The sequence below is a fragment of the Podarcis filfolensis genome, assembly GCF_964270895.1.
Source record: "Podarcis filfolensis genome assembly, chromosome: 7".
Lineage (NCBI taxonomy): Eukaryota > Metazoa > Chordata > Lepidosauria > Squamata > Lacertidae > Podarcis > Podarcis filfolensis.
In genome coordinates this window covers 61,699,274-61,771,362 of record NC_139603.1, presented here as the reverse complement: position 1 = coordinate 61,771,362, position 72,089 = coordinate 61,699,274, and the positions used below count along the sequence as shown (strand labels likewise).

The 72,089-nt window shown below is 43.0% G+C and overlaps 2 protein-coding genes across 2 annotated transcripts; one reads left to right on the top strand and one right to left on the bottom strand.

Moving 5' to 3' along the window:
* Positions 1 to 11,918: 11,918 nt before the first annotated feature.
* Positions 11,919 to 17,872, top strand: HEY1 (hes related family bHLH transcription factor with YRPW motif 1). Its single transcript, XM_083623638.1, has 5 exons — positions 11,919 to 12,253; positions 13,091 to 13,166; positions 13,254 to 13,337; positions 13,492 to 13,573; positions 15,006 to 17,872. Exons 1-5 carry the CDS (start codon positions 12,162 to 12,164, stop codon positions 15,590 to 15,592), a joined length of 921 nt encoding a protein of 306 aa, XP_083479764.1. The 5' UTR covers positions 11,919 to 12,161; the 3' UTR covers positions 15,593 to 17,872.
* A 13,129-nt stretch (positions 17,873 to 31,001) lies between these two features.
* STMN2 (stathmin 2) lies at positions 31,002 to 62,233 on the bottom strand. The gene is made up of 5 exons (XM_083623476.1): positions 61,989 to 62,233; positions 39,573 to 39,668; positions 39,158 to 39,330; positions 34,146 to 34,337; positions 31,002 to 32,568 (listed from the first exon to the last, which is right to left on the bottom strand). The coding sequence occupies exons 1-5, from the start codon at positions 62,005 to 62,007 to the stop codon at positions 32,509 to 32,511; spliced, it is 540 nt and encodes a 179-aa protein (XP_083479602.1). The 5' UTR covers positions 62,008 to 62,233; the 3' UTR covers positions 31,002 to 32,508.
* Between the last annotated feature and the right edge of the window lie 9,856 nt (positions 62,234 to 72,089).

Here is a 72,089-nt window from a genome sequence, read left to right as displayed (position 1 = left end):
CATTTTTACTTTATTTAATCTTACTTCTCCTTAAAACTGATATATTTAAACTTAATCTCTTAAGACATTTCCCCAGGGTCATAAAAATTTCATTCCACGATTTTTCCAACTCTCATCAAAAAATTTTTTTTTAAATCTCCATATATACATTTTAAACTCCCAGTTTTCTTCCACCGTCCCCCCTCCCCGGTCTCGGCCCCTGCCGTCAGTTCCATCAACCTCCAACAGTCCATCAACCTGGAGATCTTATGTCTGAGGCTCTTAACTCTTCTTCATGTCCCATCTGCTGATCTTCTTGATAATCTTTGGTGCTAAAACGCAGATCTCGGAGGAGCTCCAACCCATCGATGCTCATATTCCTTCTTAACAGGTCTGCCAGATTTCCATAGTTAAGGCTAGGGCCCATAAGGTATTCCAAATCTTGTTTCACAATTCTTCCAAGTCCAATGGCCCCAAAAGCTGCAATCACCTCTTGGCTCAAATTCATATCCCAAAAGTCATTTGATCCCCGCATAAGGGGGTCTCTCCACCTTTCATTTTCCAGATCAGGCCAGATTCCCATCTTCAATGACTGGCTTCTCCTAATTACAGTCATATAAGGCCTCATCTTGTAATCCTCCGTTTGCCTCTGTAGGGTTAAGGTTCCCCCTTGTATTGCTTTATACTCCACAATGGCAACTTTCTCCTTCTCTAATTCATCAATATGTTCAGTTAAGAAAGATTCCTGTGCCGGGTTCTTATCGACTTCTATGCTGATGCCCACTTCTGTTCCCAAAATATCAATACTGGTAGCCATGGCATCCATCTGTTTATGCAGCTTTCCCAACAGATAAAATGTCCTATTCAGTACAGACACTACTTCTTCCTTAACCGACATTCTTGAGATGTTCAAGGTCAAGGCTGGTTTCTCACAGTCTTTATCTTTATCTTAAAGCCAATATCCCAGCTGCACTCTTGTAACAATGTCCCAAAACTCCCTCTAGAGGGGAACAGTCTCCATTTGTCAATCCTTTCCAGCACAGTTCCAAAAGTAAAATAGTAACAGTTCCAATTACCTTTCCTTCTTTTTTAAACGCAGAAGCGGACAGTAGAAACAATGTCTTCTTTTATGTCTTGATAGCTAGCTGTCAAATTTATCCTGTTTGCCGTCGATGGACTTTTTGCAGACCGTTCCCAGGTTCAGAGACATGGTGCTTCGATTTTTAATTTTCCAACTTCTCCTGCAAACTTCCCCTACTTCCAAGGGGAGTAATAATAGTAGTTTCAATCAGTGGAGTTTTACTCCTTTACGAAAGACTTTCCAAGACCTTAGTTAACAACTTCTTTGCTTCAGTCTATTTACAGAAAGGGAAGGTGGACTTCCTGTTTAAACCTTCCCCGTTCGGTGCCAGATTAAATTATTTTACAAGTCCAATTTCCCGTTCTACTCATGGGTTGTTGTTTAAAATCCAATTGTCCACAAAAAGAAGTCAGTGCTCTCCGACAGCGGCAATGCGGCTTCGCTCCGTGCAAAAAGCGGTCGATTCAAAGCACCGCGCCGCTCACCACCACGTCGCCCCAGATTCCTGATATCGGGCCTCCTCGCGAGTAGGGGGCGGCGCAAAAGGTGCCAGCCGAATCCCAGGTTCACAGGCTTCTCCACCTGTGATTTCTAAGGGTCTCCGCCTTCGCCGTGGCGGTCAGACCCTGTTTTTCACGGAGCCGGTTCCTCCAATCGGGAGGAGCTCCGCCATTGCCGGAGGCGCCAACCCAGAAGTCTGCCCACCCATTTTCACAGCTGCCTCCCCTTGGCCATTAAAAAACGTTAAATATTTTTTTAATCAAACCTTACATTCTGATTAGCTGTTGCTTTAAGGCAAAACCATAGCGATAAATGTGTGTGCAGTAACAGTTTAACCATATTTTAAATGGTCCCCTTTTAGCCCCTTATTCACATGACTTGCCCTTTTGAGCCAAGGATCTTTGTATTATGGATGATCTGGGTTATCTGAAATGATTTAAACAAAAAAGAAGTCAGTGCAATTCTGTAGATGCCTATTCAAAAGCAAGTCACCAGGACTTATCCCCAGGTACGTGTGTAGAGGATTGCAAACCGAATCAGGTTCACATTAGTCTATATGGCAACAGTAATTTCTCCCGGTGACATGGAAGCAATTAAGCTCCTCGCTACTGGTTTTAGCCTGGGGTAAGTGCTTTGTTTAGTTCCTTATAGATTAGTACAACTGCTGTACTATCCAGATATATTTCCTGTAGGCCCTGCTGTTTGCATCTGAAGCACTCTGGGGCCACTTATCAGACCACACAAATTGTAATTATTTCCCAAATAGCAAGACAAGCATTCCAGATCTGTAATGAGCTCAATAAGAAGAATGCCATGAGTGGAGACGGGAGGAGGTCTTCATAAAGCCCATAGACTGACAAAACAACACATCTAAAGGAAATGCAATAATGACAGAATCAGGAATATGATGAGAAAACAATTGGGGGAATTACATAAATAATCTCCATCCACCGACTTGGCTGTTGCAGCAAAATTGAGGGGTGGGCAGAAGGTCTCCTTTCAGCTTCCCATGTATAGTTTCATAAACTTAAATTGCCCAATGCTGCTGATTCTTTCTGTTTTAAAATAAAATACAGAAACAGTGGGCAATCCAGTTTTAACATGCATGTCTTGACTTGGATACACCCCTTTGCATTAGCAGGGTATAAGCTTTCTGCCCAGGAATCAGCATAACTTCATGTCAGTTCAGATCCTGTTTTTGCTAAACAGGTATCATTACCATAATTTGTTCGGCATGTGACTCCCCCTCCTCGTAAATGCCACATATTGCTTGAGCAGTCTGTTTTTAATACTATATTCTGCCCCAGTTTGCGTCTCAGCTTCCATTTTCCCTTTTAAGTACTAAAATTAGCACCTTTCCAAATTACCAATAACCTTAGCCATGGTCATTTGGACAAACCTTTCAATCCCTTTCATCCTGTCCTTTGTTCTAGCTCTTCTTCTTCTTCTTCTTCTTCTTCTTCTTCTTCTTCTTCTTCTTCTTCTTTAAAAAAGGTGTTTTAACCTGCTTTAGGACAGGGCGGCCTGCCTGTTTATATTTAGCAAATTTATAAATTGCTCTTCACCAGATTAATATGTTATGACCATATTTTAAAACATTTCATGGGCTAAAACATTTAGAACATAAGGCAAAATGTCAATTAAATATCTATATGGCAGCAGTGAACAAAGAAAGCAGATTCCACCAATTAGCATGAGATGCCAGGGCAAAAAGGTGTGCCACTAATTTTGATTCATGACCCACTTCAGAGGGGAGGTCATTCCATAGGTATGAAGCCACTACAGAGAAGGTCCTCCTGCATAACTGCAGACCTCACTGGGGGTGGGGGCAGAGGTAAAAAAAAGAAGGTGGTGGTAAAGGACACCTGGACTGTTAGATTCAGTCAAAGGCGACTATGGGGTACAGCACTCATCTCGCTTCAGGCCAAAGGAGCCGGCATTTGTACACAGACAGCTTTCTGGGCCATGTGGCCAGCATGACTAAATCACTTCTGGTGAAATGGAACACCGTGACGGAAACCAGAGTGCATGGAAACACTGTTTACCTTCCTGCCACAGAGGTACCTATTTAACTACTTGCGCTGGTATGCTTTCAGATTGCTAGGTTGGCAGGAGCTGGAACATAGCAACGGGAGCTCACCCTGTCATACGGATTTGAACCGCCGACCTTCCAATCGGCAAACCCAAGAGGCTCGGTGGTTTAAACCACAGTGCCACCTGCGTCCCTTTATGGTAGAATCTGCTGATCATGGTCGGCTATGCATGGGGTATTTGACACATTCTTTCAAATATTTGGGCCCCAAGGCATTTAGGGCTTTGTATGTCATCATACGTGCCTGGAATTGGGCCTGGAACGTAACTGGCAAGCAGCATGATTGTACGAGAATTGGTCTTATATGTGCCTGACTCGTGGTACCCATTTGTATTCTAGCTGCCAGAGTTTACAGTAGTCCAACTTGGAAGTTATCAGGCCATGGATAACTCTAGGAATGACCATAGCTGGAGAATGAGTCAGAGCTTGGATTAAGCACCCTTAGCCACTGAAGCTACCTGGGCTTCAAGTGACAATGCTGGCTTCAGGAGCACCCACAAACTACACATCTGCTCTTGACAGGACAGGAGATTTCTCTCAATCCTTGGCCTGACAGTCTTCCCCACCTGACACCTGCATCTTGTCTGGCTTTAGCTTCAAGTTATTGGCCCACATCCAACGTATTACCACCTCCAGGCACTAGTTCTGCACCTGCATGGCCTCCCTTCATTCCACTGGAAGAGAATTGGGTGTCCTATGTATAGTCATAATGCCTTGTTTCAAATCCCTTGATGACTGCTCCTAACAGCTTAATATAATTCAGGGATGAAGAAACTTTTTCAACTTGAGGGTCTTCTGGGCACTTCCTTCCAGTAGTGAGCGAGGCCAGAACCAAATGTTTATAACAATGGTTCTAGATTGGACTTGTGTTTCAGTCCACACAACTTGCCCACTTAGGTCTTTGTAACGCATACCATGTGGGCCCTGTCCTACATAATTGAATCAGGAAGTATAGATGACTTACTGTGAAGTGACCTGGCATTTCATAACACCCACCAAGTGAGGGGTTGACTAACATGGACAACCCAACTTTGATAGCTGTGGGGTGGTCCAGGAGGCACAATGGACTTAATAGCACCGCTTCTTCCAGGTGACCTTGACTACTACTGATCACAATATGAACATAAGAGCCTGTTGGATCAGGACTATAGTCTATCTAGTCCAGCTTCCTGTTCTCACAGTGGCCAACCAGATGCCTGTGGGAGATGTGCAAGCAGAACCCAAGCACAAGAGCATCCTGCCCTCCTGTGGTTTCCGACAGCTGGCATTCAGAAGCATTACTGCCTCTGACCAACAATAATATCCCATTGCCCATAACCACTGAAGAAGAAGAATTATTATTTATACCCCTCCCATCTGGCTGGGTTTCCCCAGCCACTCTGGGTGGCTCCCAGCAGAATATTAAAAACATGATAAAACATCAAACATTAAAAACTTCTCTAAACAGATACAGATAGGTAGCCGTGTTGGTCTGCCATAGTCAAAACAAAAAAATTTTTTTCCTTCCAGTAGCACCTTAAAGACCAACTAAGTTAGTTCTTGGTATGAGCTTTCGTGTGCATGCACACTTCTTCAGATACACTTCTTCAGATACAAACAGAGTTGCCTTCAGATGTCTTCTAAAAGTCAGTTATTTATTTCCTTGGCATCTGATGGGAGGGCGTTCCACAGGTCAGGCACCACTACTGAGAAGGCCCTCTGCCTGGTTCCCTGTAGTTTCACTTCTCACAGTGAGGGAACTGCCAGAAGGCCCTCAGAGCTGGACCTCAGTGTCCAGGCTGGACGATGGGGGTGGAGATGCTCTTTCAGGTATACTAGGCCGAGGCCATTTAGGGCTTTAAAGGTCAGCACCAACACTTTGAATTGTGCTTGGAAATGTACTGGGAGCCAATGTAGGTCTTTCAGGACCATTGTTATATGGTCTAGGTGGCCACTCCCAGTCAATGGTAATGGCAATGCCACCCATGTGAGAGGTGTCAAAACTGATTTGCATGTTTACTTCAGAGTAATATAAACTGGAACTTATTCCCTAGAAAAGGTATATACTTAACCGAGAGTGTCTCACTGAAATCAATGGGGCTTACGTGTATAGAATTGCTAGAAATTCACAGTAGCCACTTCAAAGAGCCCTTTTGGGCTAGAAATGAAGTATATAAATTCTGTGAGAAAGAAAGTTGTGCAGTTTAGATTTTATTGCCTCTTTCTTAAAGAGGGCCTTAGTTTTCTCCATTTCCCATCCTGGATTTAATCACTGGCTGGAATCTCCTGGCAAAGGACCTTGGGTAGCAAGACTTGAAAAGAAACTGGGAGATCACATGCTGGAAATTTAGATTTGCACAGTTAAAAGTGGGTTAAAGCACTCTGGCCCAACAAACCCACCTAGAAACACAGGAGCTTTTGCAGCTAGGAAAGTGAATTGCACAAAATAGGGTGGGAAAATTGTTTGATTAATGGATAAGACATATAACCACTGCACAAGCAAATCAGGATGAATGTTCATTGTCGTATAGCTGCCCTGCAAACAAATCAGAATGAATGCTCAATGAAGACAGACATTGTCTCACCTTCGCATAAGCTTTGTGCAAGCGTATCAGGTTGAATGCCTATTAATGCTCCAGAGGAGCCCAAGGACTGAGCAGCAGTGATCTGATGAGTCACTAGGAATATAACTGATACCAACAGCAGATTCTATGGAAAACTCTTGCTAGACTATATATGCATTCAGACTACAGGTGTGTGTGGGGGGGTGTCTCATAATTGAGTGATACCCCATAAAGAAAACTATCGCCTTGCCTTGCTGCCAATCCCAGCACATAGAAAACCAGCATCCTGAATTGTACAGTTTCTAACATTACTGCCTGAGGCCTGAGCTAGCTTTAGTCTCAGCAGGTCACTCAGTGATATATGTAGTTTTAAAAATATAAAGGGAAAACCCCCAGAATATATAGCTTTTCTCTAAAGCCCTATAAGCAATAGGAAGCCTTTGAAAAACCACTCTGCAAAAATAAACTCAAAGTGGTGGGTGGAGTAATATGTCTGTACCTTTAATTGTTTCTAACAATGAGAGCCGTTTCTCTCTAGTGTTTTGCCTGCCAGCCAACAAACGCTTCCACGTTGGGGGAAGGCCTGAGAGCAAAAAAATAAATAAAAGCAAGAGAATTGTTCAGCTTTCCTCGCCTTCTCCAGGAAGTGATCTCTCTCCGCCGCTGCTTCAGCCGCACGCCTCCCAGCGAGGCAGTGGCTCCGGCTAATTAGGACACGTGATGGGAATAGGAAACAAAAGCCCAAACAATGGCAGCGTGGGAACGCGGCATAAATTGCAGTTACATCCCTCCTCAAATAAATAAATAAATCCCCAGCTAAAAGAAGGCCTGCCTTGCGACCCGCAAGCCACTCATTGGGAAATAAATCCCACTGAGTTTAACCGGATAACGATTATAGCCCTACTGATTTCTTTCAAATTTCACAACCTCCTTGCTGGCTACTAGTGGTCCACAGACTGCAGTGGGGCGCACGAGCATCTCATGCCAAGGTGCTCATCGGCTCTGACGCAAAAATTATTTCCATCTCGAGATTCTGAAAACACAGACGCTGCCTCTCTATGCAATAATAATAATAATAATAATAATAATAATAATAATAATAATAATGGGTGAGGTGGTGGGGAGCAAAAAATATATCAGCATGGATAATGTTTACCCTTGGCTTTTGTTGAGAGGTAAGAGAAGTAAATGGGACGCGGGTGGCGCTGTGGGTAAAACCTCCGTGCCTAGGACTTGCCGATCGCATGGTTGGCGGTTCGAATCACCGCGGCGGGGTGAGCTCCTGTCTTTCAGTCCCAGCTCCTGCCCACCTAGCAGTTCGAAAGCACCCTTAAGTGCAAGTAGATAAATAGGTACCGCTTTATAGCGGGAAGGTAAACGGTGTTTCCGTGTGCTGCGCTGGTGCTGGCTTGCCAGAGCAGCTTCGTCACGCTGGCCACGTGACCCGGAAGTGTCTCCGGACAGCTCTGGCTCCCGGCCTCTTAAGTGAGATGGGCGCACAACCCTAGAGTCAGACACGACTGGTCCGTACGGGCAGGGGTACCTTTATCTTTTAAGAGAAGTAAAGGAGCACGCTTCCATCAGTACTGAAGCAGCTTAAAGCACATGGGGGAGATTATCGTCCTGCAAAACTGTACGCCCCTTGTACATGTTTGGCTGAAAGAAAATGGGAGAGGGCAAAGCCCATATTTCCTTTGCAGCTCAGGAGATTCCTTTGAGGAGACCCCTTGCAGATTAAACACACTGGATATGGAGAAACAGCTCTGTAATGTCTAACAGCCTCTCTTAGCCCCATGGGGAACATAGTATTCATAATAACCTACTGCGTTTCTGCAAAAGTCATCATTGTGTTGTCTGGGCACACTGGCCTTATATAATTCAGTATTTATGCAATACTGCATTCATTTTGAGACAAATAAAAACCAAGAGTGCATTTGGGTTTTAAGGCTGAGATCTTCAAAGTGCTGTTTGTGTATTATAAAAATCCCCATGCCTTCAGAAGAAACTCCCTGGGCAGTTAACATGAAATGAATTATCTACACTAGAGTCATGTCTGAAGAAGGCGCATTGAAATCAATGTGACTTAGGACAAAATCAATGGGACAAGGTAGCTTGTACTGCAGGCCCAAAGAGACTTCTGTATCAGTGAGGCTAGTTCACACGTGCATGGTTATTATTTGATGACTGAAGGGATGTTCAAATGAACATCACTCATGCGTTGATGGGGGAGCAGGTTGCTGTTGGCCAAGCCCCCTGAACATCAACCATGCTCCCCCTGCCTGCTGCATTTGCAGCCTGCGTGTGAGTGAAATGGCCCTCCAATGTGCACATTGGCTATGGGGAACTGTGGCTGCCAGACTCAACCCTGCTTCACCCATCAGCACCTGAAGGATACTTGCAACATCTAGTGATGGCTTTCTTGAGTGAATAAGCCATCGCAGGTCAAATTTTTGTATCACAAGCACATGGCTTTTCTATGACACCTTGTTCATACATTCAGCTCTTGTAATTAACTGAAATCAAGTGATGTTTATGATCTGTTAAGCAGCCCCAAGCCTAAATTCTGAGCAAACATGATCAGAATTGGGCCAGTGGATCACTGCTATTTAAATGGTGATGTCCTCCATTCTCAAGCTAATACTCTCTCTGTTGAATCACTGTGGCTACTAAAACACTGGTCAATAAACAAAACAATCATTATAAAATTTAGGATTTTCATTATACCATTTGCAAGTCAATGGACTTGCTTAACCTTTCTACCCAGATTTTCCATTTTACCGTTAATCTAATCTGTGAAATTAGATTATCTGGGGTCATATTTATATAGCCAACGCTATGCCTCTGCCTCTTTCATTTAAAGTTTAAGTAGAATATAATTGCTGAAATCACCCAGTCATCACAATTGATTTAGGCTGCAATCCTAACTCTACATACCTGGGAGTCAGCTCCACTGAATTCAGTAGGACTTACTTGTGAGCATGCATGGTCAGAATTGTGCTGTTGGTATTCCCCATGTGCAAGGAAGGACGCTCACATGTGTTTGTTCTAACTTCTGATTGGATACCCCAGGCCATTAGATGAGTGAGGTTTAATGTATGAGTATGATCAGACAGCTCACGCACTACGTTGGCATTCATGTCGTCTACTAGAGATAGCAGGAATGCCAGTACCATTTGATGATCTACAGGAGGTGAGTAAGGCACCATAGTGACACAGTAAGTTTTTGGGACTTAGTATGACAGGTTGACAGGATTACTCTTCAAAGCAGTTCCTCCTTCCCGAAGAAGAAAAGTGGGTGGGTGGAGTCCAAGGAGAGAAAGGCTTTCAAAGCTAATTTAGCACACCCACTAAGCAAAGGTCAACAGGAGTGGTTTCCTGTTCAGGGTGCCTTAAAGCTACCTCTTCTCACCTTTCAGTATTATTTTGACTAGGTTCATGCAACAGCCTGCAGGAACTGTTTTTGTTTTTGTTTAAAAGAAAGATGGTTAGATACTTCTGGACTGATTCTGGGTTTGCAGTTGAGTTTCCCCTGAAGGCTTAGTGACGTCTGCCAAAAGAACAGTCAAAAGAAAAGAGGAGGGGAACTTGGCTCAAAAGACCTCTGCACTCAATTCTTGACTACGGGGGGGCGGGGGCGGGGAGACACCCTTTATGAATCTGAGCAGCATATATAAAAGAAATCTGCCAGCGCTGAACATCTTGTCTAGTTTAGCTCCAAAGTCAAGATCAGGAAATGCAGCACCAGTTGTAGGGTTGCCATACATCTGGAATTTCCCGGACATAGCCGGTATTCGATTCCCTTAAGCAGTGTCCGGGCAGAAATTGTTGAAATGTATGGGAAAATCTGGACGTATGGCAGCCCATGTCAGAAGTCTAGATTTTGGCGATTTTCCTTTAAAATAGCTCAGAAAGTTTTGGGTAAAACTTTTTTAAAAAGCTCAACAACTTTTGTGTCTGGATTTTCACTTTTTGAAATAGAAAGGCTTGGAGGTATCAGGGCAGCACCAGGATTCCTGGTTTGCTGCACCAGGATTCCCTTTGCCTGACAGCAGGCCAGAGAAAAGGCATTTGATTGGCAGAATGTCCAGGTTAGAATCTGTCAAGCTGGCCTACAAGCTCCAGGTAATCATTCACTTCAGCATCCTATCCGCTTCATCTGCAAGTACTTACACAGGCATGCCTAGATGTCAGTTGTCCCCATAAATTCCCTTTGAAGTGCCTAGAAAAGAGCCTAAAAGAATCTCGGAGGTCTCTTAAGTCAACCAGAGCAGTAAGCACAGAAAGCAGATGTGATCATTGTAAAATCGTTACAGCCAACTTCTATGATTAAATGCAGTAAGCGATTTAACACAAACATATTTAGGGACATGCGTACGTCGGGGTTTCTAGAGTCTGAGCATTTTAGTGCCAAAGTGAGATTATCAGTCGTTTGCAGGCGACAGTGGAGGCAGCATGGAGGCTTACATGACAATGTCACAGCTTGGGCTGCAAGGATGGTTCAAACCAGGTTGGTCACATTTCATCTTTATCTATTTTATTTACCAACCTTCATGGGTTTTTTCAAATCATCCATCCAGGTACAAAGTAGGGCCAGCCCAACTTTTTCATGAATAGAACTACATGAGATGATTTCAGATCACTATCTACAATGAATGGTTTTCTGGCTCACTTCTACTATGCAGACAAGGTTGGGGACAACTCAGTTCACAATTGCCTTGCTGACTGAGCAGTCAATTCCCTCTTCCCACCTAAAGTGCAGCCCTTATTTATGGTTAATTTTATATACATACAAAACATTGGGTTTAGTCTACAGTGTCCTCTGAATTATGAAATAACTAGCATGTCACTTGATTGACATGTATTTAGCAACTGAAAGGGGTATGTAAACTGACTCTACAAGTCAGTTATAAGTTACCGCTTGCGATACAGAGCACAACTCTATACCAGTCTACTCGGAGCAACCTTCCATTGTTTTGAATGCAGTTTACTCGCAGGCAAACGTGTAGAGAATTGCTACCAGTCGCCGTCAGGAAGCGACCAGCTAGACGCGTGCACGAACTGCGGGCAGCACGACGTTTCCTAAAACGCTCTAGGGTCGGGCCTTACGAGGAGTGAAGTGCTGCTGCTGAACCTACAAGCGATTCTTCATCGCAAGCGCAACAAATGCCCGACAGCAGGCAAAGCCGGAGAGCGAATCGAGGGCTCCCGCGTTGTTAGCGATCCCTCGGGCTCATCCCCGGCTGGGCTCCGCGCCGCGGCGCCGGTGGCTGAGAACAGGCAACTCAGCGCAACAGCCGCCGTTGGCCCGAGTGCCACCGCCGCTCCACCCCGCGCCCAGGGGAGGTTCACACGCGGCAGCCGCCGCTCCTGCACGCCCCGCTCAGTGCCGCCGCCGCCGCCGGCCCCGCTTGGCCGCCAGCCGGGCACAGAGCAACTTTCCCACGGCCGCCCGGCCACGCGTGTGGCTCCGCAGGCCCCCAACTGGCCCCGAGCCCAGCCAGTTGCACAAGCGCGGGGAGGTCGGCGTGGGCGGAGGCGGAGGAGGGAACCGGAGAGGAGCTTCGAACGCGGCCATGTAGCAAATCCTAATGCTTCCAGCCAATGAGCGGCGGCGGGCGGGAGGGCGTGCCGTCGTGTATCTCCCTGAGTCGGCGGCCATTGGCTCAGGGCGGCGGGGGCGCAGCCAATCGGAGGCGCCAGGGCGGTATGTCGGCTGCTCGGAGTTGCCTGGAGCCGGGAGCGCTTGGCGCGCCTCCCAGGCTGCCCCTCCCCCGGGTAAGAGGCGAAGCGTGGGAACGCGATGGGGGAGACGGAGCCAGAGAGCGAGCGGCGTCGGCGGTGGGAGCAGAGGGCGCGCTGAGCTGGCACCGGGGAATCGCCGCTCGTTCGCACCAGGCGGGCAGCAGGAGCAGGAGCTCCCCTCCTCATTCCGAACGGTTGTTTAGAGGGAGCCGGCGGCAGCAGCATGAAGCGCTCGCACCCGGACTACAGCTCCTCCGACAGCGAGGAGCTGGATGAGCCCATCGAGGTGGAGAAGGAGAGCGGAGACGAGAATGGGTGAGGGTGCTGGGGGGTCGGGCCGCGGGGAGGCCGGGAGGGGTCCCCAGCCCGTGGCACAGCAGCGGTACTTGGTCCGAGTTGGTCTGTGCCAGGTGTAGGGTTGAAGCTGTAGCTCCGGGCAGGCAAACTCCCGCTGCTGACACGCAGAGACAACCATCTCCGCGGCCGTCCCTGCTGCGGCTTCGATCCTGTGCGCACTTACACGGAGTAAGCCCGGTCACGCTCAGCGGGAGTTAATTCAGAGTAACCATGCGCTACCGTCTCCGGTACGGCCCCTTGGTTGCCTTTTGCTAAAAAGCCGGTTCCATAATTACTGTGCACTCGATTTATTTCCTAGTGAATTTGTTGGTGCATTAAAACAAAACACACGGGGAATCGGGTGGGGCGACGGATCTCACCCTCTTGATTTGGACGCCTTTATTTTAATGAGAGGAGGGTGCTTCTGGCTAGATTCATATGGTGGCGAAGGAAAGGCCCTCTGCACTCACTCAAGGCAACCTCGTTCTAGGTCGTCTTCTCACATCCGGAAGACTGCGGCTGCAACCTGACACACACTTGCCTGGTGGCACAGGGCCAGACGGCGAATCTTGGCATTGAAAACGGGAGGAAAAAGGATGGGTCTTTGCACAGATTAAACCATGCTCCATTGCCTGCTGCCCATGCTCTGCATTTGGCACTGGGTTACCTGGGATTATCCAGGCGTTTCTTTGCTACAACTATTTCTGTGCCTACAGGCTTTCCAGCTGTTTCTTTTGGAAATCACTGCTCCCCAATCTTACTCCTTTTCTGTGCCTTCTCAGTATTGACGCCCGATTTCTTTCTTGCTGGTTTCAGAAACTTGAGCTCCGCTCCAGGTTCTATGTCTCCAACCACCACTTCCCAAATTCTGGCTCGGAAAAGACGCAGAGGGGTAGGTCTCTTTCTGCTGTGCTCGAAGTCCCTTCTCTTTCTGCTCGGCTTGAAGCCCCCTTGAAAAATATTCCTGTTTCCCTTTCAGATTATTGAAAAACGTCGCAGGGATCGGATCAACAATAGCTTGTCAGAGCTGAGGAGGCTGGTGCCTAGTGCTTTTGAAAAGCAGGTAATTTTGAGGCAGCCCTCTGTGTATGTGAGGGGTGGGATGCTGCAACTGGGGTGCAGTATTATTAGGCAGCAATGTGCTATTTCTGTGCTGCCTCCTTCCCTTGGCTTGAATCCAGCTGCCTTTATGCTGATCTTTGCCTTCAATTTCTTAGGGATCAGCTAAACTGGAGAAAGCTGAAATCCTGCAGATGACTGTGGATCACCTGAAAATGTTGCACACAGCAGGGGGGAAAGGTAAGGTCCTTAACCTGGCATGGAAGTCAATTCTGTGTACTAATCCAGATCAGATTTTCTGAGTGTGGTTACCTAGGTAGCCAAAGCGAAGCATCATTGTTGAGCTTGGGGGAAACCCAAGGTTTCTGGAAGTAGTAAAAAGGCGGGGAAAGCCCTTAAGGTGGGTAGGTGGGTGTCCTCCCGCAACAGCTCAGGAAGGAATGGGCATGGGATGCTGACTGACTGTTGCAGGGAGGAGTGGGCAAAGAAGGGGAATGGATTGGAGTATCCTGGAAAGAGCATGGCTGGCTGGCTGGAACTGTGAGTGGAAGCATGCGACACTGCAACATCTCATTGCAGGTCCCACTGTGTGTGTTATAATAAATTTGTTCAAAATTCAGCCACCCTCTAGCAGCATGTCTGCAGCCTGCTTACTACCTAGCAGTCTAAATGGTAAAAGCTCTACTTCAAAATAAGTGAGGTATGGATCTCACCTGAAGGGCAGGAAGTATATGTGTTTGGCAAGCACAATTTTGTGTTCGTTTGCTAACTTCAGTGGAAAGTACAGCCAATTAAGTTTGTGAAGGATCTGGCTGTGCATCATTTCCCTTTGGCTGGAGGAATCTTCAGCTAACTCCTGTGTGCCAAAGGCACTGGATCTCATGTACGTGTCACTGTCTCAGCCATTTAGTATTTTTCATTTTGTTCTAGTATCTTAAAGGCTGTTGGTAGCTGAGCTGCTAAGATTATAATCCGTGAGCCACACTGAAGGCTCCTGACAGGACATACATTTAAAAGAAGAGAGCAGCATGTGTGCATATATATCTATATAGTGGTCATTCCAAATGTTTAATATGTTGTTGTTAAGCTTGCAATAAACTATATACTGGTGGATAGTAGCAGCAAATCTTGGACTGTACTTCATAACCCAGTAACTGCAGAACAATCCCATAAAAAAACCCTGGAGTTTGTGCTTCAGAGTATCTTGATTGATTGTGGACTTTTAAACTGGCGTTTAGACTCTTTGCTGAGAACATCACAAATGCTTATTGGCTGTTTTGAGGTTGGGTCTGTGTGGACTTGGAGCAGATCACTGTATTCTGGATCCTGTTCTCATTCATGAGATTTGGCTTCTCGAAATAACCAGCTTTGTACCTATATGCTGCCTTGGGTTCCACGGTGGAAGAAAGGTGGAATGTAAAATAAAATAAAAATTATGGGCACAGTCACAATGAGACGTGAAGTGTACTTTCCAGACACTTCCCTTCACAACGGTTTGATCAATATTTCTATTGCTCATGGGTTTCTATAAAGTGAATGTGGAGTAGCACATCTTTCTCCAGGGCATGCCCTGGAGAAAACCCATCTTCTTGAGAGAGACGGCCGCAAATGAGGAATGGAAATTGCTGCCCGTGCTTAAGACATCACTCTTCCTACTGTTCCTTTCTTCTAGGCTACTTTGATGCTCACGCTCTTGCTATGGACTATCGAAGTCTGGGCTTCCGAGAGTGTTTGGCCGAAGTTGCCCGCTACCTGAGCATCATCGAAGGTCTGGACACTTCTGATCCTCTCCGTGTCCGCCTTGTGTCTCACCTGAATAATTACGCCTCTCAGAGGGAAGCCGCAAGCAGTTCCCATACAGGGCTTGGACACATCCCTTGGGGCAGTGCCTTTGGACATCATCCCCACATCTCCCACCCATTACTGCTGCCTCAGAACGGGCATACTACTACGAGCGGCAGCGCAACTTCCACAGAAGGTCATCATCACCACAGCAGAAGTGGGGCTCCCCATGCTGAATCATCTTCACTGAGAGCGCCCCCTAATGGCAGCATTGGACCAGTGCTTCCCGTGGTCACTTCAGCTTCTAAACTCTCTCCTCCCTTGCTGTCTTCCATGGCTTCCCTGTCTGCATTCCCCTTTTCTTTTGGTTCGTTCCATCTGTTGTCCCCCAATGCTCTCAGCCCGTCTACACCGGCACAGTCGGCCGGCCTTGGCAAACCTTACAGACCATGGGGAACGGAGATTGGTGCGTTTTAAGAACTAGCAGGGTGGTGAAGGGGTGCGTTGTCTGTAAAATAGCCAGCTGAGCTGGGGCATCTGAACTCCTTTTAACAGTTTGTTATCAAAGGTACAGTTCCAGTTTTAACAGAGTTTGTACAAAGAAAATGTTTCTCCCCACCCTGCTTTCTATTAGCAGATTTTAAAAAAGCAGCAGTTGCCAGAAGTTTATCCATTTTTTTGTAAAATCTTCATAGATGTTAATTTAAAAATGATAATAAAATAGAATTTTGCTGACTCGTTCGTTATCTTAGTGGCATTTCTCAAATGATCCTGTTTGTCTGAAAACACTGGATCTTTTTTTTAAAGAGTAGAATTTTCGTCTCCCCCCCCCCCCCCGGAACAGAGCCTTAACTCACATTTTTGTTTGTTTGTGGGGGTTTTGTGATACTGAAATGTTTTCAAGGGAGAAATTGTTTGTAAACTATGTTTTGACTTTTGTATTTCCGAGCAAAAGCGTTGACAAATCAGATGGACCAGCTTTATCTCAGATGTTGGTGGTGGACCTGTGGGCCTCTCGAGCTCCCATCAGCCCCAGCCAGCATGGCTCATAGCTGTCAACGTTTCCCTTTTTTAAAGGGAAATTCCCTTATTCTGAACAGGATTCCTCACAAGAAAAGGGAGAAGTTGACAGCTATGGCATGGTTAATGTTCAGGGGATGATAGGAGCTCTAGTATAACAACACCTTGAAGATCACTGGTTCTCCATCAGTATTCTAAGAACAGAATCTTTCTGTGACTAGTGCAGTGCTTCAGTTTGCCTTGCAAGTTTATCCTGCTCCCCAGTAGGTATATTTATCCCCATTACAGAATCATTGTTTTGTTTCTTGTGCCAAATTTTGTTGTGGTTTTCTTCCATTGGGGCAAAAAACACTAAAAAGTCGCAGGTCAAATCCTAATTCTAGAAGCTTTACCACTGCAACTAAGTTCAACCAACTTCGTCCAGCTCCAATCCATTGGATGTTTTTTGTTTTGCTTTTTAGGATGGAGGTATTATGAACATTAGGGCTTTGGGGATAGATTGTGCTGGGTTTGGGGATGTGGGGACAGAGACCATCGCCTGCCATGTGGCTGGAACGTAGGATGTGTCTTCAACTCGAAGTTCCTGCAAGCAGATGTGCCAAGTTCCAATCCAGAGAACAGGTGTTGCATCTAAATTAAATTGGTTGCTCTTGGGTTTCATTCAGTGGGACTTGACGTGAGTCATGATGACTAAGAGTTGTGTCCAACTTTATTCTGTTCAGATTAGACCCACTGAAATAAGTCGTGTCCATAAATTTCACTGGGTCTATTCTGAGGATGACTAATGGTGGACACTACCCAATAGTCTGCCTTGCCTTTCTTGCCTGGACATGGAAATGGTCCTGCTCCTGCCTGCAGGTATGGGATAGCTGGATGGACAAGGGGCAGAATAGGTGGGGAAAGCCACAGTTCCTTGTCCCGTGCTTTATTGGTGTGTTTGAAGGTTGCAATCTGGCAGACATCCATCACACACTTGGCTGTATCCCATAAAAAGCTGTAATGTGGTCATAACTGTGATTGGAAAACATGGCCGCTGACATAGAATCTAATAGTTCCTTTGAGAACTTGAGCAAAGTTTTGTTTTTTTAAAGCAAGTTTCAGCATTAAAAAACCCCCCAAAACAATTGCATAAAGAGCTGCTATCCAGTACATAGAAACTTGAAGGCTTTATATGGCCTTCCATAGGTTGAGAAGTGAAAATTTGGTCCAGCGCAAGTTTTAGTTGCCTCCCAGTGCTCTTCATTAATGTTTCTTGAGCCTGCATTTCTATTGTTACATTATGTTCTGTTCAGAGCAAGCAAAACTGGAGAAAATGAAAGTGATTATTCTATGTTTAAAAATACAACCAAAATTAAGATACTGAATCATAGTTCGGTTTGTCTAAATCTGCATACTTTATCCTTCTAGTATGATTGTAGTTTTCACATCACAGAATGTGGGATTTTGTAGTTCAGTGATCCAGCATTCCAGGGCAAAAACCAGGTGAGCAGCAGCTATGGATAGCCACAAAATGGATTGCTGTGATGTATATACATACTGTGCAGAAAAGTACCGTAGTCACTGCATTTTTGTAGGGTTTAAAATGAATTCAAGAGGGTAAACCGAAGAGGATCCCTATCTATTCTCAACAGGCTTGTTCCTTTAAATGACTATTCTAAAGAGGGTTCCACCAAATTGGATCTGATCACTTTTGTATTTGCATTGTGCCTAAATAAAAGAATTGAGAACAAAAAAAAAGTTGACTGGCAAGTTTGTCTAGCTACATGAGAGAAAAAGGGTGTTTTAAACAGATTATGGTATAATTAACTTTGTGTGTGTTGCTTTAAGTCATTCAGTGCATCTTCTGCTTTATTGTTCTGTTTTCTAATTTTGGCCCGTGAAGTGATATTTCAAGACATTGTTCATGAAGTGGACGTTAAAAATAACTGAAAATTTGATAGTTCATTTATGCAATAGAAGAGGAGAGCACTGTTCACATGTTCAGTGTTGGGTGGGATGAAAGAGACAGAAAATCTGGTTTGAATCTACTGCCCCAGCTTCACTTATTATTCTGAAGGTTTTAACAAACCCTGTATAGGTACAGCTGATTGCGCATAAACCTCGTGTACTGAATTGGAGACCTTGCCTTTTGCAACTTGTACATGGGGAAGCTTTGTTCCAGGGGTGGGCAGATGTTTCATGTTGAGGACTGCATTCATTTTGGTTGTAGAATCTCTTGGGGCCCACTTGCCAGGGATAGGCAGGTCTAGTTGGTGGGTGGCATTGAAACCCAACATGAACTAGGCTACTTTCCTTATTGGTGTTCTGAAACCTTCTGGTCTTCTATGATGAACCTTAGGTATTTCCCCCGCAAAATGTCCCCCTTCTCCCACCCCCAAAGTGGCACAAAGAAAGTAAATAAACATGGTTGTGTCATTGCAAGTATGTGATATGAGCTCCACAGGTTGGATTTCTGCTAATTGTATAGTTACTTAAGGCAGCACCTGCATGTTTAGGAAATGAGCTGACAATCTAATTCTACAGGAACATATAAGGGAGATTCCCCAAACTGCTCAATGCTGCCTTGGTTCTCTGAATACTATGGCACAGGGTGTGTGGGTGTATCTAGAATAGGGTTGTTTGGCTCCACACCAGCCGGCATTGCCAATGGCTGAGCATGATAGATATTTTAGTCAAACAACATCTGGAGGGCCACAGGTTCCCCACTCCTGATAATTATATTTTTAAAAATCTCATATTAAGTAAGGCTGCCAGTTATCTATTACAATGGAATGGTGCCAATTGGCAGAAGATTGGTGTGCACCTGGTTGCTTTAAGTAGCATGTCAATCCAGCAATATAATTTGTCTTGCTTACCTGCCTGCAACGATCTTTGTAGGTTGGCTTTTCCCAACGTAGTGCCTTCTAGATACTTGGCTACTAGCTTTTATTAGCCACAGGCACCATGGCAGATGGTTGGAGATGATGGGAGATTCCAAAAGATATAGAGGTTGAAGAAGACAGACCCAGTGCTTCTGTATCATAATAATGAAGGGAAAGTTTTGTGCTTTGGGAATAGTCTACTTTACATACATTCAATTATCACTGTATTTCTTGTATTTCACTTTCCTTGCACCTCACAGCTAACATGACTCTCTCTACATCCATGTGTTTTATCTACTTCAAAACTCAGGAAAACTTTCCATCTCAGGAATTAGAATCTAGTCCATAACAGAATGGACTGTAATAAATTGGTAAGTCTTTTAAGAGGCTACACAACTCTGCATTGTTTGAACAAGTAGGAATGCCCTCTTTAACATAAGACATATTCATTTCATTCTATGCCTGAATTGATTCCCAAAACAATTCAAAGCAATTTAATAATAAAAATAACAATGAAAATACTTACAATAATTTCACATATAAAAACAAATTCAGATCCAGTACACATACATACACAGAATGAGATAAAAACAAACCTTTTTTTTTTTTTGCTTGTTGGAAAATGAAGGTCTTCAACAGGTCAGGGATGCAATGGGTGGTGGTGTGGGGAGAGTATCAAAGGGTTAGGTGCTGCCATGAAAAGACCTGATTTCATCTTGCAGAGCAGACTTCCTGATAAGATAGTCTCCGCATCTGTAGATAATGACAACATTATTGTGGGAAACAAAAGCTCATAAACTATGACACTTCCCCCATTATAAACTGAATCCCTATTTAAGCTTTATTGCTCTTACACCCAGAAAATGTTGGACGAAAGGTTACATTATGGCAAAATAAATAAAATTAGAAGATCTACAAAATAACCATTTGAAGTTGAAGTTCGCTCAGGAGCTGTGGGGCAATTCCCCCCCCCCCCCGGGCATGTTTATACACACATTTTGTAACTCCCCAGCCAAGGAATTGGATATAAACTTTCCTCCTTACTAGATGAACCCTGGGGGTATGAGTTGTAAACATGCTCCAGGCTTGCATCCCTGGCCCAGAAGGGACACGACCCCCAAAGCCATGTGCTTTGGGTGGTAACTTCTGAGTGTCCTCTATCCAAAACTGCCTCAGGGTAGCAGTCAGCTGTTATCACAACCTCCTTCACTAGCCAGCACAGAATGCAAAACAGGCCAGAACAACCAAGCCAACTGCAGCCCTACGGTATTAAACAGGCAAAATACAGGAGTCCTAGGTGCCAATCAGCGGTTTGCTCCAAAATTCCTACTCAGCTCAAGCTCGCACTTTAAAAGAGGGTGGGAGGTTGCTCTGTGAAGACAAAGAGGAAGAAGGGTGGATGGATGGAGCATAAATACCCTCTACTGGAAAGTCCTAACTGGGCATTCCAGTCCGAGGGCCCTCACAGCTCATTCCAACTTGAGTCTCTTTCAAGATGAGGAGGGTGCCATTCATAATCATTCCCATTCTCACCAGTTGATGAAGGCCACATTTAACGAACCTGAATGCTGGGTGTATAGATGCACTTTGTAATGTCTATAGTTTACAGTACTGTACACACACAAGTGCGATAGAAAGGGAATGTAATCTGGACACAAAAGCTGTTGAGCTTTTCTTGGCAAAGTTTTTGAGCTATTTTTAAGGAAAATCACCAAAAATGACACTGCTGACAGGGGTTGCCATATGTCTAGATTTCCCCTGACATTTTAGCGATTTCCGCTCAGGCACTTCCAACTGCAGTATTCTGGCTATGTCCAGGAAATTCCGGACATATGGCACCCCAATGTACCCAGCATTATGATGACATGTTAAAAATAGCAGTTCTCTGTATTGCTTTGCAAGGAACACATCCATTAAGCTGAACAATGTCCCTTGCATCATATCGATGCCTCGCTGTCTGTAGTTTCCCCCTTTGAATTTTATTTGAGCATTATTGCATCGTTTTTTTTAAAGGAAGCTATAAACAACAAGGGGAAATCCTGTACTAGTACTGAATGGTCCTTATTGAAAAGGGGCTTCCTTTCTGGAGGGAAGTGTATGTAGTCAGCACAGCACTCCATGAAACAGATGGATTATTATAGCAAGGAGATAGTATTTTATTGAGAGGGAGAGAAAGAGAGAAAACTGCTATTATCCTATACAAGAGAAACAAAACTTTTAAACTGGAAGTGCTTCTATCTCATCTCTGTGCTCCCTCCAGATGTTTTGGATGACATTTTGGGTGGGGCTGATGTCCAAAACATCAGAAGAGCTTCACCTTGTCCAAGGCTGATTTAAGGACTAGGAGGAGGAAGCTCAAATTTCTTGGATACTTTTATAAACGTGCTTCAGTTGATCATAATGATCACATAACGTTATGCACATTTTAGGAACATAAGCATTGCAAAATACATCATTGTAAATACCTTGGACTCTTAAAAAAAAGTTTGAACATTAATTGCGAGAAGCAAAACTCTGAAGCATATTGGCCATCATCAAGGCACAAATCCATACTTGTTTAACATTAAAATGAGAAGAAGACTTAAGAGCCCCATTCATGCACTTGTGTGTGTGTGTGTGTGTGTGTGTGTGTGTGTGTAAGGCCAGGGGGGTAAATGTGGTCCTCCAAGCCTCTTTGTCTGGTCCTTGATACTGGAATTTCCAATGAATGAAAGGGGAAGTACAACACTGTCATATTGTTTGTAATGTGTTTTAGCAGTGGTTCAAAGTCACTGCTTGCCTGACACGCTCAAAAGATAATTGTTTCACCACAGGCCCCGTTTGCAACTCAATCCACATTTGCTGTGCAACTGCTCCACAGACTTTTGACCTCGCTCTGGCCAATGCGGTATATACATGGCTTGGATTGCAAAGGAATGTCTATGGCAATGCAATCACACAAGCACCTCACTACCTCTTGAGCTCAAGTCAGGTCTACTCAATTCGCAGGCTAGCCAGACCACTTTGGTTGCATGAATTGACTCCTGGAAAACCCTATGCAGAATGCTAAGCTCATTTCCCAATAATAAAATATATTCCCTGTCCGTTTAAAACAGAAACAAACAAACAACAAAAAGATCCAACCTTGGCAAACAAATGTCAGTGTAATCAAGGTTTGCACAGTTCAACTTTTCTTTTTTCTTTCTTCCTGAGAAATCCTTAAATGCTTCTGCAGCTCTTTTGTTTGGTAAAGCAGGATTCTCTCCCACCCACGCTTGAAAGTGACACAAAACATCAATATTCCATTTCACAAGAACGATTGGCTTCTGTACGGTTTCTTGTGTGTGACTTGAACAGGTTTTTAGCAGCGGTGTGGTTTTTAAAAGTCTCACATGCTTTCATGATGTATGAGCAGTTAAACTTAAAGCAAAGTGTTGCCTTACTACATCTGTTGCCTTATTACATGCGATATTCCCAGTGAGCTGATCTGCTTCAGTGTTGAGGTTGATCAACTTGGATTCTTAACACTGACTATAATATGGAAGGATAAATGGAAACACAGAGCAAAAGTTCCATATTTTGTACACCACCAGTGCTTTTCTTCTAGAAAAAAAGGGTGCCGGCACCGTGCACCCCTGAGTACCCCCAGAAAATGAACACCTGCCTTTGCTTTTCTTCTCTCTCTCTCTCCCTTTCTCTCTCTCTCTATCCCCTCTCTGCCATTAAGCCCCTCTTGTCGCACAAGTGTCTCAAAGAAAAAAATCCCCTTCTGAAAGGCTGATTGCTCTTTCGAGTGCCTATGAACAAATACTGTTTTACCACCACTAAACAGGTCATGGGCCTTGACTAGTATCACAAACACTAGCCTTGTACAATAGGTAATCCTTATTGGTGCAATAGTTTCATTGGTTATGCGGGCCTGAAGTTGTGCTCCCAAGGCAAGGCTGCAGCGGCAGCAGCAGTGGGGATTCTCAGGTTGTAGCTGCATTTTTACAGCACATGAGGAATGGGTCTCCTAGCTCCACCACTGGCTATGGCTTCTGTCCCCTCATCTTGCTGTCTCCTCATGATAGCTAGAACCCGACCTTTTGGCGTCACTTACTGGGAGCCAAGCCTCTTGAGGCACTCATCTGTCATGAAGTGTGAATAGCTCATATGAACCTACTGGAGCCCAAAGATCACCATCAGAAGCCTTGGTCTCTGGTCCATTACTAACTAGTGAAGATCAAACTGATGGAAACTTTGCATTAGTAGCCCCACAGCTGTGGAATTATTATTATTATTATTATTATTATTATTATTATTATTATTATTATTACCATTATTATTATTATTATTTTGTAATACTGCAGGTCTCAGGGCAGTTCGCAGAATAAGATCACAATATAAAAACACAAAATACATAATCAAAATGAAAACAAAAACAACGCAATACCCCCCCCCCACATTTTAAGAGGACATTGGATGTGCATCGGCCTGGTTAAAGAAGAGCATCTTTGCTTGGCAAATTCCCTCACTGGAAAGCTCTATCAAGCCCCTCTCCCCTTTAGCAATCAATCAATCAATCAATCAATCAATCCATCTATCCATCATTTCATTGGTATGCCTCCTTTCCAAAGTTAAAGCAATGCTTAAGGTGCCTTACAACTGGGGCTGGGTGATAAATTGTCTGAAACCAGTATGGTTCTCACATTGTTGGCTTGGTGATGAAAGGGATGGAAAGAGTAAGAGTATGTTCCCAGGCAAGTAAGAGAAAATATGTAGCTCCGCCCTCTCTCTCTCTACATATATCCTATATGTAGCTCCGCCCTCTCTCTCTCTACATATATCCTATATGTAGCTCCGCCCTTTCTCTCTCTGCAAAGTCTGAGCTGCATGCTCAGACTACATTTAAGCTAGACTTAAGTATGTCTTTGTAACTGAATTACCATTTTAAGCCTGTCTGAACAAAGCTGCTCTATCTGTTACTCTTCAACAAGTATTCTGAGTGAGAAAAGTTTTTTTTTTAACCTTTTACAAGACTGTTTGTCTAATTCTTATTTTAAGGGGGAAATACCAGGAGAATTGGATGCGGGTGGCGCTGTAGTTTAAACCATTGTGCTGCTTGGGCTTGCTGATTGGAAGGTTGGCAGTTCTAATCCATATGATGGGGTGAGCTCCCGTTGCTCTGTCCTAGCTCCTGCCAACCTAGCAGTTCGAAAGCACGTAGTACAAGTAGATAAATAGGTACCGCTCTGGTGGAAAGGTAAACAGTGTTTCTGTGTGCTGCTCTGGCTTTGCCAGAAGCGGCTTAGTCATGCTGGCCACATGACCCGGAAAAACTGTCTGCGGACAAACGCCGGCTCCCTTGGCCTGTAAAGCGAGATGAGCGCCACAACCCCACAATCGTTCGCGACTGGACTTAAATGTCAGGGGTCCCTTTAGCTTTTTTACCAGGAGAATACCAGTCTGCCTTAAAGCATTGGTTTTAAACAGAAAAGCTAAGCTTCTTTTTAAGCTGCAAAGAGATGGCACTCTGCAGAACTCACAAACATGAGGAAGGTTAATAAATATATCCTCTCCTAGCATCTATTTACATCTTGACAAAGAGGATCACAGCTCCAGGACTCTGTTTCAGAGCAGAAGCAAGGGCATTGTCTGTCGAAGCACCTATAACGCAGATGAACTGAGGATCACTGCAGAAAGGGCCTAGACATGGTAATTATGTTCACTAGTCATAGGTTTAGGAACTATATTATTATTATTATTATTATTATTATTATTATTATTATTAGGCTTGAGAAATCTGTGTTTTCTTTTCATAACTAGTTGTTAGAACAAGTGGGAAAGTAGCTTATTAAAGCAAGTGCTAAAATGACTGGCTTTTTCTTCCATTCCTTTTCTTCTTTCAGAGCCTTTCGAATATGAGAAAAGAGCAGCAGCAATGAATAGAAAATGAACAAACAGATATAAAAAACAGTGCTGGTGGTGGGGAAGAAGGGATGAAATGCACTTCTGGCAAAACAAATAACAGTGCAAAGGAAGATCGATATAGACGGTGATAAATTATTACAGCAAGATAATAGCAAGGTGTCTATAATTATTAAGAATTAGCTAGAGATATGTGATGGAAGCAAAACAAGCTGGTGTACTTATGAGTGTTTTTGCATGCGAGAACACAATTATCTGAAGCTCAGAAGAAAAGGCATTTCTAACGGCATGTTTCTTAAAGCTCCAACAAGACCTTGCATGTTGAGGAGCCAGCATATTATTGAGATGGGTCTGACAACATATGGCAAAATGGGTGTGTGTATTTGTAGGGAAGAAGCATTGCAGGAGCAGCTGTACAGAACAGATGTCTTCTCCTTCCAGTGGATGGGCCCAGCCCATATCTGAGATGTAACTCGGCTTGACAACAAATCTAAACAGGGAAGCAGCTCTTGCAAACAGCCGTCCGGTTGACTTTGTTAAGATGATTCACATCAGACGTGAATGCGAGCTGATCTGTCACTTGACTTGCAGTAGCTCCTCCCAGTTCCAGCTCCCTTGGTGCTCTTGCCACCTAAAGGAGACGTTCTCCAGAGTGGTGTTTGACAGGATGATGCACAGTCCCAGCACGCTGCCGCTAGGTAGGTCGGCAAGCGTGCGCTGAACACAACAGGGCACATAAAGTTCAATGAACCGGAGTGCTGTGTCTTATTGTGGTTCTGGTCTCTGCAGAGGACTATGAGTGGCAGGTTTATTCGAGTGCTGCTAGAGCTTTCTGTGCAACTACGTACATGAGCAATTGCTGTGATTCAATTGCAGGGTATATTGGCACGCCTGCTTTTGAACATGTTGGTAGGGAGACGGGCGGAGCAGATCAGTCTGTGTGGGTAACATTCAACAGATCAACGTTGATCTGTATGTAATTTACTTTTGGATGCATGGCGACATTCTTGTTCTGAAAGCACAGGCTAGGTGATCTAGCTTCATTTTACGCCTTTCATCAGACTATTCGTGTGTTCTGCTGAATACACTCAGAATCCTCCATGTGACTGAGGATTCTAAAGACAAATTGGTTGGACCTATTGAAATGCTCCCTTCAGACTTTCCCACTCGATGTATGAAGGTCTAAGGATGAAGGGATGGCGAAGCTGAAGGTGAGGCTAGTGTGTGCAGTCCTATATCTCCCTCCGTGCGTTCCTGTCAAATGCCTGAATGGGGCTATTATTTAGAAAGGTTCTAGTCCTGTGTAGCATAGAGCAACATTTTGGCCAAAAGTGCAAATGCTTTCTAACTTGGCCATTCATAGATATATAGATGGACTATTCCGACCTTGAAATAATTCACATAGGGAATGTTCAGTGCTTGTAGTGTATTGTTATTACTGTTTACCAGAAAAAGACTCACCTCAGATATATATATAGACTGAGAATGAGAAGCTCAGGGCTTCTTGAACGCACTTTGGGGCTGCTGCTTATGTTATTGTTATGCATCCTTCCTTTTTAAGAGCTAGGAACTTCCAAAACAGCATTTACAAGGCTTAGTTTCCATTGAATAAGAGAGCTGTGGAGACTAGGGCGACATACACATGGTGCCTTTAGAGCACATTCAAAACACATACCCACCCTGCTTCGCCGCAATGAATTTGTTAAGGGCAGCTGGGAATTGTAATTCTGTGAGGTGCAAACTACAGTGCCGAGGATTATTTGAGGGAAAGAATGTGTTTTGTATGTGTGCATGCATTTTTTAAAATAATATTTGCTTTGTTTACAAATATGCAAGCAGAGCACATACACTCCTATGAGCAGACTGCAAAATTGATAATCCTTCATCACCATTAAAGGACAACTTCACCCCAAGAATGACGCAGCTTTGGCCAATTCACAGCTCCCTCTGCCTGATTTTCCTTAAAAAACAATTTCTTCATATTTAATGATCCTATATTGCCCTCTGGTGATAAACTAGGATTTTACACGTTCCTCAGAAATGTAATGTGAAATCAGATGAGGTCCTGGTGTGTGTGGGTGTGTGTTTTAAGAAAAGACTACAGCATTAATAGGACTTATGATCTGCAAATATAAGTGTTTGTTGGTTTGTTTGTTTGTTTGTTGGTTGATTGATTGTTTTGGATGTCTGAATTGCCTCTTACAGGTTTTCTGGAAGATGCTCAGGGATAAATTGATGTAGAAGAAGAGAGGTCCACAGTTGCGACTTATCTCTGGGAAATCTGCATCATATATGCGTCTGATATTATATCTTGCAAAAAAGGATTTAACAGTTGCCAACAGATGAGGTAACGAAGAGAGGCCAGGCCACTAAAAACACTGCAGCTCTCACTGTTTCTCTCTTAGCCTTCACAGAGAATTTTTTTGTGGTATTTGTTCCAGTGCCCACTCTTCCCTCCCTCCCACTCTGTATGTGGAACTGTGATGTGTGGAGAAAACAGTATATCCTGCTGTTCTATGTCCTTTTAGGTGCTCCTGTGTTTCTTTGTTTGCATTTCTGAAATACAGGTGACTCTTCACTTACTTGGGAGTTATGTTCTGGCCCCCTGCTCACATAAGTGAAATGCACTTAAGTGGGGAGTGCCTTCAGCTCATGGGGAGCCTGTACCCGGAGCCCAAAGGAGACGTCCCCTTTGGCCTCTAGGAAGAGTCTCCTCACATGCCGGAGGCACAGCGGGGCTTTGTTGTTGCTCTTCAGGTCTCTCCCCTGCTTCCAGGTTTCCAGCGCCACGTGTATGCGTGGTTGTGCATGACTTGAATGTGCATAATGTTAAGCATAATTGTTTAATTCACACAGAAATGGAAAATGCCTATGTCTTATTGCTCGGATTAACATGGTTTTTCCCCACAGTGGCATACTATGGAACTCTAAGCTCCTAAATGGGTTAATGATTGTTTTCTGCTCTGAGTTGAATGTAACCTTTGATCATGTGATGAGGTTACTGAGTTGCAAATTCGCCATCTTGGAAGGGTGGTGGCTGGAGTCTTTTGTGACCTGCTAATTTTCTAAGTCTGGGTTTTTGGTTTTGGATGGAGGAACATTCGCTCATGCAAGATCCCTTTCCAGTTTTGAAGAGGCACAATCCAGGCATAGGATTTCTGAGAACTCAGCCTGAGACTAGATTCTGAAAGTATGGCACAGTGCTGTGTGGTGTTGCCTGTGGAAATGTGCTTCTGATCTGTTATCATGATGCTTATCTAACCTCTGTTGACCAGGCCCATGCAGAGCTTGTCTGGGGTCTGAGTTGGGAGTCATGTTAGAATACAATTATAAAACTCCAACAAAAAAGCAGCTGTTCCCTGTTGCCAGCTTAGCCCTCTGAGGCCTGGGGCAAGTGTACCTGGCTGCCCCTGCTCTCTGCTGTTGACCCAGACAGATGCATCTTTTGATGCCAGTGGGAATATTCACAGCCCCCAATTGTTGTCTGAATATTTGCTTCCAGCTATAGCTAGATCGGAGGCTAGAGTTCAATATATGGTTTCCCCTCATTCAGCTCTCCCTCTCACCTCTTGTGTGCATGTGTACATGTACATACTCTCTAATATGACACGGCCCAAATCCGGGACACCATCTTATTCAACATCTTTATCAACGACTTGGATGATGGACTCAAGGGCATCCTGATCAAATTTGCAGATGACACCAAACTGGGAGGGGTGGCTAACACCCCAGAGGACAGGATCACACTTCAAAACGACCTTGACAGATTAGAGAACTGGGCCAAAACAAACAAGATGAATTTTAACAGGGAGAAATGTAAAGTATTGCACTTGGGCAAAAAAAATGAGAGGCACAAATACAAGATGGGTGACACCTGGCTTGAGAGCAGTACATGTGAAAAGGATCTAGGAGTCTTGGTTGACCACAAACTTGACATGAGCCAACAGTGTGACACGGCAGCTAAAAAAGCCAATGCAATTCTGGGCTGCATCAATAGGAGTATAGCATCTAGATCAAGGGAAGTAATAGTGCCACTGTATTCTGCTCTGGTCAGACCTCACCTGGAGTACTGTGTCCAGTTCTGGGCACCACAGTTCAAGAAGGACACTGACAAACTGGAACGTGTCCAGAGGAGGGCAACCAAAATGGTCAAAGGCCTGGAAACGATGCCTTATGAGGAAGGGCTAAGGGAGCTGGGCATGATTAGCCTGGAGAAGAGGAGGTTAAGGGGTGATATGATAGCCATGTTCAAATATATAAAAGGATGTCACATAGAGGAGGGAGAAAGGTTGTTTTCTGCTGCTCCAGAGAAGCGGACACGGAGCAATGGTTCCAAACTACAAGAAAGAAGATTCCACCTAAACATTAGGAAGAACTTCCTGACAGTAAGAGCTGTTCGACAGTGGAATTTGCTGCCAAGGAGTGTGGTGGAGTCTCCTTCTTTGGAGGTCTTTAAGCAGAGGCTTGACAACCATATGTCAGGAGTGCTCTGATGGTGTTTCCTGCTTGGCAGGGGGTTGGACTCGATGGCCCTTGTGGTCTCTTCCAACTCTATGATTCTATGATTCTATGATTCTATGATTCTGAGTCTGAAATCCCGTGTGAATCATGCGACCCATGTGAGATTGTGGACCTGGAAAAAGCACTTTTCGGGGCAAGACCTTGGCCCGAAATCACATGAGAGTAAGGTGCCCCAAATGGCATGGGGGGCGGGTTTGGAGTGGGGTGGGGCAGGATGTCCCACTTTTTCCAGGTAATTGACAGGTATGTGTGCATTGCTTCGTTACACTAGATGTGATCCAAAAACAGCTAACAAAGTACTGACTGAAAATATAGGAACACAGGAAGCTGCCTTGTCCTAAGTCATACCACTGGACCATCTAGCTCAGATTGTGACTGGTAGTTTCCAGGTCTTCAAACGAGTCTTTCCCAGCACTTCACAGAATTTTCTGCATGCAAAGTTATGTGGCCTACCACTGAACTATATACGCCGCTACTTCAAATATAAGACGATTAAATGGAAGCATTAGTCTGGTGGTGCTGTAGAAGTGATTCAGAAACTTCCACTGGTTCTCTTATAGGAACCTCTTGGTTTTGACTAGGGCTGCATGCTCAATTTTAAATGAATAAATATCCGTATGAAGGACGCCCCCTCCCTTTGTTTGTTCATTGTTACGTTAAAAATGAATGGGGATCTGCCAAAGGAAAATTCATTCATTCACACATACATGTAGTGCGATGCCCTGGAGAAGGGGCCACCAACCTTTTTGGGCACATTTGTGAACTGGAGAAGCTATTGTGAGCTGCAAGCAACCACAACCTCAGATTATAAGAGAATGTTCATTTTGAGCCTTATTTCGGGAGGGAGGGAGGGAGGGGGAACTGTGAGTCCAAGGGAAGGACTCTGCAGGTGCATATGCACCCATAGGTGCCCCTCCCATTGGAGAGTGCCAGAATGTCTTCAAAATCATGCCAATGGTCACCCACATTGTAAGCCGAAGAAATGCAGCAGGTGCTTTCATTAATGAAATGGAAAGGTGATAAGGTGGTATATCTTCTTTCATCCAGGGGTGGAGCTACCTGCCCCGGTCCCCGGAGAGAGGGCGGGGCTAGCCACCTGCACAGTGAGCATCCTTAGCTGCCTGCCACCTGCGTGGTGAGTGTTGCGAGGGGCGTCGCTAGCCACCTGCCGCAGCATCGTCCCTAGTAGCCTGCCGCTCATGCAGCGAGTGTCTGGGGCCACCGCCCGTGCAAGCTGGGGTGGGTGGGTGGCGCGGCGATGTCACCCGCCCTCACAGCTGACACCTGGTGTGCATCGCACCCCCCTGCACCCGCCTTCCTCCACCAGTACTTTCGTTGCCTATAAAACGGGGACTCTTTATCCAATCTGAAATTTGGGTGGTCCGATGCCCAGTGTCATTTGGATGTGAAATGCCCGTTGGTTGGAAAATGCCGCACAGAAACAATCACAATCAATGAACAAAGGCAAGTCAAAATGCTTGGGGATATGAAGTGAAACAAACGGACAAATGAAACAGGTATTTTCCCTCTTAGCTTATATGGACCGACACTTTTCACGCTGGGAGAAGGGAATGAGCGAGTCAACAGACCAGTCCTTTTTCAGTTCACAGAACCCCAATTCTTTATTAATCACAGCTTGCTCACAATGACATACAGGAAAAATAGCACAAATGAAGAGTAGACTATGCAGGCAGCAATTCCCAGGAGGGAGAGGGACAACTTCAAACTGGCAGCTCTATGGGGAAAGCAGGTGAGCGATGCCACAACTGGCTCAAGCATCCTGGCTCCTAGTCACTCCTGCTGCTTCAGCCCTTGTCATTCTTGGTATCTTTTTAAAACTAGGCAGGAGAGGAGAAGTCAGCAGGATTAAGCTTGTTGAGTCTGGATGAAAAATGTCCTACAGAGCGTCTCGTACCGTAATGAAACAGATTAGATTAAGGCTTGAATCCTTCCCACAAAAGTGCACCTGGTTGCCCCACTGATTTTAGCAATGGTGGGCAGGACTGTGGCCTAAGATAAATAGAACAGGTCACAGCATCTACACTTAAAAGCTTCTCGACTCAAGTTAAATAATTTCTTCATTGGTGAAGAGGCAGATTTTGAGTTATTTTTAAATCCAGCTTCCCCAAAACCCATAAGCTTCTTTTGGCCAGATATATGATTGGTCATTCTCAGCTGCACGTAATGCCTACTTTTTAAAAAGTCAAAACTTGCTTCTGCTTGCCTCCTTGTCAATGACACTTGCCTTTGAAAAACAGAAGCATTTTTCTTCAAAAGCCAGAAGAAATTGTTCCTGTGAATACTAATTTGCAGCACAATGCTGTGCATGTTTACTCAGAAGTAAGTCTCACTGTGTTCAGTGGCGCTTACTCCTTTGTAAGTGTGTTTATGCCTGCAGCCTTTTCTTACCTTCTCCAATGGGTGTTAAGTCCCATTGAATTTGATGGGGTCTGACTTCTGTGTAGAGATGTAACAAGAGATGTATGGTGCACTGCAATTTTGTTGTTGTTGTTTAGTGGAGCACTGAGGCTGTAATTAAAACATGACTGCTTAATGATTTAGGGGGGTGTTTCAGGACTGCTCTGTCAAGTCCCAATGCCTGTAATTTGCTTATTGTTTTAAGGAAGTGTATTGATCGCAAACCTTTCTAGGTAATTAAGCAATGGCTAGACTCTAGCACCATAGACCTTCCACTGACTTAGATGTTCACTTGGAATGCATGGAGGTTGCTGCAGGGAACTTCATAGGAACAGATCTAACAAATTCAACCAAATGGAAATAGACAACATCAAAAGCCTGTTACAGGACATGTAAAGATTATGAAATAACTTGCATAATGCAATACTTGTATTTTTTAACAAAAATGTAAGTATTTACAAAATAAGATCCAAGTTTTATTTTTAAACATCAAGCAAATCATTCTGCAAAAACTGCATTGTTTTATTTTTTTTGTTTTGTTTTCTATTGAGTTCTTGATTCTTCTTCTTCTTTTTTTAAACCGTGTCATACATTTCCCATACTAATATCTCATGATCTGTAATAATATAGGCAGGGGAGTTGGAGGAGGGGTGGGGACTTATCCCACCCTCTCCACTGCTGGGCTCAGCCAGACAGTTCCACCTGGAGCTCCTTGTTTCTGCGGACCTCTGCAGCATGCCTCTCCTAGGAGGAAGAAAATAAAAATAAAAATAAAAACAGGAAACATTTAACCCCCACCTTCCTTCTCCAGAAAGAATTTTAGAAGACAAGCGTTATTTGGTTTCATGTACTGCAAAGTAAGCAAGGATATTAGAAGCATTTAAAACTAGGTAGAACAGGCAGGGAACCTGTGGTAGTCCTTCAGATGTTGTTCAAATCCACTTTCCATCAACCACAGCCAACATTGGCAATGATCAGAGATGATGTGGAATTGTAGTCTGGAGGCCCACTGGTTCCCCACCTCTGAGGCAGAATATAACCCATGCTCCTTGGCTAGGATAACTAATGGTCCTTTCCATTCCTCTTTGGATTAGAGGGAACTGGAGAATGGAGACAGAAAGAGGGTTTGTGCCACCCTTTAAGTGTGAAGCAGCTGTGCTTGATAGGGAGCAGAGTCACATGTGGTCCCAGAAATTCCAGGTTCAATGAACTTCCACATGGAATTTCTGGAGTCATTAACATGGGTCAACATAAATGGTACTTAAGTGGGTATAGACACTACCAAATATGATGCCCAGTGTGTGGACAGGTAGTTGGTCTAGAGCAGCCTTCTCCATACTGATGCCACCTTCAGAGGTTGTTGGACTCCCATCCTCATTATTGGTCATGCTGCCTGGTGGGAGCTGGGTGCCCTGCATTAGAGTCAGGCTAGGCACACCTGAGAGGGTAGGAGGTAAGCAGACATGATTGTGCTTCCACACCACATGCCATCTTTGCACGCTTATCTCTGAATCCTTCTGAAAGAAAGTTATGACATCTTTGGGACATCACCTTTAGACTGAGGCAGGAAATAAGCTGAAAGCATGTCTGCTGCCTTTGGTCCCTTTCCTACACCTTCTGGGGAAAGCAGAGGGAATTTCCCCCATGTCTGCACAGCTTTCTTTGGCTGTTTCTCTCTTCGCCTTTAGCCACCTGGCCAGCCTTTCCCAACTTGGTGCCCTCTAGGCTGCATTGAGACACAAGGCATCTTGGTTTAGTTTTTCTAATTATAATACTCTGCACTTCTGTCCCATTTTCTGACGTTCCTTTTGCACTGCAGTACCTGATGCATTATGGAACTGTGGCTTTTTAAGTGATAAAACTGGCATGTTGTGCTAAATTTTATTCACACCAGTGCGTGTGGTTTGACATGACAACAAATGCTACCCTGCACTTTTTGCACATACATCTTCTATTCCTGCATGATTCCCCCCATGAATACAGCAGGAAAGAACTGTATGCTGGCAAACTACCTCAAATTACATCACTTTACTCCCCTGATTTTCTGGGTTTAGGGGGCTGCAAATGGATTTTTTCTGGAATCAAATAACATGGAAATCAGCACTAAGCATGCACTATATTCCCTTAGTTTTCTAGAAGTGTCTTTTACGTCATGTGAACGTTCAAATCCATGCAGAAATTAATAGCTAGGGAAACACTGGGGAAATGGAGTAAACTGTCACATGAATTCAGTCCAGATGTTTTGGACTACAATGCCCATCATGCATATTGAAATACAGATGACCACTTCCCCCCTCCTAAAATAATCTCAGCCTGGTTACCTTCTCCTGGAGGCGTTCAATAAGAGCAGCTAAGTTAGCTTCACGGTTTTCTTTGATCTGTTCCATTTTCAGTATCAGTTTTTCCTCTGCCATTTTGCTGAAGTTATTGTTCTCCTCCAAAGCCTTCTGAAGGACTTCTCGTTCATGCTCTCTCTTTTCCGCCAGTTGTTTCAGCACCACAGCCTCCTGGGACTGTGAAAGGAAGGCGAAAGAAAGAGACCCAAGGGGATAGTTTGTTTGAAAAGCATTCAGCCAAGGTTGGAAAGATAATGTGTGAACTTCAGTTTGTCTAAAGCAAGGATGGTGAAGCTGTGTGGCCTTCCAGATGCTGTTGGACTCCAACTCCCATCAACCACAGCTGGCATGGGTAATAAGGGATTATGGGAGTTGTAGTCCAATGGTATGTGGTCAGAGGTCTCCCACCTCTGGTCTGAAATGCCAATAAAAATGTCTGAAAATTTTTGAGAGCATCTGACAAACATGAATCCCTGAGTAGCACTCTTACTAACAGAACCTCCTCCAAATATTCTGCTATTCTATTTTTGTTGTTCTATGGGATTGTAGGCAAATTTTATGGGCTGCTTTAAAAACTACATTTTGATTGGGAGTAATGCTTCTGATGCACCAACTCCCCCTTCCTTCTGCAGTCTAGCACCACATCTTATATCGTTTCAGCGGATTCACCTATCCTCTGGAGTACATTATTTTGGGAAGGGGCAAAGGGAGCTGTCAGAAGGCAGAGAAATCAACAGAAATGTCTTCCTCTGGTGGGAGCCACTGCTAGATCACAGACTGTGCATTTTGTATTTCACTCAAGTTATGTATTTCACAGTATATTTGTTTACTTGATTGCAGATTGTCTCAGGAGTTAACATTTCCTCCATATCCTACGGAATTCACGATTTCAAAATGCCCCAAATGTTTTGTTGTTTAATCTGGCTTCAAACCCAAGGAGTTACCGAAAGTATTTTTTCTTAACTAAAGAGCTGGAATGTGTTTATAACCCTTGGATACTTTAGCGGTAGCATACTGTCTTGATTACTGCCCACTAAAAGTTACAGAAACAAAGAGCTAGCTTTTGAGTTTTATAAGACTCTTCTTACTGCTGCATGTTGTTAAGCAAAAAGGCAATCCCTTCACCATTGAAGTTAACTGTTGGCTTTCCTCCTTAATACAGGTATTATTACATTACTGTTTGGATTGTTTTGAACGGGTGGACAAAACTTTAAAATCTCTCTTACTTTCCATATTTAACTTTATTCATCTAAATATTGATTAAATATTTAAAGGGAGCATACGGGGATGACCCAAATTCTCAAGGTTATTTTGCGTCCTGAAGCTGGCCTTTACTGTCAGCTGGGGGATGATTCACACAACCTGTGAACTGGTGTCAGATGATGACATCTGGTTGGGAACCTTTGGCTCCTCAGAAATCGCTGGACTACAATTCCCATCAGCCTTGATTATTGGCCATGTTTGCTAGGACTGATGGGAAGTGTAGTTCAGCAACATCTGGCAGGCCCAAGGTTCCTCACACCTGGTGTACACACCACTTCAGTTGTGTATTTACACACACACACACACACACATCGCCATTAACTACTCTGAATGTGAATTGGGTTCCAGTGATATAAGGCAGTGAGAAGTCCATGATTAAATCCCCTACAGTTTTTCAAAAGGAGAAAGATAATGGGAATATGGCACTGGAGGGAGAAGAGTTAACCCTTTCCCTCATGCACTTATTACAATTCATATCCTTCCTAGAGCTGTTATTTGCCCTTCAGGGGAAGCATACAGTTACTGTATCTCCCCGCTCCATGATAATTGCATTTACTCTCACTTACCAGTTCCAGTTTTATATCTCCTGCTGTCTTGTCTAGTTTGCTCATTAAATATGGCAGGAAAACAATAAAATCCTGCACATGGTATGTGAAATGAATACAGTCAGCTCACCAGGAGGAGAGAACTAATATGTGCAGTGATTTCCATCAACTACCACATGCTTAGTGGTTTTTAAGACTGGTGTGTGTGTGTGTTATCTTGCTTGTATTAATGATTTAATATGGGTTCAGACTGCGAGGGGCCAATTTCCACTTCAGAAGATCTCAGAAAGATCTGAGCTGCTCACATAACTGAGCTAACACACCACACTGTTGAATTTACTAGAGGCTTGGGCCAGGCAGATCAATTGCAGAGTCAGGAATAGCTCCTAAACTAGTCCCAAAGTATTCTTCCCCACAGTCAAAAAGAATCTGAGCATAGCTGTACATGTAACTATATAGTGGGGCAAGTTTGTATTCTCTATCTGAGCTCAATAAATTCTAAGATTAAACACAAACTTTGAGAGAGCGGGTCATGGGCAGAGATGCTTGTTTTGCATTGAGAACCCTGAACCTACCAGAAAAGGAGATCATGAACAGTCTTCTAGTATATTTAAGTAAGAAGCAAAGGAGGAGGCATACACCTCCCCTTCCCACTGGCTTGTTTTAAAATAAAGGTTCAAAATAAAGGTTTATTTAGCTTCCGCATTCACAGACTAGAAAAGGAAATTGGATGGCATTTCCCATCTGCTGTAACAGAGAAGATTTTGCTGATGATTAGGTGGAAGCTTCTTTTGCATATAGTCATTATGGTGAGTGATATTAACAAGCAAAAGATGGCCACTGAGCAGCTGACAGCATGAATGCTTAAAAGGGTGAACATTATCCCCAATTCTATGGAATGTTAAACAGCAGGGGCTTCCCAATTACCTTTCACACAAATGCAAATCCATTAATAGGATCACATGTAATTTCTGCACCATAATCCAAAAGCTACTAAGAATATGAATCCCTTTGGAATATAATTCATATTAATGTTCTGGCTAAGGAACATCCTACTGTACAACTCAATCTTTGCTTTTAAAACCTCGGAAGCTGGTTTAACAGCTAAGTATTTTGAGTCCAGTGGTTATAGAAACTTTCCCCAATGTGATCCCCTCCAGATTTTTTGGACTATAACTCCCATCAGCCACAGCTATCCAAAATTTTTGGAGGACACAGTTGGGGAAGGACTGGGTAATAGATGCTATGGCATGAATTCTGTCTTTCACTGATATTCAGATACATTTCTTTAGTGCATTGGGGACCATATATTTGGATGGATTTTATTTGTGGTTCTTGAAAATGAGAGGGGTGGATGTGAAATAATATAAATACTACTACAGGCACTGGTGCTAATAATGATACAGCCAACCACATAGCACCACCATAGCTTCTATTCAGGGTTTAGATGACAAGCTAAACTGTAGCTAATTGTGACAGAGGTGGAAATGGCAGGGGAAATAAGCCATGGTTATCATGACATCTGAAATAGTTTATGGGTATCATGACAGGGAGTTCACACACTACATTTAACAAGTGAACAATATGTATACACAAAAAGTTGAGCTGTACACTTGTACAGTTATTCACTTGTATAGTTTGAGTGTGCAGTCTGTGTACACAACAGTGGAGCCGTCCAAATCAACAAGCGCATATTCTTCCAAACAACCATTTGTACTTGTGTGGAGACGGCTTGCAACTGTGCTCAGTGTAACCTGCTAGCAAGCCTGTAGTCTTCAGGTGTAAACTTGATACCAATTGTACACAGGTGAGTGCTATTGATCTGAGTGGGGAGGAATGTGAATGAGAAACTAGGTACAAGATTGGGATGTGTGAAAAAGCAAGTGATCTATCGATTTCTTGAACGTGTAGGGACTGATTTTTACCTTTTCTGAATTGTATTTCCTGTATACCACTTAGAGACTATTGCAGTTAGGTGACATTTAAATTGTTTAAAGCATAGTAGTAGCAGTAACAGCAATAGTACACACACATACACAATATTAGCTCTCCTATGTGTCTAACTTCATTTTGAAGTGTTGTTTCCCACTCCTGCCTTTGGGGGACAGTGTAAGAACTCAAAACAACTAGGAATCCCATGGGAGTCTTGGACACAAATAGATTTACCATATGTTTTCTGACGCTGTGGGCTCTGGTCTACAAAAAGCTTATGCCACAATAAATCTGCTAGTCTTAAAAGTGTCACAAGACTTTTAAGAGAGCTTGTACCTTTGAAGAACATATCTTAACTAGGTTACAGAAATCCAGAGGGGTTTAAGATGCCTGTTTGCAGAAATGAATGTGCCATGGTAGAACTTAATGTTAGCATCAGCTCAGGCCCCTTTTCATGCTGCAACAACTGGAAATGTTCTCAGCAAGCAGTCATGCTAAATCAGATTATGGTCCATCTAGCTCAGTATTGCCTGGGATTTTAGGGTGGGGTCTTCTCCTAGCCCTACCTGGATGATGCTGGGTTTTGAACCTGGGATACTTTACATGCAAAGCATGTATCACTGAGCCATGTCCGCTCAGCACTGAAACAGTCATATGGTTGGTTATTCTTAAGTGACAGTTCCATCTGCTTTCAGACACAGACCATAGATTTCTGCAAATGAAGCAGCTCATTGATTCAACGTGGAGCACTGTGTGTTAAGGAAAGCAATGAAGAATTGCATCTTTCCTCACAGTTTCAATTCCCAGCATCTCCAGGTAGGGCCGAGGGAGACCCTTGCCAGAAACTCTGGAAAGCCACTTAGAATTAGCATAAATAGAACAATGTTCTGACTCAGTATAAGGCAGCTTCCTATTTGGAATGTACTACAAGGAGGAGGCGGAGGAGGAGGAGGAAGAGGAGGAGGAGGAGGAGGAGGAGGAGGAGAAGGAGGAGGAGGAGGAGGAGAAGAAGAAGAAGGAGGAGGAGGAGGAGGAGGAGGAGGAGGAGGAGGAGGAGGAGAAGGAGAAGGAGAAGAAGAAGAAGAAGAAGAACAACAACAACAACAACAACAACATTTTTGCAATGTATAACTTGCAAGTGCTCCTTCACCATTTTTGGTGCCAATAATAACATGGATTGCAAGTAGATTAACTTGAATGGATCCCTTCTCCTCCTCCCAGTTACATGTTTTGACCGTGAAGTAAGTGGCTAGATACCTTTCTCCTCTCCTCTGCAGCTTCCAGCTTTTTCTGGATCTCTCCAAGGGACAGATCTTTCTTCTTTGGAGAGGCTAAAGTCCGTGGTGCTTCTGAGACTGGAGAAGGTGGCTTCAGGATCAGCTCAAAAGCTTGGCCAGAGGCACGCTTGTTGATCTGTTTCACTTCCATGTCTGTAAAGGAAAAGTTAAAACATTTCAACCCAATATTGTGCTAGTATTGTGATAAAAGAGCAATGGCAACAGATAATGCAGATGGCTTCTTGGGCTGCCACAGACATTAGAACACACACACACACACACACACACACACACACACACACACACACTATATAAGGGTGGGGTAGCACCCCTTATAAAAGGCAGCCCAAGGAATCCTTTGCTAAACCAAAGAATATCCACTGAAAGTTACTTACCATCATATGTGTATATGTTCAGGTTTCGAGGTTCAGGGTAAAAACAGGAGCAGATCAAAGAAAGCATCGACAGCTCCTTCATCTTTTCCTTGTAGGCTGAAATGAAAGAGACTGTATTAATCTGTTTCACCTCTCCTGATTCCTGTCTTACAGAATGTTTAATTTAAATGGCAATTAGTGTTGCTGGTAGAGCTGCAAAATGAATTGCTCAACTAAAACTTTGTAAAAATATCTAAGAAGATGAAAGATTTCTCATAAATGGTGGCTTTTTAAAATAATTTCTTATGCATTGAAGAATCTTTGATCTTTCTCATACATACACACACACACACACTCATCATGCCAGTAGCAGTAAATATGACTAAGGCTGCAGTTTCTGCCTTTTTTCCTCACCCATCAGGGATCATCTTTCACTTATGGGCAGTTAAAGACTGATAACTGTTTATTTCCAATGAGAAGTGAAAGAATAAAGTCTCTCCACCAAGGGCACTGAGGATTTAAGTCTTGCTTCAGCCTCTCCTTCCCCAAGGCTCTCACATAGGTTCAGAAACTGAGTTCCGCCCAATATGGGGGGGGGAGAGGAACTGTTATGCGTGTGTGATGTCACACACATGATGCACAGTGTGCTGTCATGCAAATATGTGATATGTGATGTGAGGACTAGTGAGGCCTGCTGCTGCAATGAGGCCTGGTGAGGCCCACCACCATGAAGCCCAGCCCTTCAAGATGGGGGTGGGGGGGTGCTCAGCCCCAATAGACTTTGGGGGTGGGTGGTCTGAAGACACTTCAGCCGTATGGAGTTGGCATCTATGCACAGGTGTTTCTGATGGCTCTTATTGGCCAGTTCTCTGCTGTGGAGAGGGGAGAAATATTGGAACATATAATGTATGCCAATCTGCATTTATGAAGCCAGGATCCAGCACCACAGTGCCAACTATTCAAGTACTGAGACCTCCCCTCCAAGGTCCAGCTTATGTGAATGCAAAGAAAACTCACAAAGAGGTTACTTCTAGCCTTGAATTGTCTGTCTCATATATGTAGCAAGTACATCAACATTTAACCTGCATGTTTCTCAGCAAGATTGCAAATAGGATATAATTTGGCTGGGATTCCAAAACCTACTTTCAGTATCGCCCCCCCTCTTTGAGTGGCATTCTCATCAATCCCCTACCTCACTGCCATGTCACAAACTCCTGTCAGTGTCAAAATAGGTCTGCAAAATGACATGGGGAGTTTGAATGCAGGTCCAAAGTCCATAGTTCTTTGAATCTAGGGCTTTGAGCAAAATATAGTAAACTGTGAGTGGCATGCAAAACATCTGAGGAATGAACTGCATAACAATGCACTTCATTTAAATAATGCTGCATGAAACACACCATAGATCTAAATATAAATTTTAGCTAACAACTGAGATTGCCTTGTTTAGTTTTGAATGTATTATTATTATTATTTCATACGGTCTGGGGGCCAAACTGCAGGTGTATAGTCTGGATTTGTGTGATTCTTTTAAAAACTAAGTAGCAGCTGAATGGGATGTAAACAATCCCATCAGAGAAATCTCAGTAGGAGGTAACTTTGGAAGAACCTCACAGCGAAACTGTACTGTGGCTACATCTGCATGTCACAAGAAACTACAGTTTATTATGGCAGTGGTAACCCTTGATTCTGCATACCCTTCCTTTTCTCTCCATTAGAATGGCACCTAGAAACTCAGAGACCTTTGCTTCTAAACTGCAGCTAATATGAACTATGGATTGTTGAAACAAGCCAACTTTATAATCCATTCTTTGAAGTTGGCTTGTTTCACTCACTGCAGTCCAATCTTGCTCAACTCCCTTCCCAGAAGCTGCTATTAAAAATTTAAAAAAGAATCATGCAATGTCAAGCTACACATTTAACATAGTTTGGACCTGAGATTATAAAATAGAATTGAAATGCTTTTAGTGAGGTTACAGATTATTTTTTTCCTACAGAGATGGATGCATGGACAAACACTGCTATGCCTGTAGAAGGCCCAGTAAAATAAACACACTGGATATCTGTGCACAAATTTTATCCTATATCATCTATCATCTATCTATCTATCATCTATCTATCTATTATATATCATCTATCTATCTATCTATCTATCTATCTATCATCTATCTATCTAATCATCTATCTATCTATCATCTATCTATCTATCTATCTATCTATCTATCTATCTATCTTCTATCTATCTATCATCTATGGCCTGATCAACTTTAATGTAGGGAGGGAAGAAAAGCATAATTTGCATATTGCTGTGGATTCTGTGATCATAAAAGCAGAGTGAGCAGGCCCCTCTATGCTTCATTGTTTTGCTTCAAAATACTGTACATTCTCTCTCCATTTCATAAAAAACATCACCACTCAGAGCCACATGGGAGAGGTTCATTCAGAGCTTTAACTGGAACATGGGGAGGCTGTCTACTGAGCACCTGTGAGTGTGCACTCACCAATTTCAATTTCATCTTCCTTGTAATTTTTAGCCAAGTCTTTCCATGCAGATTTCTTTAAAAGGAAAATGTCAAACAGCTGTCAGGCAAGGAGTAGGCAGCCTCCCAATCTTTCTGAGCTTCCTAGAAAGCCCAGCTGAGGATGTCATGGGGTTTTCAGGAAGCACAGACATCTCAGGAAGGGTACAAAGTGCAGACCACTGGAGGGATGATTTGGAGACAAAAGACAAAACGCCCTTTGGCCGCCTTATTTATGTATTTTATATAGACATCTGCACCACTTAATTCATAAAATATATCTAAGCAGCGTACAGAAAACAAAACAGCAGCACGTTACAAAAGGTATAAAAATCCTTATTCGGCACTCTCAGCACCTCTCACCCTCCCACCTCTCACCCAGAGCCCAAGCAAACTCACAGATCACTCACAAAATCTCTCAACCAAGAGGGTTTCTGGAACCTGCTGACACAGATACAGGCACAGCTGATTCCTTTGCGGTGAGTGGGCTCAAAGGGGAAACCATAATCTGGCTCAGCCCCACCTTGCTGTCTGTTGCAGAGCCTTTTGCTGCTTAGGCAGGCTTTCAGGATGCATTTGAGTTCCCGACCCTGAATCCAATTTCATTTTCTGCTTTGGGAGAGACGCCACAAGAGGCAGAGGCAGGAGGTTCAAATTAGATGGAGCATGAAATGCAGGCCACGCGAGGGTCGTATTTCCTTTAGTGCATCATAACTGCATTTACATTGATCCCTCGGTCATTCCATTGGCAAAAGCAGTTTCTCGAATTCTGAAGGTTAAATGATTCAGCTATGCCGTGTGCCTTTTGGGTTTGTATTAAATATGCTGCCGGCGTAAAGCCTGCATTTTTCTTTCAGTGTCAAACTGACACAGATTTGCTGGGCAGCTTTCTTAATTTGGTTCCCTTTGTGATTCGCAATGTGGAGTTTCACGCTTCTGATCAACCACAATGAATAAATGGTTATGGAAAAATTACATTAATAGAAATCCTAGAACTAGGCATTAGCCTCATATTTCCTCCCCTAGTTTTTAAAACATTGCTGTATCTACTATTTGGTTAGATTGCTAAGACTGCTTTGACTGACAGTTAAAATACAACTACTGTTAAAAATAGTAATAGGCAATGGTCACAAAGGGAAGTGATGTTAAGCACTGTGTTTCCCCCCCTTTTGTTAACGACTGATTGAGTTAACATGTATGTTCTTTTATTTGTCTGCACCAGCAGTAGGAACCCTCCAGCCCTCCCACAACTGTCAATCATCCAGCATCACCTAATGTCACCTGCACCTAGAGCATTAGGGAACATCCCACGGCTCATGCAGTGTGCTCCTGATTGCAGCTGGGGCTTGACAGTTCATTTAGCACCTTGAATCTGGATGAAATTGAGGTGCTGGTTGGTTTTGGTGCCTTTCCTCCACCCATGTCCCTGCTGCTTTTGGCAGGGGAATGGACTAACTTGGTGTATCAAACCTGTACTACTATATTCTTTTCTTCTTCTTCTGAGACTTGATTTCCTTCCAGTAGATGTCAGTAGACTTCCTGGTTGCTAGCGACACTCCCTCCCACTTCTTTCAGAGGCGTGATTTAAATTTTTCATTTCATTTCTTCTTTTATTGTTATTCTCCCTTTGTCTTTAGCCCCATGTACTTTAGCCACACCCACTTCTACCTTGGGTCCTGTGGAATTGGACTCTTGGAGGGTTGGCCTTGTTCAAATCCAGCCCTTCAGTTCCCCACCCCTGATCGACACCGTGAAGTAGGCCACAATTCATCCAACAACACAAGTAGGAAACTGGCCATGCATTTTTATACTAAGAAGTCAATTCCCATGGAGTTCAATGGGTCTTGCTTTCAGGAAAGTGTTGCGGATTGCAGCCTTAGGCCTTTTGACACAACTTGCTCATGGGTGCATAATAAGTTAGTAACAGAAGTGGGGTTTGAACCTTCATGTCACTGTGGCCTTCAGGGTCCCTTCCAACTCTTCTACGATTCTATGATCCAAAGGCAAGTCATTAACCCTGGGACCACATGTAATCTCAAAGAATGGTATGTGGAATTAGCACATATAGTAGACTGTGGAGTAGAAGGCTACATGGAATAGCCATTCTTCTCAAGGTTAATTTTCTGCCATGTAGAAGAACGAAATCAGAGTACCAGAGACATGTGAGTGTCTATTTCCCAATAATTCAGGGGTGGATATTTCACTTCAGTCACTACTTGTCTTCCATACTTTTGACCATAGAAAGCAGGGATAAAGAAGAATGTAATGAGGACCCATCTGTACAATACATTTAAAGCAGTATCATAGTACTTTAAGAAGAGAAGAGAGATTAATTGTAAAACCACTCTGGGAGCTGTAGCTCTGTGAGGGAAATAGGGCTCTACTAACAGAGCTCTGCACTCTTAACAAACTACAGTGCCTAGGATTTTTGGTGGGGAAGCCATGATTGTTTAAAGTGGTATGATACTGCTTTAAATGTATAGTGTAGATTGGGCTCCAGAGCCAACGTGAGTGCTAAAAATCAACTGACTTTCACTATTATAGGTGGATTCACATAAATCTAAGATGAATTAGTCAGGCTCACAACCAATCTACATGCTGCAGACTGTTGTGGAAATGCAAAGCATTCTTATAGTATGCACTACGTTAGGGAAAACCACTTGCAAAATATGTATGTTAGTCAAAGCTGCATACAAAAAGCATTGAATATTTTTTTTAAATGCTGATTGCTGCAGAAATGTGGAGAGCTGACTGGAAATAGGTAAAATGTAAAGGCCCCCTGGATGGTTAAGTCCAGTCAAAGGCGACTATGGGGTGCGGAGTTCATCTTGCTTTTCAGGCCGAGGGAGCTGGCGTTTGAGAATACGAGAATCTGGGAGAACTCAAATTGATGCTACAGGTGTCATCTGTCATACCAGTCTTAAAGCCATCTAAGTTGGTTGTCATCAATCACTGCTTTCTGTGGGAGTGAGTTCCATGGTTTAACTATGCACTGTGTGAAGATGTACTGTCCTGAAGTCAATTAGTAGTCTATCATTTCCATTAAGTTGAAGCAAGGAGCGTGCCACAGCATATAAACTCTCTTTAGGCTCCTGCCGAGTTGTTGAGCAACATGCTAATCTGCACATATCTTTGCTGTAAGGTCCATCTGCCCAAACATTCTGACTGTTTAGTTACCTCCCAGCTAGCTGGACAACCTAAACATAGCTATCATCAGGACTCCAAATACTCTAAATAGGCTAGGGGTGGGAAACTGCATTTGGCTAACAGACTAGACTCTTAACTCCCCCACCTCACATGGGCCGTTTGACAAGTGAGTGGGGCTGCCCATCTGTCAGTGACTTGACATCACAGTGAAACCAGGTGACCAGTTTTCAATTGCCTGTGTGGTTTGAAATCAAATCGTGTGGGGAAGTGGAATGCTGCTTTGCAGGCACTGACAATCAGATGATTTGTGGTGCTTGCAAATCCCCTTTTCAGTTGAGCCACATCTTTATACACCCCATGTCAAGCATGTGGGTGTGGCTTGGCCAAAATGGTCTTGCAGGCCACATGGGGAGGCCTGGCTAGCCTAATTTGGTCCATGGGCCAGATAGAAGATCATCACCACTGCCAGAAATTTATCCTTGCACCATGGCTCTCTTGCACTGCTCAGCATGAATCTTCAAAACAGAAATTTGTATGTGTCCGTTGAGAAAACAATGACCAAAGAAGCCATAGTGATCAGGTGGGTGCTTAACAATGAATAGATAAGGGACTGGATTTATGATGCTTATAAGGTTGCAAAAAATAAGCACAGGTATATGGGCATTGTACTTCTTCTTTTGGATGCCTAAAAAACCACTGGATAGAGATCTGATTGATATGCCATTCTGTCATTTCCATGTTGACCCCTTGCCAAGCTGAATTATTTGTGCTGCACTTACAGGATTTGATCCTGAGGTATATATTAAGGTAATACCAATATTGCTTGCTTACTGATGCCAAAAGGTAATAATATCCCTGAAGGCTTGAAATTGCCATTTTACAGTATCTTCATTCCTGCAGTTCTGTTTGAACAAGCTACAGAGAATCCATTCCTAGTCTCATTATTGTTATGTTCGCTTCTCAAACATGAGTTAATGTGTCGGTTTTGCTGAGCGAATGCAAACACTAATGCAAAATGAAATTTTAATTGTGCCTTTTATTTTCCACCAGAGGAAAGCAAGGGCTCTTGCACTGGCTTTTGATGTGACTGAGAGTGGATATGACTCTGCTGCCTAGCATTTGCATCCAGATATATATCAATTTTAAAAAAGGGAGGAGGGGATCAAATGTGTGCAAGCATCCTTTAAACAATGAATTTACTTACATTTCAGTCAAGCCACCTAAAGAGCAAAAAAAGCTAAAACGACTGTAAGTCTGAGCTGCCCTTGCCCCCGGGGGCACCAAAAGCCTGTTCAGGCATTCAATTCACTTATGCAATGAATATTGTATTTTTATAACCTGCCCTGGGACCTTATGGTGCAGGGCCGGCAAGGAATCCTGTTGGCAAATACATAATTATCTTGTAAATTGCTTTACAATGATATTGCAAATTGCTTCAAGATGCCTCATGGGAAATGATTCACAAATAAAATATATAAATAAATCATGCATTTGGCAAGCCTTCTTGCTCCCTATGCTGGCAGATATAGCATGGTTCTTAAGCATCAGTTGCTGAAGATTGCAGGTGGGGAGGTGAGTGTTCTTCAGCTCACGTTCTGCTTATGGGCTCTCCAATGGCATCTGGTTGGCCATTGTGAGAAGTGAGTGTTGAGCTAGATGGGTCCTTGGTCTGATCCAGCTGCAGGGTTTATCCTATGTCATGTTCTCCAGCACATGACCTTCCCTTGAAGGTCATTCTTCTGAAATCAGGAGCCTCCTCTGCCTATAGAGTTATAGGTGTGACTTGGATTCATAGTGAGATTAAAACAGGATTCTAAATCATGCAGGGAGTTTCCACAAGAGGAAGAGCCTCCTCACTTTGGAAGAATGTCCTTCAACGCAGATGTGATGCAGCATAAGTGGGGCAGAGCTTGCAGGGCTGCCTCTTCCCTTCCTTGCATGGTTGTCCTTTTGTGACTGAAGTGAATGCTAGCAAAGGACTCAAGCTGCTTCTTAAATCAGCAAGGCAACTATGCAGCAATCAAGGATTGAAAAGCAGCAGAAATTTCAAAAGGTGGTCAACCTCTGATGGTAGGAATGAACAACAAGGATACTGAGTTGATGGCCTTTATTTTCATAATCCCCTGAGGCATTCTGGTTGCAAATTTCTGGAAACCAGAATACTGGACTAGGCACTCTTCTTAGGCTATTTTGAGAATACTGGAAGCAAACTGTTGTTCATTATCCATTTCTAAATGTCAGGATGAAAGCTGTCCAAGAGACTGGAGAAGATAGTTGATACTTGTAGTCTCAGACATCAGGCAAGCTCTTTATGAACAAGTCCAAGTCCACACCAACACAAGGGAGCACAGAGGAGCCTTGTTTGGTGGCTGCTCCACAAGTCTGGAAACTGACTACCTTGCTTGGGAAGCTTTCACTTGGTTACATTTGTCCAGTTACCCTGTCAGCCTAATCTGCATTGTAGAGTTGTTGTCACGATAGGTACTACCCTGTGCTAATTGGAAGAAGGATCCATAGTTCTCAAAGAAGTTCATTCTTGTCAATGCCTTTTTTTACTCTCAGGTACCGACCGATACCTGAATTTCTTGAAGATACAGTACATGGGATAGAATTGAATGTATGTAAAGGTGTTGGCTGCAGACTAGGCAAGTGATTTACATCTTATTAACACTAAGCATCTCATCTGTTATTTAAACAGAGAAGCACGGGGGCTGTTCTCCTAAGGCTATGATATGTTAACTGTAGCCTGTGGTAGGCTGACTTCAAATGTGTGCTACATTTTAATCAGAAATTGGTAAATACGGTACATAGAAACGTAGAACACATACAATTACAAAACAACTGCAAGTGAATCAATTAGAAGCAAACAAATGCAATGCATGAAAGCAACTGTTTGCCGAGACCCTCTTGCTGGCATATCAGCATGAATTTGCATATGTTATCTTGATGACAATCAGCATGGAATACAGCTGGCATTTTTACACTGCAAGCTTATCCCTTCAACTGTCTCCATGGCTTTTCTCAAAGAATCCTAGGTATTGTAGTTTAGTGAAGATGCTGATAATTCCCTGTTAGAGATTCCTAGTTCCTGCCTTAGGACTAGAGCCCCCAGGGTTCACTGAAGAGAGGGAAAGACTCTTAAACTGGCTTGAGGTAAAGACATCACCAGTGCCCATAATTAAGTAGGTCATCATTGTACAAATTTATCTAGAGTGTAATGTCCCCAGGGCTTCTGTTACAACCTTAAAACACAATATTAAAAAAAAGTTTTAAACAATTTACAACCACAAAAAATAAGATGGGCCCTAAAAATATATACCCCCAGGATTCAAAAACCAGAGAAAAGAGGTGTGTTTTCAGCATTCTCTGGAAGCTGTATAATGAAGGTGCCAGACTCAGTTCTGTGGGGAGGGAATTCCACAGCTTAGGGGCCACCACAGAGAATGCCCATTCCCAGGCCACCATCCCAAACCTCTGAGGGTGGAGGAGCTACCAAGAGGGCCCCATCTGCCAATCTCAGCACCCAAGAGGGTCTTTAGAGAAGGAGGTGGTCTTTCAGATATTTGGGGCCAGAGTCTACACTGCTTGGCAGTGGATTCTCAAAGAAGCACCATTTTGCATTTGTCAGCTGTATGAATTAAAGGACTTTCTAAGAATTTGCAGAGAATGTTCATAAATATTGAACTAATTCTGAATAGAGCCAAGGTGGTAGATGTCCATTCAAAGGATCACAAAGGAATTCACAGTAGAAATTTGCCACATTTTGGAGTTAATTAATACTTCAACTTACTTTACTCTAACCCAGAGACCAGGTACCTCAGACTGGGTGGCCAAGTCTCTCTGTCTGCCCTTCCCAGCCCACACTTCCCCACAACCAGCCCTGCTGCACCTTCTGCTCAAGTGTTTTTGCCTGACTGGAATGTGTCCCTGAAATCTGATAAGGCCTTTTACCTGCCTGGATGAAGGATAAAGGTGTGTGCATGCATGGGTGGAAACCAGCCTATTGTGCAAAGGTAAAATTCACATTCAGTGACCCACTTACTTTTGCCTTGGGCTCCGCCTCTCACTAGCATGTGATACCCTCCCAGGAAGTTAGCCAAAGGAAATGCAACCTTGGCTGAAAAGCCTTCCACATCCTTTCTCCAGCCTGTGCCCAAACAGCTTAATAAAGCCTAAGTTATCCCTAAAAATAGTGCCCCAAGACAGAAAATATGTTGACTAAATTCTGCGCAAGAGCTCCTAAATCAGGGCAACACAATTTGTGACCCATCTAGATACGCTGTCTCACCAGAGGTATAGAAAACCTCCATTGCTCCTACAAGATTTGCAAAAGAGGTGTTATCAAGCTCCTGCTGGTATTTGATAGCTGATGGGAAATAGTAAAAATACAGTCTGTGTGCAATTTTGAGGCCAGGCAAGCTGAATGGAGCCCACCTGCCATGTAATATATGCCTGCTCGACAGTTGCTTAGCACCACCCCCACCCCAGTGTTTTTACGCTCCCAAGCAGGCAGCAGAACCTGGGGGTTGATCAAATCCCTGGTGGGCTATAGGGCTGCATTTAGCTTGGAGGGAGCGATCCCAAGCTGTGTAGGCTTAATTTAGCTTTCGAGAGTTCTTGATGGATGACACACAATTATATTTAGTATCTTGGAACTGGTGTACAATAGTTTTAAAAACACAAGTCTATGGTTTAGTAATATGCAAGGATATCTAGCACCTGGCAGTAGTTGCTAGTTGCCATGGAATAGTTTTTGACAGTACTCAATGCTGCTGAATAGAATGCAATGAATTTAGTATTAGAGAGTTGGCAGCTTTTTCTATTTGATAGCTTCCAAAAACAAAACAACCAATAGGTACTAACAATACCAAACCACTTAAAATTTTGATGCAATATTCTCCATTCAAAACATTCCTTTGGAAATCACATATTTTAAAATTTAAGCAGTGAAAACAGGAAATTTGCTGATTCCTTGCGAATATAAAACTGTCTCCAAAATATGTACTGCTAACTAGTCAGTCTGTCTAGTCAACATGAGATTGAACTATTACCAACAATCTTATTATATATTATTACTGGACTCAGTCCTGAGGTCTCATTTGCTCCCATGTTAAGAAGTGGTGGGAAGTTGATTTTTTGTGGATTTTCCCCTCCTGCGGCCCCTAAATATCTGTTTCAGTGGATTGGAGGAGCCCTTCTGGAACCATGTGGAAGCTGGCTGGAGGGAGATGGATGAGTCAGCCAAAATCACTTCCTTCCCCTTGTTTCAGGTGGAGTTTCCACAAGAGGTGTAGTGGTCCAGGATCATGAGGGGTTGGTGAGTCAAAGACCCATTACTATATTTGCAGCAGGGTCCCAGCGGAGACCCTGTCTCCAATGTCCAAGAGCTGTCCATTCATCATGAAATGTGAGGTATTTAAAAGCTACTGATTGGAGCTAATCAGAGTGAAAGGAGATGGGTCAGCCAGAGGATTGGCTCCTAGGATCACTCTATAGGAGGCAAGTGGGAACAACACCAAGGAGGAGTTTTTCTGCATGCCCCCAAACTAAGCATTTAGGAACATTGAAAACACAGGATGCTTTGGTTTCAAGAGAATGGTGTGCAAATGCTATTATGTACAATGGAAATTCAAGGAAAACGCGGCTAAAGTCAGTCCAAAATAAGGTACTGGAGCACTCCAAATCATTTGTCCACGTATGCATGCATAAAATAGCAGATCTAGCTGAAAGGCAACACATGGAGATCCCAGCATTGATCTCTGAGATGCACCCATTATTATTATTATTGTAGAATTTAAAGATTATTGTATAATCTTAAAGGGGGCATGGCTGTGGTGTGTGTGGTTCTGAGGAGACATGGCTGTGACTTATCAAGAAGGGACCCTGCATTTTAAACTTTGCTACTACATTACTGGTCTCCACTGGGTTTAGGTCACTTCTGGAAATGGACGAAGTCTTTCTGTTCTTGGAAGCTAACTCCGGATATAACCCACAATGTTAAAAGTTAGGTGAACTTCTGATGTAAACTGGTATGATGCTATAGAGATATAGTGTTGTAGAGAATGTGAATGAAGAACCAGAATTGCTTTTGTATGAAGCAAACATTTTTGAATACCTATTTTTAAGTACTTCTTAAAATTAGGGCTATTTGGTTGAATGTTCAGTTGGGCTACCCACATCTTTGAGTTGCTGCTTTGGGATGTTTATTAGTCTTGCATATCTCCTCCTGCTGCTACTACTAACAGCCTCTATTCACCTGGTTAATTTGTTTTGGTGATTTACTGGAGGCTTGTAAGGTCTTCTATTAGTAACACAGATAATATATCTTGTGAATACCATAGTAATATGAATACCAAGTCCCAGCTTGCATGTTTTGTAATGATCCTTCACATGCTCACTCATGAGAAGTGTAAAAAATTGAAAGGAGTCACTGCATTTACAAGTATGTCCTATGGCCCTTACAAAAGGCCTCAGTAAATATCCCCTCAAAAATCCACAGTGCATGACATAGGGGAGGCATGCCTGTATCCTTTTGTGTTTCTGCCTCTTTTTCTGCTCTTTTAGATGTGGCAGCCATTTTGTGTTATGCCAGACATCGCATAGCAGCCATTTTGTGACTGACACCCATGGCCCCTGCTCCAAATGTGCTCGCCTCAAAAGGTTGGTGACCCCTAGAAGATGGAGGTCCATTCTGTAGCATGGATGCTACATGTAGCACAGATCCTTAGGCAGATACATGAGGACCACACTAGAATGGGCATGTCTAATGCTTTGACATTGTCTTGCATATATTTTTTTGCCACCTCTGAGATAAAGCATGTAAAGAAACATCGTCTTCTCTTGTTGCTGATGGTTCTTGGTTACAGTTATGTGTCTACTGTACTGTAATGAATTTTTAGTGGGGGGTTTGGGGGGCGGTGTTGAGGTATCCTTTGTTATTGCTATTAGTGTCTGGACAATAACTTTGTCTTTGGTAGAAGTTGCCTTGAGCTCTTCAAAAGAACTTGTAAAATGTTTTTCAATAAATAAAGTCATAAGTGGTAAGCAGGGCACTGGGCACCATGTTTCAAAACTGTAGTGGTATTTGTTGGTAGCTGGAGCCCATTAGGTAAGGGTGGTAGAGAGCGGTGATTATTCGTTTGTGTTTTTTTTGTTCTTATTTTTTATCATGTATTTTGTGCTTTTATATTGTGTTTTTATGTTGTGAACAACCCTGAGAACTGTGGATGGAGGGCAGCGTACACATTTAATGAATAAACAAAACAAAACATGTAAGGCAGAAGGCAAGGAGCCCCAGAGAAGGTGGAGCCAGAGACAATGACAAGGCACAGCCAACTAACTTTTCCTCCATCCTAATCCCTGTCGAGTTCTACAACAGTAAGGAGGAAGAAACGGATAGGTTGGGCCATGCCCCAACTCCCCGATTGGTAGTAAGCAAGAAGGTGGGCAGGTAGGATTTGGCTGAGGGCAGACTGGTGGGGAAGTGCCCCATTTGCCCTAATGGACCAGACTCTTAAAACACCCACACCCACAAGATTTGTTCAGCCTAAGCAAAGGAAACAGTGGTTGATTACCACTAGGAGCAGAAAAGAAAGGTACAGACTGAAGCAGCACCAATAGGAAGGGAAGCAGGAGGGGAAGAAAGTATCTTAGCAGGCATAGGGAGCAATCTAATGCACCCTTTCCACTGGAGTGTGTCCCACTGAATTTAGTGATATTTCCTTCTCAGTAGATACACATAGGCTAGTTAGTCACATTTAATTAAGTGGGCCTTACTTCTGAGAACATAGGATCACCCTGTTAACGCAGCCTAAAGTTTAAATAGTTCTTTGTCAGATTCATCCATCTCAAGCGCTCATCCTAACTGAAATACTTCAGGACAATTACAATATATATATGAGTGTTTTAGATAAAAAAGGAAACTTACACTGCAACCAGCTAAAAATAAATTGATAATTGTTATATATACAATTACTGAAATTGGGTGTGTGGCATGGACAGCACTGCCATTTTTATCTGAGTCACATTAAAGTCTTTGATATGTTCCTAACAATTTTCTGCTTTTAGTTTTGTTCTTCCCATGACAATTATCTCAGAAATCCGTTTTAGTGATGGTTGATTGGAATACAACCTTTAAAAGCAGTCTTTGCAAATTAAACTGAATAGATCAAGTAAAAATACACTTGTATTTAATAGTCCCATTAAAAAACCAGATGACTGAAAGAGCTACTTATTTTTAAGAAAATAATCCTCATAATATGACATAATCTTCAAATGTCATTTTCAGTATATTGCATGAAAATATTATTCCAAAACTCAAAATAGTAATTATTAATGTCACTTTTCTGCTCCCACAAATTCTATTGTGTTCTGACACAGCTGCACAATCAATATCAAATGTACAAATTGGCACAGGGTGAAATTAAAATAAATCCTGGTTGTGTTTTCGGATTGCCCTAAGATATCCTAACAAAAAAAATTCTTATCAGCTTTGAAAATGGCTGGCTTAGAAACATGCATATACTTCAGGCTGTCATGTGAGCAGGACATAAAAGCTTATCATCATAATTCTACATGAGGCAAAATATGGTTCTTCAGAAAGGTCCATAGTTCAGCTTGAAGCGGCAAGGCAGAAATGGGTATACTAGCCCTTACATGCACAGCGTATAAAGTGAGAGTGTTTAACATTAAGCTTGTGTAAGTAGAACTATGTGACTTGGCTCTAAAGTAGTGTCTGGAGATGGGCGTTAACGGCTTTCAGAGTTGGAAGTGATACAATAAGACATTTTGCTTTTCACAGTATGCACACTCATACCCACAGTCAACTGTGTTCAGAGGTTTTGCATATTTTGAGAAATGCAGGTGCTTTGGTATAGGTATTGTTGCCTATTATTATTATTATTATTATTATTATTATTATTATTATTATTATTACATTTATTATACCCCTGCCCATCTAGCTGGGTTTCCCCAGCCACTCTGGGCGGCTCCCAACAGAATTAAAAGCATTATAAAGCACAATAAAACATCAAATGTTAAACACTTCCCTAAACAGGGCTGCCTTCAGATGTCTTCTAAAAGTCAGATAGTTGTTTATTGCCTTGACATCTGACGGGAGGACGTTCCACAGGGTTAGGGCTTTAAAGGTCAAGTATGCATGTTCATATTTTATGTCCCATTATCTATGACCTCTAGGCCATGGGCCTGATGTGGCCTGCCATAGCTCGTTCTAGCAGAGGTGGGCATGAGGGGTGCAGGGAGGAGAGCAAGAGATATGGCAACCATGGGAGAAGAGCTTTGAAAGTGTAGATCAGTCCAATTGCTAGTTGACCTGATCTGTAATTTCAGAGGTGTCCCTTGGGCCATTGACCAACAGAAAAAAAGACTTGTGTGAAACTCTGGACAGCTGCTACCACTTAATGTTGACTAGGGGCCACTATCCTGTGTAGTCCAACAACACCTGGAAGACCACATGTGGTTGTGATTATGATTGTGGACATTGTATTATGATGCCTAAATATTCTCTTCCTTGAATACATAACTTTTCAGTGTAGTGTTTCTAAAGAACTTGGATGCCATTTTGGGTAAAGTCAACAACAAGAATATTTTTGGCTTCACAGATCAAATCAGCCTGTCTCCAGATTTCAGCATGGGTCATTCCAACAACCTCACTAATTTGTTGCCAGTTTGCTTTTGTTTGACATAATTCCTATGAGATATATGGTGGTCTAAAGGAATAGTCATAGACCTGTGTCTTTAATCATCTGTCTGCCCTAATCAGATGCGAAGAATGGAAGTCTGAGTTATAGTGAGGAATGTTGAACCCTTCGCTTATTACTATTATTGTTGTTGTAAGTTGCTTTGGGTTGCCTTGGGTAAGATAAAGTGACTAGCAAATTTAATAAATACTACGACTACTGAAATTTGTTTTATAGTTAGATTATAAATGTATATTTTTTTGGATGGGTTTGATTTTATATATAGGCAGACTGCTTTTGTTTCATTAGCTAGCACCTTTGAAGAATTTATTTTGGAGAAAAATAATCAAATGGATGGTGAACTAGTGTGCCACTGCTAGGGTAGTGTACAGAGTGTAGGACTCTGGTTCAAATTCCTACTTTTTGCCACAAAATTATTGGGTGTCTATGGGCCTGCCATTATGGCTCACTTCAGATGTTATGGCACCAGACCCATGTCCCAGTTGCACAGAAAAATAATATTCAGGTAGGTAGCTGTGTTGTTCTGACACAGTTGAAATAAATTAAAAAATTAAAAAAATTGTCCAGTAGAACCTTAGAGACCAACTAAGTTTGTTCTGGGTATAAGCTTTCATGTGCATGAAGAAGTGTGCATGCACACGAAAGCTTATACCCAGAACAAATTTAGTTGGTCTCTAAGGTGCTGTTGAACAATTTTTTAATTTATTTAGAAAAATAATATGGCTGTGTAGATATGATTTTTAACAGCAAAACATCTCCTTGGGTAAGGAATGTAGGAGCCTCACTCTGACTGCCACCTACCTTTCTACAACCCCTCTCTCAATGTGCTTTCCCCCCACAGTCAAGCTCATTTCCAATATCTGAGCTCAACAGAGGAAGATCCCCCCGGAATGTGTACATCATATGTTGTTAGACTCCACCATCCCAAACTATGGGCTATGCTGGATGGGACTCATGGAAGCTGATGTCCCACAACCTCTCAAGGGTACCACATTGGCTACCCCTGATGGAGAGGAGAGTTGGAAAACCACTTTATAATGCTCCTTTAAATGTGGACCATCTCACTTTCTCTGGGAATGGAGCAGATATGTGTTTAAATAGATGATCTCTGCCCCTGCCCAGGATAAATGCGAATAGGGCTTGTTCTCTGTCATGAGTGGCTTGAAGGAAGGCCAAGGCAGAAACCTAATAACCAAGTACTGTATAAATCAGGGGTGGGGAAACTGTAGACCACTAGATGCTGCTGAACCACAAACTCCCATCAGCCCCAGCAAGCATGGCCAATGGCTAGGGATGATGGGAGCTGTTGTTCAGCAACATTAGTAGGGCCACAGGTTCCCCAACCTTGATATTAATAGTAAGGAAACATTACAAACACAACTTGCAACTGCTTATAACTCAGACAGAAACCAATTTCAAATTTTAGTACAGAATTGTATAAAGCTGGGGGGAAAATGTCTGGAAACCAGTAACAACAAGGTATCTGAGACTTCTCTGGCCTTGCCATATGACACAGCTTCTGGATTCCAGAGACCAGAACAAGCCAAAAGAGATTTTAGGACTATACATACTCTCTAATCCTCAGTTATACATGTTGTTGTTTTATTAATTATATAGACAATTATATTCAGAAGTGTGTACTGGCTTTATCATTATTTTCTTTTTATCAAGAGAGCAGCTTCCTATAAATTTGGCAACAGGAACTCCTTGACACTTTCTGAAGACTGAGTTACTAGTCTTTAAAAGTAAAGTTGAACAATATAAGCATGAATACCAAAGAACAGTGGACATTCTGAAAAAATAATAGCATTCTTGTTCCGTTTTAGGCCAAATTCTGCCCTATTATTTTGTGCAAGCGACACATTAATTACAGTTATCAGCACATTTTTGTCAAAACTGCTATGATTTAGAAATCAAACCATGAAATAAAGCTGAAGTGCTGAAGATATGGTTTGAGGGTTATGACCTATGACATTTCCCCACATTAAACCCAATATTCTAATAAATTCACATTAATGATGCTGGTAGATGAGACACAATCCATTAGCCTGTATCTGTCTAGGCACTTAAGCATGTGGTTGTCTAGCATCATGTGCCATAACCTAGTGAAGCTTTTAGACTGGAAAGCAATGAACACACTCCTGTCAGAATTTAGCTCTTTTAAGTTCCATTGATTTCAGTGTGAGTGTTATGTATGTGCTTAAATCTCTCTCCTGTTTAAATCAGTGGCACTAAAAAAGTGCTTAAATTTGGCTGTTCTTGATATATTTAGAATAAAAGCTGTGGCAGTTTGCAAAGAAATGATATAGTTAGGTTTTGACAGGAAAAACATAACCAAAGCAGCAACAAATTGTCATGGGAGACGCAGAAAACCCCTACAGATATGCATCAATATTCCTAGAAAACAGGGAACTATACATGTTTTTACTTAAATATTTTACATCCCCCTTTATCTTAAAATTGGGCAACTTCCAATGGCTTTAAAAATACATAAAATATAAGTGCAATACATAATAAAAATGAGATATGAAAACACTGTAATTTATCAAATTGAAGATCACAACCAGCTTCTATGGTAGAATAAAAGGTGGATTAAATGGGAATGGCTTGGCTGGTCTCAAGATGGCAGATAGTGAACTTTTCTAAGAAAGGGGCCAGCACTTTTAAGGCTCCTTCCCCAGTACGAGTATTTGCTCATAATTAACAGTAAGCACCTTAGCCCTAAGTGCAATTTAACTGGAAGTAAACCAGCTCAGTTGTTGGCTAACTGTGGCCTTCATTCTCACAGGCTTAGTCACAACAAATGGTGGGACAAAGATTTTACAGTAGGAGTAGCCATCCTCCAGACCACATTTTTGAACTCAAAACTCCCATCAGTCCCAGCCAGCATGGCCAATCGTCAGAATAATGAGACTTGTAGTCCAGCAACATCTGGAGGGCCACAAATTCCAGCACCCTGTTTTGCAGGCATTTACAGAACGCCAGACTAGATGGGCTTATTCCAGCAAGCTGCCCCCTTATTGTAATTTCACATAGAAAGAGAATTCCTCTGACATGTACAGGTTTCTTAACTTCCCAACTAAACACCCATTGCTCACTCTGACCTATAGTTTAGTAGGAGTAGGGCTTCTAGGTCTGAACATCTGCCCTTGGCACATTTCTTTGAAAATCAGTAACTGGCGAGGACCTCTGTGCTGAGCTGAAATGAGCAGAATTCATGCAGTTCTTGGAAAGCTGGTATCTTGATGTCAGGGCCCATGTATGATGGAAAGTCAGCCTAAACCATTAAATAATGCTATACATCTATTGTCAAATCAGTGTCTAGTTCTTCATCTATTCATTGATCCATTTTCCGTGGAAGTATATGTCCTGCAGTGTAATTATTTGTCTTAAAAATAATTGACAGCCTTCCAGCTTAATGAGAACCAAGTGTTTCTCTCCCACACTGAGATGAGGACTGAATATCTGCATTCCCTCTGGAATAGCAACTCTACTTCCCTACCCTAGGACATTAATCAGAGAATTTTGCAACTGATATAAGAGTCGCCCCCACCTCCCCCCTAGAACTCTGGTGCTGTTACAGGCTTAAGTTCAACAGATACAGCTTTCCCATCACTGCATCTTTTAGTGAGAAAAGGCAAAGAGCCTCAGTGAGGAAACAAGATGACAACCATACCCAGTGGGAGGGGGAACAGATGGATTATATTTTAGCTACCAAAACATTCTTTCAAATTTGCATGTGTAAACAACTGAAAATAATTTTGCATAAGCAGTTTTTCACTAGGGATATTTAGAGGAGATGCAAAAGCCATCTTCAAATATTCGAAGGGCTGCCACAGAGACAATGGAGCAAATACATTTTCCGTTGCTCCCTAGGGTGGGGCCTGAACCATTGGGTCCAAATTACAAGAGAAAGGATTTAGACTAAGCGTCAGGAAGGGCCTCCTGATGGTTTGAGCTGTTTGGCAACAGAACAGACTGTCTCAGGAGGTGGTGGACTCTCCTTCATCAAAGGTTTTGAAGAAGAGGCTGGACAGCCACCTTGGGACATGGCTCAGTGGTGGAACATCTGCTCCCCATGCAGAGGGTTCCACATTCAATCCCAGGCATCTCTAGGTGGGCCTGGGAAAGACCCTTGTCTGAAACCAGGCTTGTCAGTGTAGACAATACTGAGTCTGATGGACCAATGGACTCAGTATAAGACAGCTTCCTCTGTTCCCATGTTCTAATATTCAAAATATTTTGGGGGGAGAGCTGCAGCTCACTGGTAGACCATCTCCTTTGTATGCAGAAGGCATTGTGTACAATTTCTGACATCTCAAGGTAGGGCTGGGAGAGAACCCTGTTTGAAAACCTTGAGAACCATGGCCCGTCAAGGTAGACAATGCAGAATTAGATGGACCAATGGTCTAACTCAGTCTAAGGCAGCTTCCTAGTGCCTGTGTTCCTTTCAAGGATGCTTTAGCAATGAATCTCTGTATTGGCAGGATGATCTCAGAGGTCTCTTTCAGCTGTATGATTCCATGACTTCAGAACCATTTTTATTTTTTTTAAAAAAAACTGAAAATGAAGATGTTATTGTCTATGCGGCAATGCAGTTACTCATGAGGGAGTTTTAAGAATAAGGCACTGCATTTATTTATGCTTGCAGACAATACCCTCGGTAAGTAAGTAAGGCAGGCCTGAATAGTGGAGTGACTAGGAAGGGTCTATTAATCATCAGGGTTAATCGGCAGCCGCTAGGGACTGCCACCACCTCACCTGCATTGGATTCATGAAATCCTCCTTTGCCAAACCCTGAAGATCCCTTGCTGGCTGTGGCTATGGAATTCTGAACAGGGGCCTTCTGCAGTGACCAGTCTCTGACTGACTACAAATTATCAATACTGATTACCCGATTGCAGCATTGGGGAGGAGTGGGAAGGGGATGAGGCCAGACTCCTGTCTGGCTGCATTGGCATAAACAGCTGTCTCATGCCCTTCCCTCAGGAATAACAAAGCCCTCTGACAGTGGGCTGGAGTGGCTTCCTGCAGCACTGAGCACCTCGAAGCCAAAAGAAAGCAGCCTTTAAGGAGTGGGGCTCAGTGAGCATCCGTATTAATTTTGGACAAGTGAGAGTGCAGCAAATGAGCAAGATTTCTTAGGTGACAAGGCTTTTGTTCGAAAGAGGGAGGACCAGGGAAAGGGGAAAAAAGAAATATGATATCTCCCCAAGTTGCCTGTGTGTCAGTTGGTGCTTTTTTGGGGGAAATCGGCACCCCCTTATAATATATTGGTTTCATTTTTTGCAAAAGGTGGAGAAAAGAATTGGATACTTTAAAAAGCCATTTCAAGATGTGTGATGCTGGTCGCCAAGCCGTCTCCCTTCACTCCCCCAGTACCCACCGCGCCCTTCACTGCAATATCTCTTTTCTCCACCATAAAGCAGTTTTATTGCAGACTCAGTTTTGGGATGGAGACGAGAAAGTCGGAGAAAGAGAGAGAAGGGGAGAAGGAAAGAGGGATCAGAGGGGCAAGAGGAAAGGAAAGCCCGTGGCTCTCTTCCAAACGATGCTAAATAAATAAATCAGGAGATTTTACTGACTTCAACAATAACCTTTCTTGGTATAAATTCCGAAAACACAGCTAGCTGTGATCTTTCTTCCCCGACCTGCAGTCCTGACTGCTGGAGAGCTCTCGGTGAGCACTGCAATGAACCTCTTTTCAGATGCGGAGGGAGGTTGGGTGCGGTGCAGGGGTGTGGCTGGGGGGCTGCTGAGTCTACATGTGTGTGCGTAGAGAGGGGGATTTGCTTCTGCTTTCAACGAGACCAAATAAAAACAAGGTCGCTGGAGGCATTACAGCAGGTGGGGCAATTCTAGCGGGGTGGGGAGAAGGAAGAGGTAGAGGTTTGTAATCCAGTGACCTACTTTTCCCCCTCTCCCCCCACAATCTGGCTACTAAAAGAACCAGCCTCTAGAGATCAAGGGGATCGGAGAGGTTGCTGCAGAAACAAACAACTGGAAGGGAGCGGAAAACCGATGCTGATAAGCAATAGCTGCAATTTGGAAAGGGTGAAGTGCCTTTTCTTTCCTGTCCTCCAGCCCCTTCTTTTTTCTCCCTTGCTAGCTGAGCGTTGGGAGTGGGTGGGAGAGAAAAAAGCAGGGGAGGGGGAGGATTCCCCAGTGCGCCTGTGACTAGGCAGCAGCAGCAGCAGCACCAACAACGATATGGGTGGGGTCGCTCTGCATTGTGTCGGGCTGCTGGAGTCTGTGGCGTCGCTCTCTCTGCAGGTGCGCTCTCGCCGGGAACGCCCGGAGCAACGGCTGCATGACAGCCTTACACAAAGAAAGCCAAGGCGACCGCAACCCTAAATCCCCACCCTGCAACGGGATAAAAGGGAGGGAAAAAAACACACCACCCGTCCATCTTTAGCACAAAGGCAGCGCAACCTAATTCTTAAACCCCTTCTTCATTTCCTCTTCACGCAATAAAGATAGTTGGATCTAATGCCGTCTCCATCTAATTCAAAAAGACTGACCAATTTCAAGTCGAAAAGGACTGGTCAGTTTCCCCCAGTGCATTCTCCTAAACTCGCACCCCCTCCGGTTGCAAACATTGATTTTTGGAGGCTGGCAACAACTCCGCATAAAACACAGAATAACTTGTTCCTTTTTGCCACACGCCAGTCCCAGAAAAGTGCTCTGGAAATGGAGCTTCGGGTTTACCTGACCAAAAACACTGAAGGAGACCGCTAGGATTGCATTCGGATTGCACTGTTAATACTCCGGATGAACTGATTTGTGGCTAGGGGTGTAAAACAATCGAAGCGAATTTTTCTTTTTAAAAGTAAACCAGAGACTTATAAGGATCCCTCAAATTCCCAGCTGCTTCCAGGTTTTGGCTGTAAAAACCCAAAAATATAACAACAACCCAAGGCGAATAATAGAAATAAAAACAATATTTTTGGTTATTAGTATTATCAGCGCTCCGTCAGCACCACGGACAGCAGGTTTCTAGAATAGAGCAGCTATCATACAGGATGAAGACAAAAGAGATGGTACTATTTCCTTACCCATTGCAGTTTTAGCCATTGTGAGGTGTACAGACGCTCAGAGGTTGTGAAGGCAAAGAAGTCCAGCTACAGCAGTGGAGGGTGAGAGAGAGAAGACTAAGGCACTGAGTCAGCAGAGTGGGGCTGTGCAAAAGAAAGAGCAAGAGGCAGGAGCCCATGAATAATTATCACTCCTCTATCCAAGCAGATTGGCTCGAGAGGTCCCCTGACATGACTCCTGCAGAGCTAGAATCTCCAGGCATTAAATATTGATCTGCCAATGGTGATGGAGTATAAAGTGCCAGAATGCAGTTTGAAATGGAAATTGGCTCTTGAGTGCTGCTACCCCCCTTTCGCTTTTGTTTCAGTGGTACATTCCATGTCAAATGCTTAATGTCTTACATGAAAAGCCTATTGGTCTTGAAATCTCTGGCTGTTGCTACCTGTAAAACATGCACAAATGCACTTTAACACATTTTATGGTACTAATAGGAGGAAGCAGGGGAGAACATTAAACAAAAATTGCCTAGTATTACAGCTGATTTTGCGCCCATGCAGTGGAATTATATATATATATAGGCTGTAATCCTATGTACATTATCCTGTGAGTAAGGCCTCTGGAGGTCAGAGAGACCTACCTCTGAGTAGACATGCATCGGATTTCATTGTGAGTGTATTGTTAAAACCAATAGTTTGCTGCTTTTTAATGTGTTTTGGTTTGCTCTTATAAATTATTCTTGTTACCTTGCATATCATTAAAAATAGCAGAACCAAGAACTGAAAAAAGCAAAGTGTGGGGTCATCACTGCAAGCTTACAAAATAAGAATAGAAAATATGAAGTTTGACATCCACATTGTTAAGAAATATAGAATGATAAGGCAGAGAAAGTGTGATGACTCCCAGATGCATTAATGGTAAATGTACAGCTTCATTTGCTTATGTACAGTATGTGTCTGAAATTTGGGAGCAGGGGAAATTCTATTGTGAACCCAATGTGGGACAAGAATGAACCTGTTCTTTCCTCTTCTGTGGTGCAGTGACAATGGAGAAATAATATTTTATTATGAGGTGGGCTCATTGGAGTGTGGGAGGGATCAGTGCTATCCTCTATTCCATTAGTGTGAAAAGAACTGTTAGCTAGATGGAGTGTGTATAAACCATAGGGTTTTTAAAATGAAGAATGGAAATGGCCTATTCACCACTGTCTTCCAGTATTTTAGTGCTCTAAAAAAATTTAGGATCATTGCTGGGGGTGGTGGGTGTTAGGTTTCACACGGGCCAACTATCGTGCATAAGAAAGTTGCAGAGCTTGGCCTGAGACTAGCAAATATAAATATAAGCATCTGAGAAATTGCAAAATGATCAGAATATAATCGGGGGGGGGGGATGTGTTTCAAGTGGCTCAATATCTCTCTTGTTCTCTCTGATGCAATTATATATCCAGGTGATGATAATTATCTAATTTAATTTCTGCTGCCATGTTTCCCTTCCTTTGTCACAACTAAGCACTAATGTGATTGCCAAAAGGGCTGTGTGTGTGTGTGTGTGTGTGTGAGAGAGAGAGAGAGAGAGAGAAGGACTTTCCCTCCTCCCTTCTGATCCAATAGAGCAAAAACATCAATTTGTGCTTTCACCTGATAATTTGAGTTGGAGAGAATTGAAATTCATGTAAGATACTGACTCAAAGATGGTGTGCTAGAAAGGACTATGAACACAGCTTTGGTGAGCTAAGAACTAATACCAGTGATGTTCTTTCTTTTGTACTATTTGATAGTCAAAGCGATGGCATTAAGTAGTACCCTGAGATTTACCACAACACACACTTCTTTGTGAGTGAAAATAATTGTGAGGTAGCTATGATGAAAATGATTGGTGGGAGGGATTTTTCAGGCACCCACTGTGTGTGTGTGTGTGTGTGTGTGTGTGTGTGTGATGTTAGGATTTTCACTCTCTAATTTTAAAACACATCTCACCTTTGTCTCACTTGAACACCCAAGGCAGGTTATAAGAATATCAAAAAGCCAAAAATGCTAAAATCACATTATTATGATTTAAAACAACATCATCCCAGAAAATCCAGTAGAGAACTAAAACACAATTAATTTTTTAAGCATCAGGGCAGATTTCATTTGTCATACTCCAAAAAGCCCCCTGGAACATCTGTGCCGTCACAATATTCTGAAAACCAAGAAGGAGCAAAGCCTTCTCAGGAAGGGGGCTCCAGAGTCTGGATGCAATTACTGAAAATCCCCATCCTTCTTTTATTATGGGCTCCAAAGCACAAAAGCAGCACTTTGAATTGGGGCCAGAAGTAAATTGTAAGGCAATAAAGATGATGTCATATTGATGTTATAGGCTCCATACAATGAGTCCCAGTTAAGATCCTCTCAGGTGCATTTTGAACCAATTAAAATTTCTAAGCAGCTCTTACAAGCAGGTCCACATAGACAGTAATCTGGTCTGGCTGTTGCCAGGGCATGTACAGCTAGGACTAGGGGAGATGTTCCCGGAAAAGGCACAGCCAGCATATCAGCCAACACTGGAAAAAGGTGTTTGTGCATTCTAGTAGAAGCACAAATTGTAGTCACTGGTATATTGGTTAAATCTTGCCCAAATGTTCGGACTGGGACAGCAGTTTACAGTATGATGTGAGGACCCTGGAATTTCTCTTCAAGGCCTTGAGCTACAACACTGGTGGAGAACCCTTTTCAGCCCGAGGCCACATTCCCATCTAGGCATCCATATGGGAGCCACATGCTGGTGGTATTCCCTGGTGGGGAAAGGATTGCACAGCCAACACTGTCCTCCTGCCCATCAACTGATATCAGTATATGCATGGTTTGGGGGGCAATGGCCACATGATCCAAATTGGACCCTCTGGTGGGCCAAGATTAGCACACAGGCCAAAGCTCCCCCCCCACCATGTAGCAGGTATGATTCTCATATCATATCCCCACTAAGATGTTGAAAGTCCCAGGTTATTTGAAACAAATATTAAAACAACCATTATGGTCTTGCTGAGAGGGCAGATGGTTGATATTTTCCAGACCAGAGACAAGGGTTGCTGATGCACTGCGAAGTCTTGCGGGAGAGCACAGGTGCTGCTTGACTTTGAATGAGACAATGTTAGCTGTACTGAAGTGAAAAAAGGGATTCATGTGTTGAAATAAGAGGACAGCTCTTGTAGCAAGAGCCCCAGACACTGGTAACTTTCTTTGGGTTTTCATCAAAAGGTTCTAAAATCTAGGCTAAGAAACAGAAACCAACCCACAATGATGATGCAGATCAGAATAATCGTAATTATGAGCTTGTGGCTGCCTCACACACAAGCTTTGTCCAGGACTTCGATGCTCAGCAGACAAGCAAGAACGCAAGTGAGCAGCTGCACTGGAGCTGTCCTTGGTACTGAAACACTCTGCAGCTTTCCAGACTGTTACATTGCCAATCGAATCACTTAGCTGAATCATAAGAAAGCTTCCTTCAACCACAGCAATGACTGGAACTGGGGGTGGGGATGAATCAGGGTCAAGCTTGGGGACCCCCCCCCCCGTGTGTATCTGTTGCTTCCTTTCTTTATATGATATTTTCTCCAACATAAGAAATCAGTAGTTTCTGTCAGTACCTTGCCATTTTCATTATACATTATGTTTCATTATATTCTCACTCTGTTCCTTTTGTCTGGCTATAAAGCATGAAAGCTAAATCCCCCCTCCCTCCCATCTGAGCTGGATTAGGAATAGGAGATGGGATGTAGAGGATGAATGGGTGCAAATGGCTGACTTCAGTTAACTCTTTGTGTAGCACAATGTGGCCTCTGTAGATACAGCCATAAAATAATCTTTACTTTTTATCTTAAAAAGCAGATTATCTCTTCTGAAACAATTTAAAAAGCAAAGCTCAGTAGAGAGGGGGTGTGGGGAAGGGGTTGATCTCTCTCTCTCTCTCTCTCTCTCTCTCTCTCTCTGTGTGTGTGTGTGTGTGTGTAGTTTTCATTTACAGAGAAGAGAGAGAAAGGTAATGGCTTCCTTGAGTCATACTCAGAGGGGATACAAGGGTATTGTCTTTTTTCCAGTGCAGGAAACAGTGGTTTAGTGGTAATTTATGATGTGTAGGAGCTCATCATGACAGGTACACACACACACACACACACAAAACACACCTATAGTGCCTGATAAGTCATGATGTGTACTGGGTGACTTCAGGCCTGAGTCTACCCTAGGCTCATGTGCCAGATGACATCTGTCTCTGAATCCCCACAAATGCCACTCTGGCAGATGACATCATAGCTCCTACTGTGAAGAAGCACATGCATTGCCCTTCCACTACACCATTGCTACGGACTCTTCCTTCAAGCATGAAGTCCACCCAGCCCTAGGCCAATCCTTTCCTGTTAGTCAGACACTTTCCTGAAATGAGGCAATATGTGATGGTCACTTCATCTGGTGCATTTATTAAGCATTAGGGCTGGTAGAGTGGGGAACATCATGATGTTTCCACAGGATAACTTCCTGTTGGAATTTTCCTGTTGGTAATCAATGTGTCTATGCCACTTGATTTTTCTGCATATGGCATCCAAACATTTAGGAACCTTTTGGCTGTTACTGTAGAATCTAGAAGGTAATTTTATTTGCTGGCAGATTCCCTCCATTGCACATCTGTGAAGCAGCTTGAGGCTGAACATTTACAGAAGAGTATAAATGAGTTTCTGTTTGACTCATTCATTTCCCTATTTCCCTTAGTGGTCTATCTGATGAGTCTAACCCCGGATAATGCTAGTGGCCAATCACTGCACAGTAAATCTCGTAAGTTAATGATACATTGTATGAAGAAGTACCTGATTTAATGTTTCCTGAATCATCCTTATTCTAAGAACACAATATGTAACATTATTAAGGTATGTAAAGCAGAGCACTCTAAGACCACTGCTATCTGCAAAGCCTAATGCCATTCTGTAAGACTTCATGATGATCCATAGACAGCTTCTTTGTTCTCTGGGATTTCACTGGGAGGAGTAGAAAGGGCAACTTGAGCCAAAAGGGGGAAGGGTTTCTTTCATTGTGGCTTGCTGCACAGATCGAGCATTTCCATATTTGAAAAGAAAATGTGGCAGAGTAACAGGCCACATTATTAACTTGTCAGGCACATAAAAATCTGCCTGCCCCCAGAGGGAACAGGGAGGAGACTGTCTTGAGTACCGTAGAGATTTCCATCACCAAAATCTGGGCTCAAGAAATTACATGACAATCAATGTCATGTCAAACCCTTGGCATATCAGTTATTTATGGGGAGCAGTTATCAGGCCGTCGATGGAGCACTCGGGGCTACAAATTTTTTATACTGAGTTCACACAAATTGTAGAGAAAAGTTGGGGGGATGGGAGGGAGTTTAAACCTTCAGGATTTGACATTAGAATTTGCCTCTTTTTAAACGTTCTCTTCCAGTAATTCTCTTCAGATGTTTCAAGAGCTGAGGGGCTATATGAAGCGTTTGTTGAGTTGAAGTACATATAGGAGTGCCCCCGAGTTTTGCATACATTGTCATTCATGGAAATATAGCTCTCTCAAACGTTTGTTCCTGAACAGGGTAATATCTAATAGCTTTTAAAATACCACATCCTTAGTCAATACACTGTAAATGGCATCTCACACATTGCATTTTGCAAATGGAGAGCTGAGAAACCTCTTGCAGGTGTAAATATTTTAGCATGCTAGATGATTCTATGTACGCTGGAAAATAAGAAATTGAGATAATTAGGAATACATGATTGTATAGACACAGAACATATTAGGGATTATGTTGCCGGTTCAGATGATCAGAAGGTTTGGATCAGGGTTAGGTCTGGCTGAATTATTAGTCCCACTAGCACAATGCAGCCTTTTCTCCTCTGCTCCCCCTGTAGCCCCTCCATCAGCTGGGGAAATCAGGAGAATCCCCAGAACAGCACAGGGGGCTGGGGGCTGGGAGGAGATGGGAAAGTATTCCATCAGGCAGGCAGGCACGCTGCCTTGCCCCTGCTACAGAGGGTGCCTGGGGTGGTGACTTGCACACGTTGTGGGCCATGTTGAGTGACATGCAGACACCCCATATTGTGCGTGCCCTGCTGTAAAGAAGTTTGAGGGGTGGCCCCCTTCATTGAAAAATTGTGGGTGCCTGGGCCCCCACAGCCCAACATCTGGCAAGCAGAGATGCTTATGCTGATGGACTTGCTGAGATTTCCATTCTAGCTTAAGGAGCAGACATGGAACTGTTGCATGTCACATGTCTGTTTACATACCAGCACAGCTTGCTGGGAACTTCTATTGTGAATATAGATTTTGCTTTTCCCTGTCTCTCTGGGAAGACAAAGAGAGAGACGACATGTTTCTTTGTCCTGATTTATGATTAATAAATCAGTAGTTGTAGTATGCTTCCACAAACCTCATGCCTATTCTGTGTGTGCAGTTCGCTCTGCTGAAATAGTGTGCCCTGGCTTTGAAGCCCGGGTCACTGATGTACGTCGGAGCAGAGGCTGATGCGTCTTCGCAGTGGGCCAGCTGGAAGGAGACGACTTAGCTGGGGCTAGCCAGCTGGCCTTGCGACCCTCTGCATACCAATAACAGGACTGATCTCCTTAAGGCTACTTTATATTCCATCCAGAATATTGGGGAAGATGACCCCTGGGTTTGATTATTGTCTACAGAGGCTTTGAACTAGATTCCCACATTGAAATTATTCAGCAACCAACAATAAAGAAATATAAAATACTAATCATGCAAACAACATAAAATATGTTTTATGTGTGTGCAGTAAAGCCGTACACACACACACACACACACACACACACACACACACCAGAACTGTATCCAGACCTGGCTGGAACCTTACAGGAGAAACCCTGTGAAAAGAAAAAGTCAGAAAGCATTTTGCAAATACTGTGAATGCGTATTTTATAAATTTTCAGGACTAGAAGCTTGATTACTTTGTAAAAACTGAAAGCCGAATTCCTTAATGATTTTAAACCCTTAAGGGGAAAAAATGGCTATAATAAGTCCATTCTGATACTCTTCTATACAACTTTGTGTTGAAAAAAGAATGCACAAGGATTATACTAAATTAGAACCTAATTAATTACCAGCACTACATGATAGAGAATATTGCTTCCTGCACTGGAATTTGAAGGCTTAAATTTGAATTTAATAATAATGGCCAGGAGGAATAAAACTGCTGCTGTAAATCATAAGAAAAGAGACTCCTTATTAAACACCAAAAGTTGAAAAAGACTGCAAGCTGTTATTAATATGTACCAGCTCAGAAAAGCCAATTAAAACAGTAGCTCACTGCTGGTAAAAAAGAGAGAGAAACAACCCCTGTACAGCATCAGGGTTTATATGCAGCAAAAACAATTACATTGCAGTCATGTTAAGATTCTCATTTCAGAGTGAAAATAAAGAATGTCAAAAGGCTGTCTCTCTTAATTATTTACTTTCTTGTGTTTAGTCAACACAGTGATAGAACTTTGAACCTCCCTGTAGCTTGTTAGCAGAACATTGCTGGGTAAGGATAAATTTGCCTTCTCTTTTCTCATTCCTCGTTATTCTTGGGTTGTATGGCTTGGGCTGTGGTTGGCTGGCTGTATCTCAATCCAGACCTTCTAAGGTCAGTGTCTTGAACTTGGAGGATGCAGAGAGCAAAATATATAGCTTTGTTGACCCGGCAAAGAAACACACCCAGGTTCCAAGTAGACTACTGCTAGACCTAATCAATCCAGATATTCCTGCTGTCTTCCAGTCATGTGGGGAGATGTAATATGAAAGCAATAGCTCAGAATTGGAGCATCTGCTTTGCATGCTGAAAGCCTCAGGGTCAAGACCCACCATCTCCAGATAGGACTAGGGGAGAACCTGGCTTGAAATTCTGGAGAGACACTGCCTGTCAGCGTAGACAGTACTGAGCTAGATGGAGTTTGCATCAGGCAACTCCCTGGGTACACATTTGTCCCCTTCTGCATCTGAAGAGGGCACTGAGGTCTCAGGAAATGCAGTCCACAGTAGCTTAATAGGTTAGGACCAAGGCTTTTCAGACCCTGAAGGTTGTTGCTCATGCCTGGAGTCTCTGCCAGGGGAAAAGCAGCAGCTGGATATTAAATTGAAAGGGCAGTAACAATTGGAGTTCCATTTTTTGGCAATGTGATTTCTCATTATGAGGTTTACAATGCATTTTTCTAAAACTTCTTCTTTTTATGTGTCTAGATCCAGCCCTTGTCTTCAGAGCAGACTTTCCCAACCTTGGGTCCCCCAGATGTTGTTGGACTACCATTTGCTTCTGGCCTCATCCACCAATGGCAGATGGTCCAGAAGGAAATGTAGTCCTCAGGCTGAGAAAGGTTCTCCACCGTGGATTTATTCACTCATTCAACTTCTAAGCCATCTTTCATCAAACTAGACCCAGGTTTACAAAACAAAAGTCCTATCTAAGGATTCACCTGGACTTCCTTTTGCACCACACTTTCCAGGCACAGGGTCCTTTGTCTGAGTGGGTTTTTTACTGCTGCATCAGAGCAAGTGGTAATCCACAGAAAATCTGATTGCCATTTGTCCCAATTTAGTGCTAAAATGTAGGTTTTCCTGTGGGGGCGGGAAAGAAATGCTCAGACACTGAGCTTTGAAGCCTAGAAACACAGCAGAAAAGGGAGTCTGGATGAGCCCTGATTTTCCTTGCCTTTTATTGGTGCTGCTTTCTTATTTGTGTCTGAGTCTCTGCGCTGCTCATTGAATCTGCTCTGTTTTGTTATGCTTGTCATTGTATGCTGGCCTTGAACACCTGAAAGGCAATGAATAGATTTGTTTAATAAAAAATAAAATAAAACCATGTGCTCTGTACATCATACATCTGAAGGTCTTGGTGATCACCTGTGGGCCATTCCTTTGAAGTGACAACCAATTGTATGTTGCTATCCATTAACATCATAATGTTGCAAACAGTATTTCACTATTGAAACTAAGTTGTCTTTGGCTATCTTCTATCTTCACTTGGTCAATGCAGGTATAAAGCATAGCTGTCAACGTTTCCCTTTTTTAAAGGGAAATTCCCTTATTCCGAATAGGATTCCTTGCAAGAAAAGGAGAAAGTTGACAGCTATGGTGCAAAGTTGCTTTTATCACCCACGATAGTTAACAGGTCCACACCTTCCATATTGCGGAACCTCTCATCTCTTTTATTATTGTGGGTGTTACTTCAGCGCTGACCTAAGCTGTATATAAGGCAAGTTAGCTTCTCTCTTAAGCAGGATTTGAAGCCAGCTCCATATTTTCAGTGATTCGTGCTTTACAATTTTTTTAAAAAAACAAATTACTACAGTTGGTCTTCAGCAGCTAATTTATTGACATGCAACTACTTGTTTACACATAAATGTTAAAAGCATAAAATATTTAAAAGCAGACTTTATAAAGAGCAAATATCAAAAGAAAATGGTAAGCGGATAAGACAACACAGTTGTAACCAGCTAAAATTAAATGATTTGCTCTAATTACTAGTTGTTAGAATTGAGCCATCAGTTTACCAGTGAAAACCAAATCTTGCAAGACAGCTTAATCACCTCATTAATATCTCCTATCAAAAATGTTATTTTACTATATGGGATTCCTGGGCTTTTCAAATGAACACTTGATAAAGAACATGTATAATGAGACAAATACATTTATTAAATGTCAAAACCCAAGGCACCACTTAAAACTATAATTTTATGGTGAAATCTTATTTGAATAATACACACTTGCAAAATTACAAAAACGATAGAAGGATAAAGTAGATCAGCATTTTAATTATTATTTTTCTCCTGTTGACGTTTACCTGTTGGCCTTGCTTTTATTTTAATATTTAAACATCTGCCCAATTTGTTGATTTAGTGGAAATGAAAAACGATTCCACACGCTGATCCCTAGGGTAATATTAATCACCTCCAACACTGCTTCCTTGCACAGGAGATGGGAATTTGCGGTGACAAATTGCCAGGCTGAAATGAACTATTGCAGACACCCCCAAATGTGATGTGCTTTGAAAAATTCTGATTGCTGCAATGCACTGTTCATGGGGCTGACTTTGAGCACTGTTCAGAAACTGCAGCTGCTTCAAAACACAGCAGC

Excerpts from the sequence above, each read along its gene's own strand:
- HEY1 (XM_083623638.1), top strand. The coding sequence starts at position 12,162 with ATGAAGCGCTCGCACCCGGACTACAGCTCCTCCGACAGCGAGGAGCTG. Across the intron at positions 13,167-13,253 it reads CTCGGAAAAGACGCAGAGGG|ATTATTGAAAAACGTCGCAG; the intron begins GTAGGTCTCTTT and ends TTTCCCTTTCAG. Across the intron at positions 13,338-13,491 it reads CTAGTGCTTTTGAAAAGCAG|GGATCAGCTAAACTGGAGAA; the intron begins GTAATTTTGAGG and ends TCAATTTCTTAG.
- STMN2 (XM_083623476.1), bottom strand. Across the intron at positions 39,331-39,572 it reads GAACATATACACATATGATG|ACATGGAAGTGAAACAGATC; the intron begins GTAAGTAACTTT and ends TTTCCTTTACAG. Across the intron at positions 34,338-39,157 it reads CTGCAGAGGAGAGGAGAAAG|TCCCAGGAGGCTGTGGTGCT; the intron begins GTATCTAGCCAC and ends TTCCTTTCACAG.